This window comes from Prionailurus viverrinus, chromosome D1 (genome assembly GCF_022837055.1).
Source record: "Prionailurus viverrinus isolate Anna chromosome D1, UM_Priviv_1.0, whole genome shotgun sequence".
Lineage (NCBI taxonomy): Eukaryota > Metazoa > Chordata > Mammalia > Carnivora > Felidae > Prionailurus > Prionailurus viverrinus.
This window is the reverse complement of record NC_062570.1, coordinates 19458333-19530421: the sequence shown is the minus strand read 5'-3', so window position 1 is coordinate 19530421 and position 72089 is coordinate 19458333. Positions and strand designations below refer to the sequence as shown.

Sequence of the window (72089 nt, the reverse complement as noted above, 5' to 3'; positions counted from 1 at the left end):
ATTAAACCCTACTCTTAACCAATCTCCCAAAATATTTAGTTCTGAATACAGCATGTACATTATCCTGTGAAATTGTGTGGTTCTAAATTTAGCCACCTCTGATGGCTGTTTTCTGCCTTGTCAGATCTTCTCTCAACCTTTTTTTCATCCTGTTCTCTACACTCAGAGATCGATCTTCAGGGGCTGCCTCAACAGTCCCTTCGGCCCTCTGGCTTCTGGGTGTGTTTGGCCAATGGGGAGGCATCAAACAGGAGACAGAAGGGAAAGTGGAGAGAGAGGTACTTAATCCCCCTGCCTTCCTGCAGGCCTTGGGGTTGACCTGGCTTCATTCCTTACCAAGAATGGGGGCCGCTCTGACCGACATCTCTAGTTCTCAGTCTCTCGCTCACTTGCTCTCCCTCTTCTGATAACCACTCCCCCTCCACGTCCCCTCGGGCTGAAGCTTGGTACTGACTTTCTCCTGCTGTTAGTACTTGGACACTTACACATCTTCAGTGTCTTTCTTAACTCCGCCCAATCTTTCCAAATAATCCTTTCACTAAAGCTCCCCCAGTTTCCCCATCTGAGTGCGCTACTTTCTTGTGTGGACTCTGATTTTCTAGCTAAAGTTAACATAAGCTAGGTAACAGAAATTAGTCACTCCTGTGTGGGAGATGAGGGATGGGAGAGTAGATATTTATCTTTTCCATAATACTGTAAGCTCTGGAAGGGCAGGGACCATATCTAAGACCTCCTTTATAATTCTTTACAACACCTGCAAAGGGCTTAGCTCACAGTGCCTGCTCAGAGCATGTGGAGAATCTTACTGAGTTCCACGGAAATCCTCAAATTTGTTATAGGCTTAAATGGAACGTAAGTCCTTGGCTTAGGATGTAGACTTCAAGAAGCCAAGGACCACACTATTTTTTTAAACGGCATTTATAATATAATCTCCCATGACACAAATATCAAACCCACTCTGGAAATTCTAACTCCATAAAAATAGAAGATGTACACCATGGGTTATGTTGGTTTGTGTTTAGTAGATGAGAAATAACTCTAGTTAAAGCATCTAATTTTCGTTTTACAGCACCAACTCACCCTTTACTATTTGTTAGTTTTCCTATTTGTGCTATTTTTTTATGTGTTTATTTATATGGCTTCCACCATGGTGTCGATACTAAAGAGTAGCATTAGCAATATTCTGAATATGATCTGGGTGGAGAGAACATTTGGATGTGTCTGAAATAGGATTTAAGAACTTCAGGATAAAGGGAATATTTACCAGAATAGGTATCTTCACTCTTTCTTTGGGGTTCATTTTACCGATTTGCCCTTTGACTTTTACCATAATTCCAAATCTCTCCATACTTTAAATTTCAAAATGACTCCCAGTTTCATGAAATGTAGCCACTGGGAATGGAAAACACTTTGATCTTTAATGTAGTAAGTTTTTACTGGTATGGGAGTCTATTGTTTTTATTTTCTACTTTGAGCAAATCCATGCTTTAATATCTACTTGCTCTGAAACTTGTGAAAATAGATTAGGAAAAAGTTAAGAAGAACTTGCCTTTGGACTTTCTTTACTGAAAGGAAACTCCCCAGCCGGTTCAAAGAGCAGATCCCTTACTGTTCATATTTTGCAAACAAGAGCATTTCTTCAACAAATGGAGGCAGTTGGAACATTGTCAACTCAGATAAGTTAAGCTTTGTGTCTCCCTGGTAAGTGAAACTGTTTAATGATAATTTTACTAGTCCACTTGGGAAGTGACCGAAGCACTATTAGATAAGTTAAGATTTTTAAAAAGCCTGGAAAATACTTTGCCAACTGTTTCTTCTTGGCCTCTTGGCAAAGATCAACAGTTACGTTCCCTATCTAGGGACTATCTCTTATGGGCCAGACCGGATGATCTAATAGGTCTTTATAATCTCTAAATACTGTGACTTTTATCCCCAAGTGAACTACACAGTTTATTTACATGGAAACACATTCACAGGCTTAAGGAAATGCAGTATGACTAATGCTAAGGAAAGTGAGCCAGAATGACTCAAGTGGCTTTTTTTTTTCTAAATAGGATAAGTAAATTAAAATCATAGACATTCTCTCTAGTTCCCTTCCAGCATCTCAATATGTAGATTTTAGATGTCAGAATTCCCCAGTAGTGAATTATTTTTCTGGCACCAGCAAATTATAAACATGTTGTCCTGTTAAATCAGTAAACCTTTGCCGTACTTCTCAAGAAAGCTCTTCAATGGAGATTTGGTTTAATTGTTGTTTTAATTTTACATTCTATCTCAGGCACATGGGAAATTAAAAATGTTGGGAAGGATAGAAAAATAAAAGTTGCTAGAAAAATACAAGCATGATAAATAAAGCATAATCATTGTGCATTTCAACTTTATTAAGAATGTGTTTTTGTGCCTTGAGCTACATTTATCAAGACAAATGAAGCATTGGGAGGAGTCTCGATTTTTTAATAAAAGAGTCGTTTCCTCGGGATTGTGTTGGCAAAGACCATGCTTTTAAGGAGTCTCTCCCCCCCCCCCCCCCAACCCCACCTTTGTGTTGTACAAATTTTTTATGCTTTCTCCATCAGGTGACACTTTGAATTGTCTATCTGGGACTAAAAATCAAACAGTTTTATTGTTTTGATTTTTAAATCAAATCTCCATAGATGACACTGGACATCCTTAATAAATACAGGGACAGTCAAGAGGTCTTACTTCCAGAGGACTTCGAGCTTCTCAGCTGATTACTTGCCCAACTTACTCTGGCATACACAGGTGAAAAGAATGTGGACATGAGATACCGAATAAGAAGGCAGATGACAAGACCCTGGTATTACCCATGAATTGTGTGCCTAAGCCAACTGGGTAAGCTTCAGGCCATTCTTTGCTTTCCGGGGAAGTGTCTGGATGCTGATCCTTTCTGATAAAAACGGGTAGTAGTGAGGAATTCTGTCCGGGGGCTGGATGATCAGTCCCTTCCATTGTGCTTTCTGCTTCCCCAGTCCTGATTTATCATTTGGAAGTCAGTTCTAGTTCAGCACTGAGGAGAAAGGCCATATAAACACAATGCATTACTCTCCGACAGCCTGTAACCGACTACACAATTGATTAGGTTGCTTATCCTTAAACGAAAGCATTTCTTAAGAGGTGATCATTTTTCTACGGGTTCTCTTATATAGTATATGCTACAAGTTCCAGTAAGTCACTCCCAGCCCCCCACTGCGTCAAGCGAAGATACCTCTTAGGTCACTCCCACAATAAATTCAACATGAAATGTGGTGTATATTCCTCATCCCGCAGTCTTATGGTTTAAGGGAGAGTATCACTCTCCTGAACATAGCTCATTTTACTAACTTATCTCCGTTTGGTGTCTCATCACATTCTACCATGATTTATCTTTCCTCTCCATTACTTTCATAGCGCATGCTTTGAAATTACCCCAAAACTTAGATCCCCGCTGAGGGCCGTGTTCATGGTCGAAGATGCGTTTGTTTGGACTGTTGGTGTCCTCCGAAGTCTAGCTCAAAGGTCACCTTCTCTCTTTCTGTTTCCCACTCACCTCCCTCAGGCAACCCTTCCTTTTGTGCTCAACTAACACTTTGTTCAAACAGTTAGCATACCATTATATGAGTGTTACACACGTCTGTTTTACTGAGAGCTCTAGTGAATCCTTTGATGGGACAGACACCATTTCAATCACCCTTTTATTCCCAAGCAGACGCATAATAGTTGCTTAATAAGTGTTGGCTCACTTGAACCAGATTTTCTTTTAGTAAACAATGTTGATAGGCCCGTGATTTAGGGAGTGGTAAACTCAGCTAACATTGACACCCCACGTTTCCGTTCTGTTTTGCATTCTGGAGCGTCTAGGGATTTTTTTTTTCTTTCATTCTGCTATTGTTTCAGTGCACGAGATTGACTCTGAAATACGTTTAATAGCCAAGTGAAAGTAGGATGCGGTTGAGGCTTGGCTTTTGAAAAGTTTCCTCAGAATATTGGGAGTTCTCAGAAATGTAAGTGTTCAGTAAACTGTGGCTACATAGAATCAAGCCCAATGCGAAACATCAATGCTTATCAGAACGCGATTGACCAAATTTTACTACTTAATTTTTATTTCTGAGGAATCACATGCGATTTCCCTGCAATGGGATGAAACTTCCAGGGGAGGAAATCTTCCTTGATGAAATCTACCCTTTTCTGCATTGTTTATTGAGTGCAAATAAAACCATCATGGTCATGAAGATGATGAATGGCTTTGCTTTGATGTTACTAACCTTCCACAGTTGTCGTAGCTTCCTACTGAGCCACATTTCTACTGTAGTTTTTGAAGTTTTTTAAACTGAGGAATAGATTTTATGATGGTGGTGGTAGTGATAGTGGTGACGGTTATTTGTTTTGTTAGCATTCATTGTCCAAATGGAATAGACAGTAAATACTGAGTTACCTTTTTCACTTACCAAAATTAAAAAGTCTTTCCAATCAAGTGACATGCTATTACGATACCAACTGCGTCTAGCAATGTCTATTCAATTTAAGAATTCAGGGGCGCCTGGGTGGCGCAGTCGGTTAAGCGTCTGACTTCAGCCAGGTCACGATCTCGCGGTCCGTGAGTTCGAGCCCCGCGTCAGGCTCTGGGCTGATGGCTCGGGGGCTGGAGCCTGTTTCCGATTCTGTGTCTCCCTCTCTCTCTGCCCCTCCCCCGTTCATGCTCTGTCTCTCTCTGTCCCAAAAATAAAGAAACGTTGAAAAAAGAAATTAAAAAAAAAAAAAGAATTCAGTGAATACATTTTAATACATCTCTCTGTCTGAAAGGATTTCAATACAGCCCTGCCCAGAGAGTTGTGACGATAGTTAACCACTCATTGGTTTTCCCAACCAATTTCATTTCACTTTATCAAATAATTGTTAATCTACTGATCTTCTGTTCTCTTTTCTTTTATGTCTGTTTCGAGTTTTAATTTATCAATAGTTAATCCGTAATTAGCACCAATAATATGGGCCATTCACAATGTGTTGTATGTGCTCAATCTTCTTTGTTATACATAAATTATTTATATGGATATATATATGTGTGTGTGTGTGTATATATATATATATATATCCATATATATATATATCCACATATATATATCCATATATATATATATCTATATATATATATATATATATATATATCTCACATTTACTCATTCAGTTATTAAATAGTGCTTTACTGAGCATTTATGCTAGGTGCTGTGGTAAATGCAAGGTAGATATGATATTTCCTGCCCTCAAAGATCTTGAAATGTAGTGAAGGGAATAATGTAATTACAAAATAATTACTTCACAAATATAAATGCATTACGTACAATTCCAAAATGCTGCAGTGAGTCAGAGGAAGAGGATATTTCCAACTGTAGAATCAGTAGGAGGCTGCATGAAAGATACGTATTTTGTGCTGGGCTTGACGAAGGGGTCAGATTTTGAGGAACAGAAATTAGGGACAAAATATTCCTGATGGAAAAAAATGTGAAGAAGGGGCTTAATTCGCAAGAAGTGGGACCTATTTGGGAATGGAAAGAGTCCATTTGGGCTTAGACATAATAGAAAGGAGAAAAGACTTTACAAGCAATCTGAAGTCAGTTCACAGAAGGAGTTGAGTGCCATGTAAAGGTGTTTGGAATTTTGCCAGGTAGCTATAGGGAGCAGGTAGGTTGATTAACTGTCCACTTTAAGATGATTAATTAGCGTATAAAGTGGACAGGACAGGAAGTGGGGAGACTAGTTAAGAGCTTATTACCATAGACTCAGGTGATCCCTGTATCAGTCTGAACTAGAGTGTTGGCAACGTGTACAGAGAGGAGGGAATATTTGGCATATCCTGTCCGTGCAATGGGGATTCAACAGTAGATGAGTAAGAATAAGGATGACAAATACTTGCCGAAGGTTGATTAAGTAAATTAATTTATTTTGGATTTAAACAGTATGGCGTTGTGCATTTTGACAGCAGTATTTGGCAGGCCGGGATAGATGCAGAGGAAACAAATGGCGATACTCAAGATCAGGGTTTGGAAAATGAAAAGGTATCAAAGATCAGAAGATTAAGATCCTGGGGTTCTAGTGAAAGCGTCACTGAAATGTCTTCACACATGTTACTGACTAAATAGAGATAGTTTAAGCACAGCTAGAAGACAGTGATTAACTGAGGGGATCAGAAGGAATTTTGAGGTTTCTTCTATCACAAATAGAAATTAGATACATCCAACACAAGTGAGGAGTGGATGTGCAGGAAGAGATTTCCTGAGGGTGGGGCCATTCCAGATGATGATGAAGTTCAGGTTATCGCCATGTGTACTGTTGACTGTAGTCATGGAAATGAAAGGGGATAAATATCGTTAGACTTAATGAGGCCAGGGTACTAGAAAGGTCCTCAGACAGCGAGGAGGAAAAGGTAGTAAGCTGAAATAGAACTGAATTATAGAATTAAAACACCCCCAGACAGAATGGAAGTTCAGAGAGAAATCTCACGAACTGTCTCCATCTCTAAGAAAATTGTGATGCTCAAACTGGGCAAGTCTTAGTGAAGAAGCCCCATTCTTTCTGCTGGGCTCTGATGATTGAAGAATCCTTAGTTACTTTCTAATTTTTCAAGAATTCAATTTGTCATTTCAAATGCAACTGTTATACTCATTCTCTTATTCACTTAAGGCAGAGGTACATAAGTTCACAGTCACTCGATATGTTTTAGGGTACAGTCGATGCTCACTTATGAATTCCACATTTTCAAGTTTGCCAACTCACTAAAATGTAGTTATTTGTAAACCCAAATTAATACTAGCAATGCTTCTGTGGTCATTTGCAGACACACACAGAGCATCGAAAATTTATGTCGCCCCATTCACATGTTCCAAGCTGAGGTCAAACAAGGTGACCTCCTTCTGCCTTCGTGTTGCGGCTCTCATACTGTGTCCTTTTTGAGATCTATTTAGTGCCACGTTTTCCCCATTTGTGCACTTTTTGTTGATGATTTCAATGTTTAAAATGGCCCCCGAGCCGCTGTGTAGGTCCTAAGCACAGAAAAGCTGTCACGTGCCTTTTGGGGAAAATACACGTGTTAGATAAGCTTCATTCAGTCATGAGTTATAGCTGTTGGCTGGGAGTTCAATGTTAGTGAATCAACAATATATATTAAATAAGGTGTCTTTAAACAGAAACACACATAAATCAAGGTTATGTATTGATCGGCTGATGAAACCATGACCAGAAGCTTGCAGGAAACGCTCCTCGTACTTCCATTGGGAGCAGTTCTTCAGTATTCACTAATTCAGTGTTTGTGGCACCTCTACAGACATAACTACCGCAAATAGCGAGAATCAACTGTACCTTGTTTGTGTTAAAGGTAGCGGTTTTAATTGTTTGGATCCCCACTCAAATTCTTTACCATTTACCATTACTAATGACCATTTCCTCTTCAAAGTGTATAAGCTTTTCATAGACGCTATTCTCTGGTTAATTGGTTGAAGAAAACCAAAATGTGATTTGCTTAAATGTTTTATTTCGAAGGAATTTTAGACTTACTAGACAACTTACAAAATAGTACAGCGTTTAATCTAAATTTCCCTAACGTTAACATTTTTTATAACCATCGTATAATTGTCAAAACTTGGAAATCAACATTGTTTTATTTTTTTTTTTTATTTTTTTTTTTCAACGTTTATTTATTTTTGGGACAGAGAGAGACAGAGCATGGACGGGGGAGGGGCAGAGAGAGAGGGAGACACAGAATGGGAAACAGGCTCCAGGCTCTGAGCCATCAGCCCAGAGCCCGACGCGGGGCTCGAACTCCGGGACCGCGAGATCGTGACCTGGCTGAAGTCGGACGCTTAACCGACTGCGCCACCCAGGCGCCCCAACATTGTTTTAATAGTACTAACTAATCCATAGACTTTATTCGAATTTCTCAACTTTTCCCTTTAACGCCCTTTTCCTGGTCCAGGGTCCACACTGCATTTAGTGTCACGTTTCCTCAGTGTCTTTCATGTTATAAGAGGGGTTCAGTCTTTTTTTTGTCTTCTATGACCCGGATATTTTTAATGGTTACTAGCGGTCAGGTATTTTGTAGACTGTCCCTCAGTTTGGATGTTTTCTGAGGATTAGATTGTGGTTACTTCTTTTTGGCAAGAAGTCCGCAGGAGAGATGATGACATCATATCGGAGCCAATGATGCCTTCCTAGTCTTTCTAGTGATGTTAATTTTGATCACTTGGTTAAGGGAGTGTCTGCCATGTTTCTCCACTGTAAAGTTACTATTTTTCTCTTTGTTACTGTGTTTCTCTTTGTAATAAGACTTTTTTTCTTAATGTTAAAATGTTCTAGAGTACGTTTCACTCAACCAGCAAGCACTCATCAGTTATCACTCATCAGTTCAGTGCCGAGCACGGTGATGAGTGGGTGGCTTACTTTTTAAACGGTATCCTTGGGTGGCTTAATTTTTAAACGGTATCCTTTTGTTCACTGGGGACTGCCGTCTAGTTGGGGAGATAGGGATGGCGCTCATCAAACACACACAGTACAAGGAAAGAAATGGAGAACTACATTGTGGCAAATAGTATGGCACAGAATAGAAAGCTGTAGGAGTAGGGGAGGTACCTTGTGGAAAGTGGGAACTCATGCCGGACTTTGAAGGGAGGATTTTCCTAGGTAGAAACTTACAATTGCGAATTCAGTGAAATATATTGAGTACCTTAGTTCCCTGGGAACTGTGCTAGAATCTGGAACTAGATAGAACTTCGAGGAGTTCCCAGTCTAGTGAGAAGGACAAGACAGAGAGAGGTCTGAGCGGAAAGCGTATATGATCAGTGTTGTATAGAGGTGGGTGAGCACAGTTCAGTTTGTTACCGGGGCTAGGGGGGAGCAATACTGCATCTCAGGGGTTAAAAATCGACAGACTTCAGGTTGTCTAGACTCTCCACACTCTAAGAATGTAAAAAAAAAAAAAAAAAGTTCCTGCCTTGATGTCACTGTCTACTACTTGAACACCTTTAGTCATAGAAGTTAACTTCCGAATACATCTTATTCCACCAGTGGGTCCAATTCGTCCCTCTGTTGCTGCAGGGAATAATTCTATTCCCTTTTTTAAAAATGTTTATTCCTTTTTGAGAGAGAGAGAGAGAGAGAGAGAGAGAGAGAGAGACCAAGCACCAGCAGGGGAGGGGCGGAAACAGAGGGAGACACAGAATCTGAAGTAGGCTCCAGGCTCTGAGCTGTCAGCACAGAGCCCGACGTGGGGCTCGAATTCACAGACCGAGAGATCGTGACCTGAGCCGAAGTCGGACGCTTAACCGACTGAGCCACCCAGGTGCCAACTATCCCCTGTTTTTTTTTAAGGATAGTCCTAAAAGAAAAGACATTACATCTTTTCTTAATGTCCTCTTTTCAAGAGAAACATGGATAAGTCTACATACTCTATGTGATTTCTAGATCCTTCACAACTCAGTGTGTTGGCTGGGTTCGTATTTAAACCAAACCTTAAAAATAATCCATTCTCTTGTACCCTGTTCCTCACGTTCTCACCCTTATGCTGGTCTCCTCCCCTGGAAATATTTTAAAAGAATTGTTATGTGAGGTCTCCCCCACCCAGTTCAGTTGGAGTTTTGAATCTAGCATTCAGAACTTATTTATTTCTGTCACATTCGGCGCTCTTCATTTTGACCTCTTGCCGGAGTTCTCTTTGAACTTTGATCTTGTTGGCTGGCATCGCTTTTATTTCCCCTCACCTTTGATATCGGAAGATTTGATAAGAATATAATCTTTTTTTTCCTTCAAGGATTTAATAAAATAAACAAGACAGGGTCAAGAACAGAGCTCATGGGCAAACCATGTATGTCTGGTCATTTCACCGTATAAAAAGCTCCCACCTTCACTGTCAGGAAGCTTCCAGGTCTCCCTCTGCAGGGAACACGTGATAAAGGTCATGCTTGTTGGCAGCGTGGAGCCTGACCCAACTAGAGCCCAAGGTAACGTGTTGGCCAGCAGTTTCAAATCAGGTTACACTTCAAGGAAGATGGGTTACATTATGCCATGTCCTAAAAGCCAGGAAGAGTCATTATTGCTAATGACCGTGATTCTCTCGTGCTATGCTGCTTGTGAGGTTTTCTTAGATGCATGGTCTTACAGATACGAGATGGCATAAGTTGCCAATGAAGACTTTGGGTTAGAGAATGACACAATGAAAGCAGAACTTAAATGGAGCTCCAGGTGGACTGGAGGGGGAAGAAACCGGAGAGAGGGAGGCCAGTAGGGAAACGGCTGGAGTTACCCAGGAGGTGAGGAGCCGAAGAACTTGGTCAAAGACAATAGTGCGAAGTGGAGAGGAAGGAACAAATAAAAGCCGGGTTCACAGAAGAGCGACAGACGTTGTAACTTTCGTAAAAAGCGATTTGGGGGGGGGGGGGGGAGGGGTGGTGGGAGGTGGGGCGGGGGCCAATCGAAGATAACTTTCACATTTTAAATCTGGGAGAATGATGGCTGGAACCAATAAGGAGAATCCTGTTTAGGGGAAAGTTGGGTTTCCTGTTTTTGTGTGACTCAGTGGTGATGAGAGACAAGAGTGTCTCAGACGGGAGCCTAAGACTATAGAGTCATCATCCACTAGCGTGGAGAGAAGGGTTTCTGTGGAATGCTTCCTTTGTGGTGTGGCAGAATCATAGGACCACAGTAGCTGTCAACTCCCCTTGGTTTTCTGGCTCATCGCTGGATGGTTGCGAAAGCACCAAATACCGTTTCTGATTAAAACAAGGATCCCTTAATTTTGCAGATCCTCTTCATATGTTGCAAATGGTAAATGCGGTTAGGAACATCTTGGAAATGGAAGTGTGCGAAGATAGATTGTGTCCACGTCATAGAATGAGTCCTGGGAATAAAATCTTGGAAATCCTATTCTTTAACCATCAGCAAATATTCTAACAAAGCAATCCACATACTTCCAAATCGAACATTCTGCTTTCTTCTTTCAATGAATGTTCAATTTGTCATCTCTCTACACCCACTGAAGTACGAGTGCCAAGAGAGAATGAAATCATATTAACTTGAAGCCCCATTAATCAGCCTTTAGAGAAGACCCTGTGATTAAGTTCTTGCTCATCATCGTCACCAGACATTCATTAAGCACCTGACTGTGCTTATGCACGGGGCCAAAGTCACATAGGCTTGCCCTCCCTGGAGACCCTACATGCAAGAGCAAGGGAGAAAAAAAGGTGAGCTGGCCCCATAAAAGGGCTAAATGAGCCCCTCGTCAATTATATCAGCAATTCCTCAGCTACCTGATTTTATCAAGGAACAAGGTCTGCCGCGGAAGTACATTTTTATAAGAATAAAAGCTTACCTACCTGGGCATCACAACACTCTTGCCTGCTTAGCCTTTTAAAGCAGTTTTCTGCCCCTAACCCACTTGGTGGCTAAGGGTCACCCCTTAGTAGAATGGGCCATTGTTGAATGCCACACTCTCATCAGGTCTTTCTTCGCGTTTTGCTTTTTAGTCGTCTTAGTATTGACGGTTGGCAGTTGCCCCCCCTGCTCTCTTGTGCTTGCCTTTCAACTGCTTCCCCATGCCACCCGCAGCTCGTTTCTCTGAAACACAGTCGGGCCTGGCGAAACAGTTAACCAAAATGGCGGGACACTATAAGTGAAATGAGTCACCACGCGGTTACGAGGGGGGCTCTAAAATCAAGGCGTAGTGTATCGTGGAGACATTCAGCTCGCCATACTGAGTGTCCCAAAGTGGGCGATTGGCTCACTGCTGTCTCCCAGGGTGGGCGCCAGGAGGTCGAGGTTGACAACATACTGACCGACTCAGAACTGGTGGGCGGGGTGCGTTGCTCTAGGTACAGTGTAGATTATTAGGTCACGAGTTAGTATGTGTTTTAGGGACGGAAAGCAAAGTCTCGTGTCTGCAAAGTGGAGAAAGGATAAACTTTTCTGTAATCAAGCAGCGGCAAGAAAAATGTAGCTTACCGTGGGCTTATAAAAATAAAAATAAATATTACGCTGCCATATTGGGTGTCTTCTTCCAAGTATACGCATATACACACACCATTTTGTCAATTTCACTGGTGGCCATTTTATTAAACCAGATAAAGTGGTGTTCGTTCACTAATGGGAATGCCGTTGTTTTCAATGCTTCTGAAGAGTATTGTCCCCGGTAACCATGGAACAGCGCTCTGAGAGCCAAGCACTGAAGAGTACGCTAGACACACAGCCCTAGGGCAGAGACAGAAAAGGGAAACAGTCACTTTGAAGATCACAACTATATTTTATTATTGAAAGGTTACGAAACAGCACGATTAGCTCAGAGCTTCAGGTTTTGTGTTAAGCTTTTGAGGATTATTTGTGCGTCTTCCTAAGTACCTAGGTGGGGGGCACCTGGGGGGCTCAGTTGGTTAAGCGTCTGACTCCAGCTCAAGTCATGATCTCACAGTCTGTGAGTTTGAGCCCTGCATCAGGCTTCGTGCCCGCAGCCTGGAGCCTGCTTCGGATTCTGTCTCCGTTGCTTTCTGCCCCTCCCCCACGCGTGCCAGCTCTCTCTCTCTTTCTCAAAAATAAGTAAACATTAAGAAAAAAATTTAAGTACCAAGGTGGGCTTTGCATATGTCAGGTGATGTGTAGCATTCTTTTCTTTCTTTACTATTTTTAGCTTTTTCTAAAAATGAACATGTGGCCATACTCTTCTCTCTCATACTATTTTAGAGGAAAAGTATTTTAAGTTTCAAATTTATGATAATTTCTAGATTGGCTATTTAAAAAAATTTTTTTTAATGGTTATTTATTTTTTAGAGAGAGAGAGAGACAGAATGCGAGTGGGTTAGGGGCAGAGAGAGAAGGAGACACAGGATCAGAAGCAGGCTCCAGGCTCCGAGCTGTCAGCACAGAGCCCGACGCGGGGCTTGAACCCTCGATCCGTGAGATCATGACCTGAGCCGAAGTCGGACGTTCAACCGAATGAGCCACCGAGGCGCCCCAAGATTGGCTATTTTTTTAAGTTTATTTATTTTTGAGAGAGAAAGAGAACACACAAGGCAGGGAGGAGCAAAGAGAGGAGGAGAGAGAGAATCTCAAGCAGGTTCTGCACCATCAGTGCAGAGCCTGAAGCGGGGCTCAAGCCCACACACTGTGAGATCATGACGTGAGCCAAAACCGAGAGTCAGACCCTTAACTGACTGAGCCACCTGGGCACCCCTAGATTGACCATTTTAAACTGATGCAGAAATAGTTTGATTACAACCGTCATTTAGATTGCCTTTAGTAATATCAATATTAAGATAATCTGGGGGTGCCTGGGTGGCTCAGTCAGTTAAGCATAAAACTCTTGATTTTGGGTCAGGTCATGATATGACAGTTCCTGAGATTGAGCCCATGTCTCTCTAACCCTCCCCCGTTCATGCTCTGTCTCTCTCTGTCTCAAAAATAAATAAACGTTAAAAAAAAATTTTTTTTAATAAAAAAAAAAGAGAATCTGTTATGCGTGCAACTTAGAATAGTGTTCGTATCTCCATTAGTGACCTTTCCACTTGTCTTTAGTAGATCTGTGCAGAGAACCTGAAAACATAGCATTCCCTTTTTATACATGGTTGAACTGGAACCCAGAGAGGACTAAAGACCCAGGCTCACCCTGGGATATGGATAACATGAGATCAGTGCTGTCTGGAAGGAACCAGAGAAGAAGTTCAAAGAAGCAGGAAGGGTTTTCTGACAGCAGACTAAGGTTCAAGTACAGAGGAGTAATTCACAAAAGACGAACAAGTGGGAGCAAATAGAGTCTCAGGTTCTAAAGGTCAGGTGATAAACGAGGAGAAGTTAAGCAAAAATGAACATCAGTCTGAGGAATGGAAGGTGTCCTCTCTGTCCAGTTTTATGTTGTTTGCTGGCACAGGTGGTTCTGGGGCCTCAGAATTTAGTCATGGCCAGGTAGAAGTCCGAGGATAAATCCTGCCCCTCAATGAGACAACAGAGAAACGCACATTGCCTCCTAGTTGGTTCTATGTAAGTGGCACCCTGAAACTGAACTTCTCTTTCGGAGTCCGTTGCGCAATTCCGTCCATAAACTTATGAGATGGGTGGCAATATTTGAAAAGCCTTTCTCTCATCTTAGCAAAATGGTTTCAGGCAAGGGGGGGGAATTCAGTTTTAAAGAGGATCCCACTAACACCGTGAGAAGACAAGACTTTCTAGAGATCCTTCTAGAACAGCTCCCCTACTCTTGATATAACATCGATGCAGATGGTCCAGTATCCAGATCTAACTTGGCATTAGAACAGGAGGCCATCAGACTTTATCTAGAAAGGGCCGGAGAGTAAATATTTTGGGCTTTGTCGGCCATAGGGTCTGTGTTGCAACTACTCAATTCCACCATGGTGGAATCCCACCATTTTTCGTTGTAGTGAAAAACAGCCATATCAAGAGTAACCAACGGGAGCAAAAAGATTCTAGTGCAACAGGAAGCACGATGGATTTGGCTCAAAGCCTCTGGTTTGCTCACCCCTAAACTAAAAGAACAAAATTTGTGGGGCACCTGGGTGGCTCAGTCGGCTTAGCGTCCAACTTTGGCTCAAGTCATGATCCTGAGGTTCATGAGTTCGAGCCCCGTGTGGGGCTCTGTGCTGACAGCTCGGAGCCTGGAGCCTGCTTCGCATTCTGCGTCTCCCTGTCTCTCTGCCCCTCGCCCGCTCGCACTCTGGCTTGCTCTCAAAAATAAATAAACATTTAAAGAAAATTTTTTTAAAGAATGAAATTTGCTTACCAACAAAAATGTATTAAAAAGCAACCCACATCTCCCTGTATGTCATGAAGAGTGTACAACAGAACGTGGAGAAATAAAGCTCATCGGAGGTTTTCAATCTCAGAATTTCTCAACGAGTATGACTGCTCTCATCTATAATTTGCCATTTCTATCAAACGGTCCTACAAATCAACCAGCCTTTGACAGTGTGATTATATTATCCATTTTATTTTGGGGACAAGGGATGCCTGTATGCCCCTTACTAAAAGAGTCTGGTTACTTCTTTTTTTTTTTTTTTTAATGTTTATTTATTTTTGAGACAGAGAGAGACAGAGCATGAACGGGGGAGGGTCAGAGAGAGGGAGACACAGAATCTGAAACAGGCTCCAGGCTCTGAGCTGTCAGCACAGAGCCCGACGCGGTGCTCGAACTCACAGACCGCGAGATCATGACCTGAGCGAAGTCGGCCGCTCAACCGACTGAGCCACCCAGGCGCCCCAAGTCTGGTTACTTCTTAAAGACAATCTCCTAGCAATTTGCCTCTTCTAAGCAACTGGGTTAAGGAGCCTCCTTCTGCCTTAATTTTCTTTAATCATATGCCCTCGCTGTATCTATTATTCTAGTTTCTCCTTGAAACCTTCACACTGGGACCACATTTACCCATGACTTGTTTATCTTTTGTGTGTTTGGTTTTTGTTTAGACAATAGTTTGCTCTCCATTGACTGCAGTACTCAAAGCAGTGGCATAGAAAATCTAGAAACAATGCATAATCCCCAGTCACTTCTATTGTGGAATGCTTTATGTGATTTTTTTTTTTTTTAAGGAACACATTTACTTTGGTAATTGTATCCTGCCCAATCTAATATTAAAATCAACTCTAGGGGCGCCTGGGTGGCTCAGTCGGTTAAGCATCCGACTTAAGCTCAGGTCATGATCTCATGGTTCGTGAGTTCAAGCCCTGCATGGGGTGATCTTGAACCCTGCTCCATCCAGGTGAGCCCTGCTTCTCTCTCCCTCTCTCTTTCCCCCTTTCTCTCTGCCCCTCGTGGGATTCTCTCTCTCTTCTCTCTCTCTGCCCCTCGCTCGCTTGCACCCTCTCTCTCCCATAAATCAATAGATAGATAGAGAGGTAGAGAGAGAGAGAGAAAATCAACTCTAATTTCTGGAGTACTTCATTGACCAAAGCGACATAAAAGTACATCTCTGACTGGGAAAATCGTTTGACGTGGAAAACATGTATGCAGATAATAAGAGATTTGAGTATATGAACAAGCAAATAACAGTCGAGATGTCAACCAACAAATATGTTTGGAAGCCCCACTGTTTCATGCATATGTAGCATGTACTGGGATATTCCTGGGGACTCTCGTAGGTATTATTTTAATCTTTACAGCAACTGTATTGTGGGGATATTGTTACGTTCATTACGCAGATTTGGCTTTGAGAGTTGAAATGACTTCCGCGGGTCTCAGCAGGATAAAGGACTGGGATTTCTACCTAGTCTTCTGGTAGTCGACCTGTAGCACTCTCAAAACAGCTGCCTGTGGGCATATACTGAATAATTCCATGCAACTCAGATGCATCGTTACCCTCCTGGTTTCTGGACACCGAGAGGACCGTAGATAAAATACAAGACAGGGTTGCTGCCTGGAGGGAATGTGTAAACTATTTTCCGAGATAAGGCGTAGATGTCTTCTATGTGCCTTGTTCCTATGCTTCTCTCTGCATGACCTGTCTTCCCCCCTGTCCAGCTGCTATCTTTCTACTCCATATGTGTAGCAAATTTATTGAGATATGATTTACACGCAGCAAATTGTATCCATTTAAAATATACAGTCAATGAGTTTTGACAGACTCACGTCCACAACACAGCCATGACAATCAAAATCCAGAACATCTTCATCACTTCCAAAAGTTTCTGTGTGTCCCTTTGTGGTCTTTCTCTCACCCTGGCCCTAGGCACACTCTGATCTGCTTTTTGTCTCTATAGATTAGTTGGCAGTGTCTATAATTTTACAGAAATGGAATCAATATAGTATATACTCTTTTGTTTCTGGTTTCTTCCATTCAGTATAAAGATTTTGAGACACACCCATACTGTTACATGTGTAAGTCATTTGTTCCTTCTTATCAGTGAATTAATTAATTTCCACACAGAGCCCGATGCAGGGCTTGAACTCATGAACCGTGAGATCGTGACCTGAGCCAAAGTCAGATGCTTAACCAACTGAGCCACCCAGGTGCCCCCCTTCTGGACTCTTGAAGGGAGAGTCTGTCCTATGCCTAGCTTCTGGAGTCTCCTAGGTGTTCCTCAGCCAACCTTCCTGCCTATGTCTTCACATGGCTTTCTCCTTCTAGGTCTCAGTGCTGTCTCCTTTTCCGTCTCTTATAAGGACTCTGTCATTGGACTTAGGGGACAGCCTGTTGCAGGATGACCTCATCTCAAGATCTTTACCTTAATTACATCTTTAAAGGCCCCTTTTCCAAACTAGGTCACATTCTGAGGTTCCAGGTAGTCATATCTTTTGGAAGTCACAATTGAACTCACTCTACGCATATTTTAGAAAATTTCCTCCTAAATATTGTGTTTTATGATGCTGTTATAAATGGTTTAAAATTCTTCGTTTCTAATGATTTGCTGCTAGTACCTAAAAATATAATTGACTTGGATATGTTAATCTTGTATTTGCTAGATAATAATTTGCCAAATGCAATTATTCTGGCCATTGTTATAGAGATTATTTTAGGATTTTCTACTTAAACGAGCACACCAATTACAAAAAGTTACATCAGTTACAAAAAAAAAAGCCATGTTGTTTTTTCTAGTTATGCTTTTTCTTTTTCTTGCTTTATTACAATTACTAAGATAGATGTCCAGTGAAATGGTGACTAAAAGTAATTAGAGCAGGCCTTTTCCCAACATTATGGGGAAATGATTTTATAATTAAGCATTAGGGATTTTGTTTATAGTAAGTTTTTGTAGGATGTGTGTTATCAGATTGAAAAAATTCCTTTTTTATTCCTAATATGAGAGGTTCTTTAATAAAAAAAAGAATATGAATTTTTTTCAAATGATTTTTCTGCACCTATGGAAATAATGGTGCTTTTTCCCATATATCCTACTAATAGGATGAATTACTTTGATTATTAGATATAAATCCATCTTATGTTTCTGGAATAAATCCTAATGGGAGACAATGCTCTTTAATATGTTGCAAGATTTGATTTGTTACAATTTTGTTAAGGATTTTTGCGTTTATGTTTATCAGGTATATTGGTCTGTGATTGCCTTATAATTTTTTTTTTATTTAAAAAAATTTTTTTTAACATTTATTTATTTTTGAGACAGAGAGAGACAGAGCATGAACGGGGGAGGGTCAGAGAGAGAGGGAGACACAGGATCTGAAACAGGCTCCAGGCTCTGAGCGGTCAGCACAGAGCCCGACGCGGGGCTCGAACTCACGGACCGCGACATCGTGACCTGAGCCGAAGTCGGACGCTCAACCGACTGAGCCACCCAGGCGCCCCATGCGATTGCCTTATAATTTATTTGCCCAATTTTTATTTAAAAAAAAAATCAGGGAAGTATTCCCTGTTCTTCTATTTTCTGGAAGAGTTTTGTAAGATGAGCATTATTTCTTACTTGGATATTTGATAGGAATCACCAGTCATACCATTTGGACCCGGAACTTTCTCTGTGGGAAAGTTTAGATAATGAATTTAATTGCTCTTAGAGATACGAGGCCATTTAGATTTTCTGTTTCATCGGTGTCCATTTGAGTAAGTTGTATTTTTTAAGGCATTTGTCCATTGTATCGAAGTTCTGACCTCGTTATTTTTAATATGTCTACCCTAGATATCTTCTCCTCTTGAAACTTTCCCTGACCCTTGCAACAGAAGTGATTTCACATTCTTCGTGCCATTACTTTATCTAGTAGCCCTTGTACTCCCCACTTTCCTATGCGGCTGTGTGCCCATGTGTCTCTTCTTATGCTAAGTGAAGGGCCTTAAAGTTTCACGATTGCACCCTCTTTATCTCTGAGTCTCTGCCACCTTGTATGGTGCTTGGCACATAATAGATACCATCTACCGCCAATGTTTCGTCAACCTGTTCCACTTATCATGGTCTGATTTGTAGCTACACATGCATGTTTCTGACTTCCTCAGTAGATGAGGAGCATCTTTTGCAAAAATGGCAAGTACCAGTCCATGTTCATATTCCTTCCATGTGTTAGATTTAGAATAATTTAACCTCTAAAATAACACTAATCTTACAAAACCCTTCCAGAAAATAGAAGAACAAGGAACACTGCCTCACTCACTTAAAAAAAATGTTTATTTATTTTCGAAGGAGAGAGAGACAGAGCATGAACAGAGGAGGGGCAGAGAGAGAGGGAGACACAGAATCGGAAGCAGACTCCAGGCTCTGAGCTGTCAACACAGAGCCCGACGAAGGCCTTGAACTCATGAACCCCAAGATCATGACCTGAGCCAAAGTTGGATGCTTAACTGACTGAGCCACCCCAGGGTTTCTCCCCTCACTCATTTTTAATCAAAATTGGACTATTAAATCAATCAAACTGTATAGAAAGTCAGTGTTCTATAAATGCACAAAATAGGTTAAATGGAAATCAGGAAAGCATGCATCAAAAAAGGGAGAGAAATAAGGAAACTAACATTGTTGAGTGCTTACTATAAGCCGGACATTGTGATAAACAATTTATATTCCTTATCTCATTTAACCTCAAAATAAATAGGCATAGAAAATACAATCATCCCCAATTTTGCACGTCAGGAATCTGAGTTTCCAAAAAGTGAAGTACTTTGCCCAAGTCCACAGAGTTATTAAGTGGCAGATCTGGGCTTCAGATCCAAGCCTGAATGATTCCATTATCCATCTTATTGGTTTCAATTATACTTTTGCCCATTTGATTTTCTACAAGGCACTTGATGGATTTTTTCCCAGGTTACCTCTAAATTTTGCCAGAGTAGAATATTATGTGCCCCCCACTTCCAACTGAGTGTTGGAATTACTGTAAGTTTAGAAAAACACCCAAGTATTCCCTGAATACTTGTTCATATATATATATATATATATATATATATATATATTAAATTTGTTTAATGTTTATTTATTTTGAGGGAGAGACAGATAGCGTGCAAGCCGAGGAGGGGCAGAGAGAGAGAAGGAAACACAGAATCAGAAGCAGGCTCCAGGCTCTGAGCTGTCAGCAAAGAGCCCGACGTGGGGCTCGAACTCACAAACCGTGAGATCGTGACCTGAGCCGAAGTCAGACGCTCAGGAGCCACCCAGGCGCCCCTCTTGTGCAATATATCTTGATAGTAGATATATGAAACACCAGATCCAATCGCATAGCCTCTCTGCTATTGCTAACTAAGATGCTTCTACCTTAAGTCTCTTGGCTCTCAACACAATAGTACTCTACAAATCACCTAACCAGGGTTCTCATGATAATCAGGCTTTTCCCAATTAGAAATAATGACTAATGCACCATTTTCCCGATACACTTTAGCCAAAGAACTAGGAAGCGGAGGCAAGTTTTTCAACGATTCCAGCCTATCAGTCGAAGCAAGATGTTCTGAGGTCTTCCCAGTGTGGAAAACAACAACAGCATAATGGCATTTGTTTATTTATTATTTGTGTACAATACCATGGTCAGGAACTTGCCGTTTCACCAGGGAAATTATTGCAATACATCTTTTTTTTAATGTTTATTTATTTTTGAGACAGAGAGAGACAGAGCATGAACGGGGGAGGGGCAGAGAGAGAGGGAGACACAGAATCCAAAGCAGGCTCCAGGCTCTGAGCCGTCAGCACAGAGCCCGACGCAGGGCTCGAACTCACGGACCGTGAGATCATGACCTGAGCCGAAGTCGGACGCCCAACCGACTGAGCCACCCAGGCGCCCAGCAATACATCTTTGAGGAGATGACTTACTTCACACTGATCATTCCCTGTAGTCTGCCATGGGGAGGTTGATACTTTCATGCATTATAAGCACCAGACAAGGTAGCTGGATAAATTTTCTCTCTTGAAATTCTAGTCTCGGTTGGAATGACTCCCTCAGGCATCCGCAGCTCTAGGTTCTTGCTGACTAAGAAATGAAGCAAATACTCCCAGGGGTGTTCACATTTGGGGAAAAAAAAATCTAAAAAAAGTATCCCTGCTGTTTAGATGTCAGAGACCAACATGGGGAGATTTCTTACCTTTAGGTAGAAGATAGAGCTTCTTTGTAGTCTCAGCATCAAACTTGAGAGGACATCGTCAAGACTTCATATTAATTAGTAATGTTTATTCACAGAAACCTAGATCAAATGATATTCTAGGTGGAGGCAGGTTAGAAGAGGTGGGAATGAATACGTGAACCCTTGGAAGCTATTATCGGCTGAGGATTTTTGATGAGTTGCCACTTGAAATCAAGGAAAATACCAAGGATAGTAGGAGTTGAGAAGAAGAGAAGGGCAGGATGTAATCTTTCTTCTTCCACTTAACATTGTGCGTAAGGAGAGCCCAGTCTATATGAGCTGCCCTATAGAAACTTGCTGAATGAATGAATGAATGAATGAATGAGTGTTTGATTCTGAACTTTCTTACACTGTAACTTAAAATTATGGTGGATGTGTTGTGCTCCATTTGGGTGTTGCAGGAAGCCAGGAGAGAACTTTCTATTCGATCTTGGAAACTGAGAGTGACTTTGTACTGCCTGGTTAGAACAAGCTTCTGGCCATTATTCCATTTATCCAGAGGCAGAAGGGACCCTCTTGCCTGTCACTAGAACACAGTTGCCAGTTTCAACAAAGGGCCTATATTGTATTGCCTAAGGAAACAGTGTTTCCTCTTACAAGGTACAATCTTGGCTCCTCTGCCACGAGGGGGGGTGTTCTTGAAAATGTGCTCCAGAGACCTTCCTATTTAACCAGGATGCAAATTGCATTGCTACATAATTCCCCCTGCTGAGGCCCTATGAAAGGAAGAAGTTGGGACAGATACAGCAAGATATTAGGGCAGATTTTCTCCCATTCTTCCTGCTCTACTACACAGAAGTGAACTTGATTTCAACAAGATGACCCAATTCTTAGCATGCTTTTCTACCCACTTTTACCCATAACGCTTCCAAATCACTGTCTGATTCACATTGTGCAGAGAAAGCAAATGGAAAAGAAAAGATAAAGTGGCCACTAAAAAGTAAAATGGCATTTAATTAAAACTAAGCTTCCAAGTTAATGAGGGGGGGGGAGTGGGAAATGGTATTTTGTTAAACACACACACACACACACACAAAACAAAACAAAAGCTCTGTGATTAAACCTCAGGACAGCATAGCACATCACTACCCTTTTGTGGTTTTGAGTGCCTTTTATTTGTGCACTGGAGGCAGATATTTGTCATGTTGTTAATAATTGCTCTACTAAATTGTGCCCAACAGTGTACATCACCGTAACCTTGTTTATTCGCAGACCTTTCATTTTCTTCCTGTACTTTCCTTAAGCTTGTTTCTGACGGGTGATGCGTTCACATGCGTTTTCAATTTTAAAGAACACAATCCGTTCATCTCACTAGGCATCTTTATTTGCTTAAAGTGGGGGAGGAATCAGATCGCAATTATGTTGTAAATAAGTCCATCCGCTTCCTCCCCTTTGCAGAAAAAGCTGGGGGTGGCAGCAAAGAGAGCCCAAAGAAATAGAAATTCAACTAGGTTTTTATGAACTCAGGCCTTAGAGCAAGTAGAACTAAATCTGTGGAGTCAGTGGAGGGAAGTGACAAAAATGCAAACGGTGTTTTGTTAGAGCTTTTTATTCTAAGGCATTCCAGTATTTCCTTCCCTTCTCTTCCTCCCACTACCCTGACCCCACTCCAGCCCCATGGTCAGAATCGAGGGCACGGGGCGCTTCCGAAGCCAGAAGAACAAGAATGAGGCTCTGGGTTCATCTGTCCGGGTCACCGTGAGAGGTGCAAGCAGAAAGGTAGCCGAGAGGGCCTCGTTTTTTGACCTCTCTAAAGCTGCCATCGGAGAAACTCCTAAAGAACTTTCTGATTTTTAAAATACTGAATCCTAAAAAAATTTTTTTTTAATTTTTTTTTTCAACATTTATTTCTTTTTGGGACAGAGAGAGTCAGAGCATGAACGGGGGAGGGGCAGAGAGAGAGGGAGACACAGAATCGGAAACAGGCTCCAGGCTCCGAGCCATCAGCCCAGAGCCTGACGCGGGGATCGAACTCCCAGACCGCGAGATCGTGACCTGAGCCGAAGTCGGACGCTTAACCGACTGCGCCACCCAGGCGCCCCTAAAAAAATTTTTTTTAATTAAATAAGATACTTAATCTTGTTGCGAATCTTTTGAGGTAGGAAAATCTGATGAGAAATAAACGTTCGCTGTATTCCTACGCACTGGGTAGGCTCCTGGAAACATTGGAGGGATTGTTCGCCAGAAAGCCTTGGCAGTTTTCAGAGCTGGCTGGCCAAGTCATGAGAGACGAGGACAAGTGGTTTGTGTAGCATTGAGTCCAGCGTTGTGTGCAAAACACAGGTTTCGATGTAAAGAAATCTGTTGCACAAAAACCTTGGAGAACCTAATCCTCCCTTGTCTTTACAAGTACTCTCTCCTTCTTCAAAAAAAAAAAAATCTTTTTTAGAAAATCTGAAAAAAATATAAGAGAATCAACGTGGTCCTAAAGGAAGCGTATCTCTTTGTTTTAATTTTCTTTTCTTTTTGCTTTTACATTTAAGAGTTAAGACAACATTTCAGCAGAGATATGTGGAGAAGGGTAAAGGGAAATCAATAAAGTTATTCTGTGACTTTTCCCAGGAGGCGGCTGTGTTAATCGAGAAAGGCCTGCTTGGCTATATATCAAGTCCGAGGAGAGAGCAGGAGTTGATTTTGAAACAGATTTTCCCAGCTAGACTGAAGGAGATATATATATATATATATATATATATATATATATATATATATATATAATATACATATATGTACATACATACATGTGTGATGTTTACAAGAATGGCATGTATCTGCATTACACTATTCTATACATTCTAACATATATGAAAAGTAGATTTAAAATTTAATTTAAAAAGTAGATAAAAATAATTGCTTTAGATAATGAGTGATACCGATACCAAAAATTCCTCTAACCGTCGTTTCTGCATGGTGATCTAGGATCGTTTTACACTTTATGAGTTTCTCTAGTAAGTTCTTTGACTCCCAAAGAAGGAACGTGATGTACAAAAGCCTAAGGTGACAGATGGAAGGGATGGAAACCGGATAATTTCCTGACGCGAGGCCAGTGGAAGTGTCGTGGACCGTAGGGAAACTTCTAAAGAGTCTCTCTGGGTTATTCATGTGGTCACTTTCTCTAGTGATCAGTGCTATAGCAGGTGTGATTTCAGCAGAGTTTTTGAAAGCCAAGTTGGCCAGGACACTACCCAGTTACGCTGGGTCACAGCACCACATTCTCTCGGTCACTGGAAGCAGTGGTGGGTTCTTTCTGAACAGATTTGGGCAACATAATTGGGTGGGAGGCAGGATACCTGAGTGTCAGGCCTGACTTCATCTTCACAGTGATCTTGAGTGAATTACCTCTCCTTTCTGGATGTCAGCTTCCCTTTGTATGAACTGGGATGGATAATTCTTGCCTCTTCTGGACAACTTCCTTATTGCCTAAGAATCTTGTCAAAACTTCTTTGATCCAGGCAATGCTCAGGAGATTTGGGAGACCGTTAAATGGGGATCTCCTTTTCATGACCCGATCTGCTGTGATCAATTCCTCCATTCTGAGACTCTTCACGTTTTTCTTCTTTCGTTTTGGATGTTCGGATTCTATATTGTTTTTAACATCAGCTAAGATGCTCTATTTTCAAAAGACAAGTTCCGTCTGTATCATGACTGTTAAGAAAATAGTTTTGTAAGAAAATGGAATCTAGACAGAGAGAGGGACTGTGCAATTCTAGAATTTTCCTGGAGGGGATTTAAAAGTTCATCTAGTCTCATCCTCTCATTTTATAGTCAAGGAGGAAGCTAATGATCCGAGAGGAAAAATGTCTTGTCCAAGGTTGCTATGACAACATTTTTTTTAACTTTTTAAAAAAATTAATTATTTTTTAATTTACATCTAAATTGGTTAGCATATAGTGAAACAATGATTTCAGGAGTAGATTCCTTAGTGCCCCTTACCCATTTAGCCCATCCCCCCCTCCCACACCCCCTCCAGCAACCCTCCGTTTGTTCTCCATATTTACGAGTCTCTTCTGTTTTGTCCCCCTCCCTGTTTTTATATTATTTTTGTTTCCCTTCCCTTATGTTCCTCTGTTTTGCCTCTTAAAGTCCTCATATGAGTGAAGTCATATGATATTTGTCTTTCTCTGACTGACTGATTTCACTTTGCATCATACCCTCCAGTTCCATCCACGTAGTTGCAAATGGCAAGATTTCATTCTTTTGGATTGCCGAGTAATACTCCATTGTATAAACATACCACATCTTTACCCGTTCGTCCATGCTGTGACAGAATTAAGCGGAGAACCCACGTCTCTTTAACTTTCAGTTCTATATTGTTTCCATTGGTTCACGTGCCTTGAGACCACTATGATTGGAAACAGTACCTGAAGTTCAAATAAGCAGTCCGGACCAAGATTTGTCAACCTTTGGCTTTCCCCAGGGCCATATTCTAATTCTCTGTGCATAAGCTGACCAACGTGGCATTAGCATCCTCATGGAGGATGGATTCATGGTTGCCAGAGCCTCTTCTTTGTCCCCTCCTGTCCCATAAGACCCAGCCTAGACTCTGGATCTAATTGAACTCCTACTTTTCCAAGCTTACTTTGGACATGGTTGCATTTGCACTTTATCTGACAGCTCTTAAATGTTATCTTTAAATTTTTTTTTTTAATTAAAAAAAAATTTTTTTTTACATATTTTTTTTAAATTTTTACGTTTATTTATTTTTGAGAGAGAGAGAGAAACAGAGCATGAGCGGGGGAGGGTCAGAGAGAGAGGGAGACACAGAATCCGAAGCAGGATCCAGGCTCCGAGCTGAACTGTCAGCACAGAGCCCCAGGCAGGGCTCAAACCCACAGACCGTGAGATCATGACCTGAGCCGAAGTCGAATGCTTAATCTACGGAGCCACTCTTGTGCCCCAACTTTACACATTTTTTATTCGACCTTTACTGAGAGTTTACTGTGTGCCAGTCATGGGCAGTGGGCCGGAGATACAGACCTGGATCCCACAGTCTCTTAAGTACAATCATGGTGTAATAGGTCCTGCATGAGACATGCTCATAAGAGATGTGCTGTGTGGCGGCGGGAAGCAATGAAGGAGGAGAGCCTGGGGTCATCGGAAGAAGTCCAAGAAGATGTTAGATCTGGTGATAATTGCCTTTACTCTCTCCTCTCCTTCTTTATCAGAGCCAAGAAGTTAATTTTAGACAATAGTGTTTTCCAGAGCCATCTCTGCCTTGTGTTCAGCAAAAGAGAAGTAGCATGTAGGATTTTTCTTTTACTTCCTGGCTTAGATAGTCTCACCTTCCTCCATAAGTTCTCTGAACAAAGCAGGTTTCCTGATACTTCAGTCAATTCCTCCTGTGCTACAGAAAGCAAGTCCTCTGGGCCCAGGGATGCACACAGATGTAGATTCGTTGGGGGAAGAAGATGTTATTCACCAATCATTTCCTCTCCAACTTTAATTTTTAAATCAGTTCTCTTTATTTACTTTGTTTTTAAAAAGACCTTGACAGGTTGACACCTAGGTGCTTACTAGAAACACCCAATAGCTCTGTTAACGTTTTATAACAGAGCCCCTAGCCAGATTTTGTTTGTTTTATTTTCAAAGTGCGTCTCCTCCTTCCTTACCTTAGAGCTGGTCTCATTTTCCCATCAATTTGAAGACGTGGATTTGGAGTAATTGAGCACATGGCAGGAGAGGAAAGTCATCAGTTGAAGATTGCTTGCCTATGCGTAATCTGTTGATTGGTCTGTGTTCATAACACTGTGACCCTGGATTATATTAAATTCCCAGCACAGGACAGACAGAACAATAATTTGTAAAGCACCTATCATGCGGCAGACACAGCGCTAACCATAGTAAAATCATGATCAGCACACTTCACTCAGAGCTAAGAGACCCACGGGCCCATAAACCGAACAATTTTCCAGACTTGCGGTAGGTCGTCATAATATCACGGTGAATCTTTGAAGACTTAAGAATGCCGGAAAGTTCACTTAACCTCCCTTCATTTGGGAGTGCAGGTTGGTTGCCAACTCCAGTTGGCTTACTCTGTACCTGCCTGGATCGGAGAGTGTGCAGTCCAACATTCCTGAAGGGCAAAGCTTCGGACCCCGGAAGGCTAGCGTGGCTCCCTGTGACAGAGTTCCCTGTGGTCTTCCTTTCATTGCTGTTTGCAGCATGGAGAGACTCTTTGATGAGTGTTGAGTGCGCCACATTTAAAATCTCTGAGTTAGCAGTTTCCACCTTGAGAATATTCCTGGGTTTCTCCCCCAGAGTGCTCCCCATGCATCTATCTCCGTTTGAATCTTAGCAGGAAGTCTGGGGCTGCCACGGCACCTCAGTCCCCAAGATGTGTCTCAAACAGTGTTTCTGTGTTCTTTTAAGTGTATTAATTCTGCACACTCAGTGCTTTTGAAACTCCTCTATTTCACAAACACTCAAGTAAACGTAATCGTATCTTTTTGAGGCTCTTCCTTACTGTGCTGTCATTAGTAAATAATGGGGGGTAGGGGCGCCTGGGTGGCGCAGTCAGTTAAGCGTCCGACTTCAGCCAGGTCAGGATCTCGCGGTCCGGGAGTTCGAGTCCCGCGTCGAGCTCTGGGCTGATGGCTCGGAGCCTGGAGCCTGTTTCCGATTCTGTGTCTCCCTCTCTCTCTGCCCCTCCCCCGTTCATGCTCTGTCTCTCTCTGTCCCAAAAATAAATAAACGTTGGGAAAAAAAAATTTTTTAAAAATGGGGGAAACCAGGCGGCATAGGGTATGATTATTAGTAACAATACTTTGGATTTGCACAAACTCACTCTCAATGAACCCTAGGCAGTTCCTACACATTAGCTCATTTTTCCTCACCACAGCTGGGCCGGGAGACCTAGATTCTATTCTTGGTGCTTCAACAACCTTCTTGGGAAAAGTATTTAGCCACTAATTGCCTCAGTTCCCAACTATGAAAAGGGAATAATGATATTAGGATATTTGCCTCTCCCTGTCTTTATCCTAGACCTTGAGAACCTAACTAGTAAAAAAAAAATGTTTTTAATCTGAAGAGCCTAAAAAGTCTAAAAGAGAAGGAGTGTGGCTTGACTTTATTTCCATTAATGAAAAGGTGAGATACAGTCTTAGGCGTTTGACTGGAAACCTTGAAATCTGAATTGTAATCCAGTATCTGCTTCATGATAGACCACTGCTTTGGATACCTCTCTCCTTTATATTGGAAAGCACTTAGCGATCCAGCAATGGTGAATACTATAAAAGGGGACTGATCTTCTAAGGAGCATTAATTTGGTCAGCAAAGATGTCTCTATGAGCCATGGCATCAATAAGACTGAATTTAAGATGAGAACACTCTTGGCTTCCAAAGCCTTCCCCTCCCCCCACCTCTCTCCTTCTCCTCACAACCTCCTGGCTGTGTAGCTGTTTCAAATATATAGACGAATAACTCCAGCCCAAGTCTCTGGCCTATATCTTTGGTCTCCTATCATCTCTAGACTCTTGGCCTGGCAATCTCCATCTTCAAAAGTTCCAGGGGCAGAAATAAGCCTTTTTGCTTGCCAGCCTAAACCTAATGACTGAATGGCAGGGAACCTAGACCAAAATAGAACTTGGCTCTTAGATGATATGCGTCAGCCAAGAATAATGCTTCTTTTTTAACGTCAGGCTCCATTCTATTAGTGCACAGGTAATAGGGATCTCATCCTTTAGGAGGGCCTTGATTTTTTTCTATTTTTCACTCTCAGTTTACCCACTTATTGTATAGGAGTGAAAGCTTCTCTCTTTTACCTGCCTACATCCAAAAGGCTATTGCACTGTACTACTTACAAATTGGTCAAGTCAGACCCCAAGGCAGTGGGCCATAGAGTACCTTCCAGAGGGCTTCATAGACAACATGGGCTCATCAGATAAGTACAGTCCTTGTATGGAGTTAATCTAGAAGCCAAGAAAAGTCCTCTGAAGCTCACCCAATGAAGCATAAGGAGGCAACAGAATTAGTATACGTATTCATATCAAAAAATATTATTAAATAATATGCTGAAGACTTCTCTCACCATTGATTTCCCCTAATATCCTAAAAGGCTAAGGAAAGTGAAATAATATTTTTTTTTTCTTTTTTACTAGGCAAAAATTCAAGTCTTTAGCCTGACATTACTTAACCTGACACTTGGAACTCTTACAGATTTGGGGTATAAAATCTGCCAGATGACTCCTTTGGAGACCACTGGAGCTTCAGACTGCTTGCACCAAACGCTGCTCCCTACTGGCTCAAGGTCTCGTTGCTTCAGGAAAATGGTTTTGCTGATCAATGCAGAAGGAAGCTTCGTCTTCCTCCCCTTCCTGGGAATATCTTTTTGTCAGTTGATGAGGGACTCTTGCTGAGGGAATTTAGATCGTTCCCATCTAAAGTATGTTTAGAGTTTGGGGGCTGGAGTCGGGGGGACTGTGGTTATGCATCCAGCTGTCCCTTGAGAGTCACGGTCAGCCACCAAGGATGCATCTTTAGAAACTTGAGTGGTGTCAAAACTCTGAATGTGCATCAATGCCTGTCAAAGGACGGATTGAGCACCATCATATTCTCCCTGCCCGCCCCTATCGTGCGGATGAGGTCTCGGATGGAAGCTAGCCTGCCAAGGATACCACTTGTATACGCTTCAGTACTCTTTCCTTGGGCAAATAAGGACTTGTGTAACCTTTTTTCAGAATACATATTATGAAACTCTGGAGCCTTTCGGTCATATGGTCACGAACGATTTCTAGCTTCTCAACCTCTTTTTTTCTGAAATGAGGGCATCTGAGCTCGGTCGCTTATCTCAGATCTGGACTTACCCACACACTTTAAAGTGCAAGAGATCTCCCTCCCTCCCTGCGTGTAGCCCAGAATAGGCCTTCACAGCCACGTCATCCTGGACACTTTATCACTTGATATTACCTCCTAATCCACAGATCAGTGAGATTTCAGACAGAATCTGTCTGGCTCTCAAACAGAAACAGCATGACTTCAGAACATTTAGAATGAATTAAGCAGACCAATTTGTTATTTTTCAGAAACACAAAGGGGCTATAAGTGGGACCTCAGCCAGAGTATGGTCTTAGAAAATAAGGTTGCAGTTCACCCTTTATTGAATGTTATTTTATGTGGCATCGTACTAAGCGTTCTTCCAAGGGTTATTTAGACATGAGCTCTGATCACTCAAAAAGTTACAGTCAAAGCCACATCAGCATAAACGTTTATTAAAAACTTTTGCTATGGGGGTACCTGGGTGGCTCAGTCCGTTCGTTAGGCATTCAACTTCGGCTCGGGTCATGATCTCATGGTTCGGTTTGTGGGGTCATGCCCCACGTAGGGCTCTGTGCTGATGGCTCAGAGCCTGGAACCTGCTTCGGATTCTGTGTCTTCTTCTCTCTCTGCCCCTCTCCCGCTCGCACTCTGTCTCTCTCTGCCTCTCAAAAATAAATAAATGTTAAAAAAAAAACTTTTGCTATATACCAGGTGCTGAGCTATATACCAGAAACACAATAGCAATCATGTGACAACCACCCTCCGCGTTCATCTTGGAATTTGGAGCTAAAGACAACATAGTCTATGGATAGTGCCAACACCAGAACATCGAGTTCTTTCCTCTAGCTAACAGACTTATACCGCCGAGCACAGTGCCTGACATACAGTCAAGTAGTCAATAAATATTCCTTGGCTAAAATGAGCTCATGAAAAGAATGAATACATGTTAAAGTGGAGTAAGTATAGACTGCTATGGAAACCACATCGGAGGAGAAACCAGGCTCGTGGGAGGGGATGAACTGTGTGGAAAGTGTCATTTACACAGAGACAAGAGTCAACACAATGATCTAAAGGAAAGACCGGGCTCATGGAGTTCGACCTGGTTCGGATCCTAGCGCTGCGCTCAGAGCTGGGCAGTTCCAACTATCCCAAACCTTTGAAAACACTGATGATGGCTTGGGAAGACAAAATGAGATGTTATTTGCCTGTAAGTGTCTGTCACATCGAAGAACTCAAGAGCAGCTAGTAAAGGAGTAACAGAGAACAGAACTGCAACGTTAAAGCAATAAAGACCTGAGGAGTAAGGTTAAGAGCACAAACACTTTGAGGGATGGATGGCAATGACGAGCTTAATTTAAAGTCACGGTGGCAGCCGGGAGAGGTGCTCCCGAAGTTCTTAGCTTCTAAGCCCAGACAAGGCTGGGGGGAGGGTAGGTGTCTTACGGGATTTATCTTCCTCTTCCAATCCGTCTGAAGGCTTTCAAATTCAGCTTTTAGCTGCAAAACCACGTGGGCCCTGCCCGTCACTGTTTACGGTATGGTAAATGCCCTTTTCAGATCATCAGATCCTCTTAAAATATTGTGACGTGTCGAAGCTCGAGACAGACCATATATGTGTATATGTTTATATACAGAGACATAGAAATACACACATAAAAATATAACCCTTTTCTCTAGAAGGCCTTGCAATAATTAGCTTCTGTTGCTTTTATCTTAAATACCCACAAATATACCAGACCCCTTTCTTCTGTGCTTCCTTCCCTACATGTCCATCAGGCCCTTTCCCACTGCATTCATATAGTTAGATCAGCGCGCGCGCACGCACGCGCACGCACACACACACACACACACACACACACACACACCTGTTATCTTTCAGCTTTTTTTAGGTGAGCCTTTGGGAAGTGCCCTGATCTGAACTGGATTGTCAAATATGTTAATATGGGGGCGGGGAGGGGGGAGGGGGAGGAGAAGATGCTGGCAGCGGACTTTGGGTTTGGGTTTTAGGTCCATAACAGGAGACACAACTATAGTTTGACATGCCCCCCCTCCAAAAAAAACGTCAGACAAGAGAATGTGAGAGACCAAAGAAAGGGAAAGGTGGGGGCCAAAAATGAAAAAAGCTGCTGGACAGGAGAACATTCTAGACATAAAAATTGGAGGAGGGGAGAACTAGAGGTGTTTCGAATGACAGTGGGGGAGGGAAAGCAGTTGGTTGGGCCTTTGAAAGGGTGCCAGGAACCCAGAGCCAGGGGCAGTGGCAGAGGGGAAGGCCAGGTAGGACAATTAAAACGGAAATCTGGCTCCTCACAGCGCAGCTTGAAGCGGGGCTACAGAATTTGCTGCAGTGGGAGGTGGGGCCAGTCTGGCACAGTCTGCGGGTTTGAAAGGAGCTGGGCGGGTTGGGGAATGCCAGTCAGCCTTTGTAGTTCTGGGCTTGGGGAGGGGGTGCCGAATCCTGGGCTTCAGGTCAGAAGCCTGGCTAGGGTGGCTTTGGAGAAATTTCCCCTCTTCTCCCAAACTCTTAAAATGCTCTCATCACTTCACTGGCCTCCAATCACAGCATAAACACGTGTCCTGGAGGCTGTCCTCCAGGAGAGGTTCCAGCTCTGGCACCTGTTGGCTGACTGATGGGGTCCCTCTCCTCTCCGATTTCCCTAGATACCCTAAACGGGGCTGAATACAATATCTCTACATATGTCCCTTCATCCTGCCCAAATGCTTCACATCTCCCAGACTCCTAGGGTTAATCCCAGGGACAACCTTGCTTTGAAAGAAAAAAATGTGGTGAGCCTACTAGAAGATGTGGAACTCAGAGGCCTCTGTCTGTCCCTGCTTCAGCCAGACCCCAGACAGCCGGCTCAAGGAGATGGACATTTACAGAGAAAGAAGCAGTAAGTTTATGTTTGTTGCTGTTTGTTTGCAAGGCTTGGTCTCTCTCCCCAGAATTAAGGTCCCTGAAAGCATGAAGCTTTCTTTTTTCTTTTCTTTTTTCTTTTCTTTTCTTTTCTTTTTTTTTCTTTTCTTTTCTTTTCTTTCCTTTCCTTTTCTTTTCTTTTTTCTTTTTTCACCCCTCTCCTTTCGTTTCTTTTTCTTTTCTTTCTTTCTCAGCAGAAGTAAATGATATCCCCTTCCCATCTTGGGGGATGATTCAGAAAAGCAATCGAATTAGAAAGGGTGTCTTCACTGGTGTTCCTGTCTTGGGTTAAAAATATCTGAAGCTGATTTGTGCGTGCTTATTCTCAACACTGTAATATTTTAATGTGTATCTGCATTTGTTCAAGTAATTTGTAGTGATTGTTCTTCTGCAGAATAAATACTATATATCTGGCTGATTGGTTGTAATTAGGATGAATTTGTCCCGGCACTTGCACGGATGTCTTCTTTGAGGATTTTTGCGCATATTTGCTGCTCATCAAAGGGAAGGCTAGAAGGACTTTGGAAGGAGGGTGTGGTCGGGCTGATTCAGCTTCCTTCCAGGCCCATCCCTGACTTCTCTCTGCTCCTCCCTCTCCCCATCTCCTACCCCCGGCTCCACGCGTCCTTCCTGAGCCAGCTGTCAAAGAAATGGCATACACCTTTCTTTTCTATCACCGCCTGTGTTAGACGGTTAGGTAGGCGACCGGTCCCTGCAAACAAACTCACTGCATTCGTTATCTGAGCGTATTTTTCCAAAGCAAGACAGAGACCGGGCTATTGAATCTACTCCCTAAGCTCCTCTCACCCTGGGATTCTTAGCCAACACAGTAATAACAATAATAATACTGTATTTAGAAACTCTCCAGCACATTTCCTCTCTGAGAGTCTTACAGATGTTAACTAATTAATTTTCACAACGCTCCGTACGAGAGAGGTAAATATTATTAACGAGGATGGAATATACATATGTATATACGCGAAGGACAGCAAAACAGTTCACTTGCTTCTCATGGTTCACTTGATATAGTAACTGGTATTTTTAAAACACCCATCATAGATACAATAATTAGAGATGTGCTTTTGTTAACAAAGCCACTACCCACTTCTAGCGTACCCTTGGGTACTAAATAATTACCCACTTTGTGTGGTTATCTAGCTCACTAATTACCCACAGAAATTGGGGTCAGGCGTTAACTGCTTGAAGTAAGGATCCTCCAAAGACGTCGCTGAGTTGTGTAGAGAACACGATGTGTTCGTAGCAAAACTTTCGTAACTCATACATTTGTATATCTTTGTAAGCAGAGTGAATACAGACAGGGGCGGATTCGCTGGGCGTGTGACAAACCGCGCTGAACTGCGGCTGCACACAGAGAGAGGTTTAGGGGAGTCTCAGAATTCCATTCTCTGCTTACCTTTCCTTTCTGAAGATGGGGGCACTGACATGATTCCCATAATCTGGCCTTCGTGTGCAAGCACACTGAGACAATTGACGACTCTGGTTAGGAATGATTCATCTTGGCGTTACAGGGAGGCACCCAGTGAGTCAAAGATTTTTTTCTTTGACAGCTCCACCCTTTATGATTATTCTAGCATGTCTTTTTTTCTCATCAGTCTAGTGCAAACACACTATTAGCCAAATCTGAAAAAGATTCTAACCCAGTCCCCAAGCCTGCCAACCATGTCTTTCTCCTTCCCAATAACGACACACACACACACACAAAGTATTAAAGGGAATCCAATGCTATGATTGTAAGTCTGTCTGGTTTTTTGTTTTTTTTTTTTTTTTTTGCCTCTGTTTGTTCCCCCCCCCCCCACCTCTCCCCTCCCTTCCCTTCCCCTCCTCTCCTCTCTTCTCCTTTCCCTTCTTCCTCTCTCTGGGTCTCCTCATGTGTGCTTTTTCTTCTCCTTTTCCTTGGCATCCAGCTGCGTTTCTGCAGGTCTCCCAGTGAGAGACAAAGCACAATGTCTGAGTTGAGCACAAAGAAGCCACCTTTAAAAAACATCGACTTAGAGGAAACCTGTGTCCTCAGATATCTCCCTCCCTTCCCTGCTATTTGCGGGACCCAGCGTTCTACTTAACACAGCACTGCCTGTTGTCTGCATGATTCCGGCCAGCAAGCTCGGGTGGAGATGGCAATATACCCACTGTGTGTGTAGATAGGTAGAGACCCCGATTTTCAGGAGCTACCTGCTTTCCAGGATCGATGTGTAGCCGAGCTCCGAAAACGCGTGCCACCAGAAATGATGGGAGACACTCCCCTACTCAACTCAGGATGTCTTTCATTTTTATCTTCTGCCACTTTTTTGTCATCTGAATTATTACTTATCATTACCAAGGGGCTGTAGGCTGATCAGTGGAGTGTGCGTGGATCTGATGGACATTGGAGGAGAAATACTTCAGAAAGAAGGAAAATGTCTGCGGTAGAAGTAAAGGGGGTAGGAGTAGCCGCAGTGAGTGATGAGTCCATTGCAGAAGCCAAGTGGTAAATCAGTGCATATGGCAAAGATAGTCAAGGAGCAAAGCCTGCCGCTGGAAGGAAAGAGATTTTTAGCGTTGTCGTCATCTCATGCCTGAATAGAGTGCGTATTTTAAATAGGGCTTGGAATCTCTGCTCTTCGTGCCTCTAAACGCCGATTGCAAGGAAGTATTTGGGGGCTGTTGACTTTCTGTCCGTAAAGAAAACCCAGCAAGGCTCACAGAATTCTCCACCTGCACGCATACAGGCATAGGTGCCCTAAATGCCCGGTGGGATGCGGAACCATTAGGCGGAGAACTGCGCCCTGGTCTCCTCTTCTTCACTCCTTTCTCTCCCCCCCCCCCACTCCTCCCCTTTCTTTTACCCCTTCTAGAAAACGTGATACCTGATCTCTGGGTCTAGCAGGCTGAGGGTTGTTTTTTTGTTTTGTTTTGTTTTTTTTCTGTATTCGTATAATACAATGTCTGGCCTTCCCCCTGACCTGCTGGTGTATTTTTGGTCTCATTAGCAGTCAGGGAGATGCCTTAGTGCATCCGGGGCTGCGAGTCAGGGATGAGACACTACAACGGAGAGAGAGAGAGCGAGCGCGAGAGGATATTAGAAGGGAGGCTTGTCTCCAAGATATGGAAGGAAGTGAGAAATGACAGGACCGCAAGCTTTGTATGTAGGAGCCTGGCAGGGCGGGGGAGCGGCGGGGAAAGCCAAGTGGATTCTCAGAGAAGGAGGGAAGCCGTAGATAGAGCTAACGGTGATTAGAGGGGGGATATTGATTCCTTATTCTGCCAGAGATTTAAGCAGGCATGCGAGGAATCTGCACCATGGTTGGCAAAAGGAGCCTCTGTAACCAGACACTCGGGCTTTCCAGGAGCCCAGGGAGAGAGCTGAGAAGAAAGGGGGCAGTGTGGTCTAGGAAAATTCAACTTGTCGCTGATTTGTGCCTGATGCTTGCTGTCCGTCAGCAGCCTCCCTTACAATCTTTTTTTCTCTCTCTCTCTCCCTTTTTTTCTTGCCTTCTCCTTCTTCACTGAAGCCTAGGGGAGCCAGCAAAGATTAAATGTGCTTTCTCAAAGGCGGCCACTTCACGCTGCTATGTCGAAAAGGCCATTATTATTATTATTTTTAATAGTAAAAGAAAAAGGGAGAGAGAGGTTGAGACAGGGAGAGAGAAGCAAGGTAGGTTGATGACGGACTAGCCTTTCTGAGAGGAAAAGGAAAGTGAGAGAGAAAGGAGAGACCCTGAACTGAACGGAGGATTGTGCCTGAGAAGAACCTACAGAGGTGAGAAAAAAAAAAAAAGTTGTCTTGGAGATGGGGGGGTGGGGGATGCTGAGTAGACCCTGTACAGAGGGAAAAGAGGCATCATTTAGCTGTCTTGCTGTTATGATTCTATTTTGGAAGAGTGGGGGAGAAGAGGGGAGAGCCTGGAGTTTTAAGGTTTCTAGTTGCATATGGAAACATCTACCAAATATTTAGCATTTTTACTAAGTGCCCGGGGCCCCTCCAGTGTCTTCCTTGGAGGGGGCTGCTTTGTCATTCTCTTTGACTAGCCAGCCATCTACCTTGCTTAGGCTGGAATAAAGGAAAAAAAAAAAGAGGAAGGAAGGAAAGAAGGAAGGGAGGGAGGGAGGAAGGAGAGAAAAAAGAGAAAGAAAGAAAGAAAGAAAGAAAGAAAGAAAGAAAGAAAGAGAAAAAGAAAAAGAAAGAAAGGGAGAAACACAAGGAGGAAGAAAAATTTTAAGAGTCTTTCCACCCACTTCCCCTCCCTTTCCTTTCGGTTTTGGAGGCGGCACAAGAACCCCTGGCTTGGGGAGAACTCAGCTTCCAGGCAGATGGGAACAAGCGACTATCTCTCAGGTACAGAACCGGTAGCTTCTGCGACAAGAGAAGGCAATTATGCTTCTGATTCCTCTGAAACATTGGCAAGAGGCTCCAAAGGTTCGGCGGCGGCGGGAGTGGGGCGGGGGAGACGGATCTCCCCAGCCTGCACCCACCCCTTCCCCACCTCGCCTCCCAAATGACAGCCTGGTGCTGGCTCTGGGTGATTTGGCCTTGGCCTCAGCCAAGCAGCTGATGAAGACGAGGCCCCCGTTTGCAGGACTGGCAAAGTGCACGCTAAAGAAAGAAGCAAGGAATTTTTTAAAAGCAGCTCTTGGGAGGTTTCTCATTCTTAAAAAAAAAAAAAAAAAGAGAGAGAGAGAGAGAGAGAGGGAATTAAAAACGTTTTTTTTCCACTGAATATTTTCAAAATTTGATCAGTCCCAGTCCCTCCCTCCACTTGCACCAAATTGCCTTTTTTTTCTCCCTCGTCAAAGCATGAGCTACAGAGTTACAGTCTCGAGATTTGGTGTATCGCTTCCTGCCCCCGCCTCCCTCCCCGCCCCGATGTCGGTCCTCTGTTGAAACACCTCGCCCAGGCTAGCGCACTGCGAGCTCCCATTTCCCCCCCTTGCTCGGAATGGTGTTGCACGAGGGCTGCAGCCCTGCTCCGCTTCCAATGGGTGAGTTTAAAACGCTATTCGTATTTGTACTTCCACGGCCTCCAAGCCCTGTGCCTTGGGTCTTCTCCCTCCGAAAACCTGATTTTCTATGATTTTGCATGCGGCATGCTTGCCCAGGGGGAAAGAGATGCCTCCTATTTTCTTTACCGTCATTTGTGCTAGTTGTAAGTTAAAAGCTCCAAAAGGACATTTGATCCTTCTTTTAGACCTTGGTTTTGAAGACAGGGGCGTTCCTGGGTCTATGCATACGATTTTCCTTGTAAAACTGGATTGCCCAAAGCGTCAAAAGAGTTTTTTGTTTTGTTTCGTTTTTTCTCTGATACGCTCGCGATCGTATGTTCAGGTACGTATATGTGTCCACAGAGAGCGCGTGTGTGCGTATGAATGTATCGTATTTACGTGGGCTCTAAATTCTGTGACCTGAGGAAGCTTCGAGAGTGAGGGAATACCCTGCCACCTGTTTGTGGCCTTTTTGGTCATGAACCTGGAACAGAACCTGGCTGTGGTTCTTGCTTTGCCTTGCTTTGTCTCAAGAAAGAACAATTTTCCTGCGCTCCTCCCAATCCCTGAGACCCTAACTTGTGATGTTTACCGTTTAAATCCACGGGTTAGGCTCTTGGGAGCTGTGAGTCGTGCTTGTGCATCCTGGAAATTGGGTGGAACTTCTTTCTTTAAAGCAAAAACAAAAGAAAAGAAAGTTTGTCTGAACTGACGGAGCACGGCTCAGAGGTTTTCATTGTTAGATGGGGTCAGGTGAGCAGAAAGTGGCCGCTCTCCTGGATTTCTGGTGAAGGAGGTATACATTCTGTTAGAGGAGCGTGTTGGCTGCTGCGCGTACGGATGTGTATCACTGATGCCCAAGGCTTGGGGAACTCATCTACCGTGGTCTGTTTCTTGAGAGCAACACGCAGTACTATCCGAGCGTAACAAGAACAGCTCAGTACCTGGTGCTTGACCTCAGAACATAGCAGCTGAAGTCCCAGCATGCCCCGTGCCTCCAACTTTGAAACTCAACAGTTAACCTGAAAATCATGTCCAATTAAAACGGGCATGTGGACATGTTACACACTCAGTCCTCACACGTATGTGTCACATATACGGCCGGACAGTGAGCACACAGACGCAGATGGGGGCAAACCAGGAGTTTGGGCTAAAATAGTAGCAGGCTAAAAATTCGACTCTTGCTACGCTACAGGGAGGATGAAATTGATGGTGTTCATGAAGATTACATCTGTGGTACTTTGCGAGATTTTAAAAATAAGAGAGACAGAGCCTGCGTGCTTGGCGTCCGTTTTGAAATGTTACGCGCTGTGAGTTCAAGGGTAATAGGCGTTGGAAATACATTTTCTGAATATATGAAAGCAAAGAAATAGCAGCATGCACACAATATGCAATTATTGTATCTTTTAGGAGTAATCAAGGGGTGGAAAAATTTATCAGGATTTAAATGTAATCCAACAAAGTTACTTATAACACCAAACTGTACCTTTAAAATAATCTTAAGGTAATTTGTTAGCATTACCTCGTCTGCAGTTTTCAGAAAAACGGAACTTTCTGTGACAGAATAATTTTAGTGATTTAGATCTATCTCCTAGTTGAAGAAGAGAAACATTAACTTACCTTTTCTTTGTTGTGCAAAACTCCCATATACAATTTTATTTAGACAGTTTTGGTATTCGTGGGCCAACACTTGTCTTGTATTTTTGGGAAACACCTAAATCACCCCTGACTTCAAATGCTTTCTTCTTTTAAAGACTTTGTATTGGCTGTAACCTCATTTTATACGTGTAGTCGAAGGTTAAGGAAACTGTTCTTTTCCTGTGTGTGTGTGTGTGTGTGTGTGTGTGTATGGGGTTTTTTTTTTTTTTTGAGTGTTTATTGCAATTTCAGTCATTGACTCCAAACCGTAGTCAAGAAACCATTTTGTATCAGAAAACTGAATCGAGAAAATGAAGCGTGCAACAATTGCACTACGTCTTTTGTTGCGACCTCTCGTGCAGTTGTACTATTTAAATATTACTTTCCAGCCTTGGGGAGCCTGAATGGGCTTCAGAGAAAAGAGTTATTTGATTTTCAAGTCACCTTCGGTTTCTCCACAATGGATTAATGATTTTTTCCCCATCGTAAGCTGGTGTGTATGCATAGGTATTTGGAAATTATGGAAAGGGATCTATTTAACTTATGGATCTATATTACCACATGATGCATATCAAATATTTGCAAAACATTTGGTGCTTTACTAAGTCAAAATCTATCTGCAGTCAGTTCTATAAAGATAGACTCATGGGCCAATAAAAACATGCTGGATATCATTCTTCTATGATTTTAAATGGGAACAGGATACTAATTTAATACAAGTGATACAGTTTGAATTCCAAGGCTCTCTTTTGGTTTTGGTTTTTTTTTTTTTTTTTTTTAACATGTTTTCAAGTGGATTGCTCATGCCCTGAGGTTGCCATCACAACTGATCACACGGGCATTTAGCAATGCACAACGACGCACAGGATTTTGAATTTCAGCAGGGGACTGCTCGAGTGTAAGGGCAGGTTTCTCAACACCCCTTCTTCCTCACCGAGCCCATCAGCGAAGTTCAGTGAAATGAATAACATAATTGGTGGTTGGTTCAATCACTACCAGTCTAGACTAGCCCAGACGCATCAATTAGAGAGAGCTGTCTTTTAAAGGGGGAGTGCCACCGAAACAAGCCGGGCATTATTGATACCGATCTTTAAAAGTGCAAATCCAGCTTGGCAGATAAAAAAAAAAAAATAAGGCGGGGAATTGGGGGTGGGGGGCGGTTTGTGTTGCAGGAAGAAAAGAAAAAGACGTGAAGTGGAGCTTTCGGACACAGAAGGACAGGAAGCTTGAGAGAAAAGGAGCAGATAATGAGTGAAATGCAATGCAACACCTCGTTGGAACACACAGTTACAATTCAGTTCACAGGGCATCCTGGTTCACCATATTTTTAACTAGATTCTCCCCCTCCTCCTTTTTTATTCCTTTTTTTTTTTTTTTTGCCTCTGTTTCCAAAGAAATGCCAGCTCTACACCAAGGCAGTTGGAAATTTAACAGCTTTAGGAAGCTCTACTGAGAAGAAGGCCAAGTAATACGAACCAGCCAAAACTCCTTTTGCAACATTTTTCCCCAAAAGAAAAACACACAAGATGTTTATTTTTGAGTCTCTAATTCTACCTTTAAAAAAAAAAAAAGAAAAATCAACTGTACTAACGACCAGGACTCATTTTAAATCCTGCACCTGGGAACTAATTTTATGGGCAAGACACCTTTAGGTAAACAGCTCATAGTTTTCTGTTGAATACAGTAAAATGATGAAGAATGTAACAAAAGGCTTTGGTAATTTGGTGGTTGGGGGGGGTGGGGGTTGATGGATAAATACCAGATGATTTAGAAAGCGTTAGGAACACATCAAGCCCCAGGGAAAGAAAATGTTTGATTGGTATTAATTAAAACACTGCTAATATATTCTAATAAAATCAAATTTAACATTCTAAACTAATCCGCTTGGTATGTCAAAGGAAAAGAAAAGTATTATCTTATTTGCATCTCTGCCATCCAAACGCATTTGCTCATTCAGCAGAATTAATTTTTATCACCAGCCTGTTTAATCTCCTCACAGATTTAGTCAAACTTATTCTTTCAAACTAAAAGGGATCAGGGGAGGGAATCCATGGAAGGTATTGGGAAGACTAGCGACTGTATTTAGTACTGGCTTTATATTTTACCGGGTCCTTTCCTCTTCATTCCCTGTACTGGGGTGTGGAGGAACCCACGATGCTGCAGGGTGGGGAGGGGGGGGGTGAGGGATGGTTAATTTTCCTCCCTTTCTCTTCTACCTGCTGGGTTATTGGGGAATTTCAGTTGCCAGATTATTTGAGTGGCATTTATTTCCACAACCGATGTTGCTCCATTGATTAAGATCTCATTTATTTCTAATTTCAGAATCTATTTTGTTACAAATTCGTGATGCGTTGGGGCGGGGGGGGGTGGGGGGGAGAAAAGGCTTTTGCACTACATGCCAATTTCCTCTTCTCAATTCTTTGCAACTGTAGTCCTCCTAGGAGAAAGTGGGGAGGTGGATGTAAAATTCTATTTACTAAGAGCTGAGCTCTTTGTTTCCTTTTTAAGTCGGAATGTCTGCAGCAAAATGTATATTTTCCGAAACGGCGAGTTTTGTGCTCTTGATTGTTAAACTCTCACAATGGATAAAACTGTCCCCAAATGACATCACGGCCAAAATGTTTCTCCTCTCATTAGCCTCTCATGACTACGATATCCTATGGAAAGATGTGCCCAACACAAAAAAATGAATGGGCCGTAAATATGGAGGGCCGCGTTGGCATCTTTCAAAAGTGGGGGATTTTGCCCACTTATCAAGGGGATGGAAACTACCAGACGACAGTCCTGATGATGCTGCCTTTTTTGCTCCATTGCCTTTTTCAGTTCTTCAACGCAAAAGAGCAGTCGCAGTTCGGTTTCACATGTATTGTTCTATAATCCAGGCAATAAATGCTAATTAGTAATGCTCAAGGATCCGACCATTCAGAGTAATTATCATAATTTACTTCTTCCTTGTTAAAGACATTCCTTGCTGATTAAAAAAAAAAAAAAAAGATTAAATCGTTTTACCATTGCACTGCAGTGGAAATGCAGTGGGGAGAGGTCCAAGGTATAGTAATACCATCCTGGCTGCGTTTGAAGTCGCCGACATGTGCCTTTTAACTTATTCCAAACGGAATTGCAACTTAATTGCTAAAAAGAGAGTCATGTAAATGCATAAAGTTTTGCATGGGCACCAGGAATGTATGATTTTATTTTACAAACCCCAGGCTCCTCCTTCCCGGCCCACCCCCTTTCTAAAACCACTTACTGAGTAGAACAAAGGAAACTGGTAACTATAGAGGCATCATTAAGTGTGAACAGCAGTAGCATGATAAAGTATGTGATATGACAACATATTTCATTGCACAAAAGTGCAGATAATTAAATAATTCAATAGTAACCCTGACTAATTAGCAGAAAGATCTTCAAGGAGGAATCAAGAAAATGGATCCAATCAACTCGAATAATACGCTCCACTCTCCAAGATCACAAATGTATATTTGGTTATTCGATAATTGATTGATTCATACAGAAAGATGAGGACAAAAGCCTGTTCCTCAAAATGGAGCTTTGATCCGGCCTCCTTTTTCGGACAGATTAATCGTATGTTCTATAAGAGCAGAATTTAACGGAGGGCCCTCTGTTTTCAATCAAAGATATAATCCGCCATTCAGTTGCCTATTTCTCTTTTATCAGGTGCTCTAAAAAATCGTCAGCCCCTTAGCTTTTTATATCATTGCCTCAGACTCTACATGGGAAGCCTCCCCCACGTTTTGTAATGAGGATTGTGTTTAAGTTTGTTTCTTCTTGCTGGAAGCAAATAAGGATCCTATGCACAGAAGGCAGAGGATAAATAACCATGCTGAATATTATATTTGGTGGAATCTCCCCCCTCCCTTGCTTAATCTATCAAGGTAATATTCCCAGTTTCATTGTTCATTGGTCCTTTCAGGGAGAGCTTCAGCTTTTACTTGAGGGCTGTAAGCACATTAGAGGAATCATTCTCTCTGGATACTATGGAGAAGGAGCCACCTGCAAGATGTTGATGCTGTTATTGAAATCTCAAGTGGAGTCAGCTTTCAAAAAATTAGATATTAGATACATCCGATATAATTTGCAATGTGTAATTATACTAATGTGCATATAGTTGTGTGTGGCTTTACATGTTGCCTACTTGAGATTCCCGCCTCCCCCCCCCCCTTGGGTATTGCTCATCATTTGAAATGGCTCCTGACTAGAATGTTCTTAAAATCAGCTTTAAAAAAAATTCCTCGCTAATTGATCTAAGAGAAAAAGGGCTCCACGGTCTGTGTTCCCATGCAAGAATGAATGGATGTGTGTGACCTTGATGTTGGAAAGTAATGGTCTCTAAGAGGGTTATCATTGTGGACATTGGGACTGGTTGTAAAATATTTGCTACTCTTTACTGATTTACTCTTCAGACTGGGGACAATTTGTGAAGTGAATGGAGAATATTAGAATGGTAAATCTTACTCGTAGGAAATCCATTTCCTTTACTGGGATGAGATAAAATGCCAGGGAAATGGCTTTAGGCAGAGATAATAATTTGTTGATTTAATCAGAGTAACCAAAATCATAACAATAATAACTTCTTTTCCATTTTTCCTCCATTTTGCATGGCACACGATGAATAACTAAAACTCTGCCTTCGGTCATTTATGCACTAACCTCAACTTCCCTTTTGGTGTCTCGACGTGGTCTTCCGTTGGACTGAAGACCCCCTCCCCACCAAGGAGCTGACCCCCGAAGATCTAGCCATTAAGGAAAAAGCCAGACAGTGCAACAGTGAGTTTGGTCAGCCTGGTGCGAGGCACTTGCTCTACGCTCCGTAGGTGAAGGTGCTCTTGATGCAAATTTGGAGAATCATTACCATCAGATCACGGAGGGACCCTGAGCGAGGCTACGCAAACGTCCCGATTTATGCTTATATGTTCGGGAGACAAAAAGGAGTCCGAGGGAGGCTCATGTTGAGATGATACAAGAGATTACTCATTCCAATTAAGTAGGCAGAGGCCCCAAAGAAGGCTGATCTGTTAAACATTTGACTCATACTGGACACCAAAATATGGTGGCTCATATTTTTATACCATTTGTTCCTCAACAGTCATTTTAATAATGGGGCCCATATCATGAAGGAGGCACTCTGCATGGGCCATATCTATGCAACACCAAAGCGATGCATTGTTTTACTTCTCGTTTGCTCACGTATACAAGGACTTGCCCTTATTAGCTACCCCCAAAACTGTGCCAAGCGTCCTTCTTGACTCTAATAGCATTTTAATGTATTCACAAGTGAGTCCTGCACACGTGTGTCAGGGGCTTTGCGACCCCCGTCCCCAACGATGTTCACAAAACACTGAGTTCTAAAATACAGACCTCTGTAAGATACATTTTTAATTACTCTTCCGGGATCAGTTGCTGCATGCTTGCTCAGCACAGAAAAATACCTGTTAACAATATGTCATACAGGGTTATATTTCAGGTGTTAGGGAAAAAAAAAACCATCGTCCCTGCTATCTAGAGACCCATCGTCAACATATCCAAAGTGTTCAGGGCAGATATGTGGCAGTATATCAGTGATACGTGTTAGTGTATCTCTTTTGCCGTGCCTAACTCATTATGCACCTTCGTTGTGCTGGCATAATGAAAAGGCTGACAGTGAGGGCTTTCGTTACATCAAAATCCACCTGCAGAGTATATTTCATTCATAATAACTTTTGCAGAATAAGAGAAACACGAATACAGCTCTTCCCGAATATCCTTATCTGCAAGATGAGTGGGTTGGATGAGTCGGTCTCTAAATGTTTTTGCAGCCTTAAGGATTTTTGAAGTTGCTCTAAAGTATAGAAATAGAAGAACCATTCCAGGACCCTGGAATCCGGAGTCTGTTTTTACCAACAGTTGTCCTTTAAAGTTATATTTGATTCCACCTCCAGGTACTTTATTTACTAACATCTTTTGCCTTGCTGCTAAAACAGTAAAGTCTGAAGTTCATTTTCAGGAAGGGCAGAGACAAAAAAGAGGAACAGCTGAAGAATGAAAAAAGCTACACAGTGGGAGAAGGAAATTCTTGATCTGACTTCTAAGCCCATGTCCTTCAGCATTAACACAGAAGAAACCCAGACAAGCACCTGTCTTTCTATTTTAAGACCATAGTCTTTGGTCCTTCTGCCTTCATTTAATTTCTTGCAGCATGGTTTTGTTTTGCCCCATTGGGTTGACGGCTTTGAGTTTCACATTTCCCTTTCCATTCGATTTATCTGAATCATGTTAATATTCCCTTCAAAACCCACAAAGTCACATTAACACGCCACGTTTCCCAAATTAAATCTTAACATGTTCAGGACCTCCTGAAAATTGCCCTGCCCTGTTTTCTAAAGCCACTCCGAATGTATAATCTCTCCTTGAATTAAGCAAGCCTGCTCTTCCTGGCTTCCCGGTCTTTGAATGAGCTCGCACACTGCTATTCCTCCCCGCACACTCTGCTCTCCACCACTGGTACCTTTCAGCAACCTTTCTCTTCTTTCTTTCTCTTTCTTTCTTTCTTTCTTTTTCTTTCTTTCTTTCTCTCCCTCCCTCCACCCTTTTTCTCTCTCTCTCCTTTCCTTCCTTCCCTCCTTCCTTCCTTCTTTTCTTCCTCCCTCCCTCCCTTCCTTCCTTCCTCCCTCCCTCCCTTCCTTCTTCAGTCTCTCCCTTCCTCCCTCCCTTTTGTTCTTCCTCTCCTCCTTTCTTTCAGTGGGCACCGTATGTCGTGCTCTGAGCCAGGCACTAGAAATACAAACACAAGAAACTGACATTAACTCCTAACAATTTCAGTGACTTCATTCACCCCTGCGTTGCTAAGCACTTCTGTATCCACAATTATTTTATTTTGCCTTTGGTCTTTAGATTTATTTGAATTTGTCCTTAATGTCCTGTGTTCTTTTGTTGTTTTCCTACGTGTCCTATTTCAGTAAGTTGCCTGTTGGATAACCCTGAAGCTTTTCTGACGGAGCTTTTTCTCCCAGAGTGATTAGCGTGGGGTGCTCACACGCTCAAGCAATGCTGTTGCTTGACTGGTCCTTGAGCGACGTGAAGAGCGAGAAAGTGCTACGTCTTTCTGGTGATGCAGCATTTCACGTGGAGTTAGAAATAGCACGGCCCCCAAAGTATCGTTACATTTACTTATTTTTATCGAAGAGTCAATGTGATAACTTTCTGTGACATGTTCTGTTATTTTTTTAGTTGTGTCGATGTTCCTTTCAGCTGGTCCTATAGCCCCCCTCCTCAGGAAGGTCTCCCCAGGGAAAGGACAAAAACTTCAGAGACACAGCTGCACTGCTGGACGCTCAAGCCAACAATGGAGTTGAAACAAAGAAAGAGATCACCTGAAGACACCTTCCCTGCTAAGCAGCACACCCCAAATGGCGCAGTTGCAGGCAATAGAACTCTCAGAACAGGAGACCATGTTTTCAAGAACCAGACAAAATTTAACAGTGACATCTAGATTTCTAAAGAGCCAAGGACTTTCCCTTCCTCGTGTGTATTCCTCTGTTTGTATTTAAATTCAGTGTGACATTCATTTCTAAAATATTTTCCCGGGATGAGTATGCTCGTGAAGGCGTTGATGTTTTTACAACAGAAAATTGCACACAGGTGTTCATGGGGTAAGGAACAAAATTAGTGCTATAAGAACATCGATTTTTAGCCACACACCGTTTGATCTTAAGAGTGACCTGAAGGAACATAAAGTACTTTCGAAATACCAAAGTAGTCAGAGGCAATCCGAAGGATAACATAGTGGACATTATCCCACCTGACACAGACCAGTCAACCATTCTTTTAATCCAGCAAAATAGGTTCGCTGAGACATGATCCCTGCCTCTAAAGAGTTTCAATTTAATGAGACCGAGAAACACAAACTTTTGAAAAGATAGTAACCAATCAGGTGCATTGATGTTAAGACCACAGTAAAACTCAAGAGATAATAAGCAAAGAGTTCAGAGGAGGTCACCATAATCTGGGCAAACCTGGCCTGTTTAGGGAAGAAAGTTTCCAAAGGAGGAAGACACAAGATGAATCTTAAAGGATAGTAAGATTTAGGGGCACCTGGTTGGCTCCGTTGGTAGAGCATGCGACTCTTAATCTCAGGGTTGTGAGTTCAAGCCCCACATTGGGCGTGGAGCCTACTTACAAAAAAAGGGGGGAGAGGTATTAAATATTTAGATAAATGGAAAGGAAAGAGAGAGTAGATTGCTTTAAATGAATGCAATGTGAGCAAAGCCATGGAGGAAGGAATCTACGTGGTGAATATTGGGAATTATGAGTATACGTGTCTAGTTGACATTGAATGCCAGCATACATAGACATATACGGTAAGGACTTTGCACACACACGTCCCCTCTCCCACCTTGGGTGTCACCTAGAAATACCATCTTATTTTCCACAAAAGCAAGTGGGAGTGATTGGTGGTAATATGAGAACTTACGATTTTTCTTTTCACTTAATAACAATTAGTATTTATCGAGGTCTTAATGTGTGTTAAGCATTTGACATATGAACTCGCTTAAGCCTACAGCTCAGAACAGCCCTGCAAGATAGGTACGATTATCCCTGTTTGGAAGCTAACAGTTAATGAGATTAAGTAACTTGCCAAACTGCCACGCACAGGGTCCGCACTCAGAATTGTGACCGTAAATCTCATGATCTGAAGCACGAAGTCCCAATATTGTGATCAGTGTTGCAGTGTTACCACTTCCGTATTCCCCGATAGTTCTTTATGGTGAACAAATAGCTATGACATTCAGTTATCCCCTCAAATTTTTCAGTTTTCTGCTTAAATGACATTAGAACGATCGAAAGACTTTTCATGGGAGAAAACTGACAGAATTGGGGAAGAGAGCTTCTCAGCATTTTAGGATGTTGTTTGTTTTTTTGCCAGACGTTGAGGAAACGGTTCGCCTTGTTCTGCACAAAATCTAAAATTCCTGAGGATTAATAAAGGAGGGGGGAAACTCAAAGGTCATCTGTTGCAACGTGCTTTTCTACAGACGGCAAATCAAAGTGTTTTGCTTGAGCTTACAGGAAGCTCACACATTTGAGTGTGGCAGAGCTAGGTCCAGAAACCAGGCTGTCCAGTCTCCTCTCCGAGGCTCTTGAACTACCCCACCCTGCCTACATGAAGTATGAACTTGAATTTGATCAAGGAAAGTGTTCTGTCTGGGTGATCGGGGGGGGGGGGGGGGGGGACTGCGCCTAGCAGGTTGTTTCCATTTTGCACCTGTTTCGCTTCCCACCTCAACGTGAAAACTAGCCAGTTATGAACTGACATCTTCTGATGTAGACATTGTCAATGGTCCACCCCCAAAGAACACATAATGGCTCAAATTATGTGCACCATGTCTCCAATGCTATTCTTAAGTTATTTGGAATTCTTAGTTCACCTAAACCAATCGGGTCTTCTAATGAGCATTTCCTTATCCGTTTTTATGCGCAGTATGTATTTGTCAGTGCTTCTGCATGAATATTTATACACGACTGTTTCAATAGTCCTTATGTTTTTGAAAATATCAATGGTTATTTGCTATTTTAATCCTCACTTATCCATGTAACTAACTCAAGAATACTTCAGCCATAAAAAGCTAGAAGTGAGGAAATCTCACTCTTTTTCACCGGATCCTTCGCATTTAATTGGCATTTAGTAATGATTAATAAAGTGGTCAGCTGGATGACACAGTTCCCAAATGCAATTCTGTCTCGAAGGAGTCAGTTAAACTGCATCTACTTAAGGACACACATCTAGACATTTGGAAGCACCTGAATATTTGGTGTAAATTTCCACTTCAAAATCTGGCATTGTCAGACCTAGACCTCCTTGTGGCTCAGGCCGTCCTGTTTTCAAAATGACGATTATTGGCCCTATCTCACACAGTTCTCATTAAGTGAGTAGCCAAGCACAAAATGTGACTTTGTTGACATTTTCTGAGACTTTGTCGTATGTCCCTTGAATCCCCAAATAAAAGCAACGTTGCATCAACTGTGAACTTGTGTTGATTTCTTGGAAGAGCGTGCTCTCATAATTTGTTTGTTTTCACTAGTGTTTATCAAAGCTAGTTTCAGGATCCACGAGGAGCAATTAATCTGATGCGATGGGAAAACGTAAATTTAGAGACCGTTGCTAACAATCCCATATTGCCTTTCAATAAACAGCCCTGTCATCTACCCAGGTCAGAAAGCAAGGTGTGGTCCTTGTCTTTTCTCCTTTCAACTGTCATGGCTAATCAATCAGGAAAGACATGTATCTTTTCCCTTCTTCTGTTTCCAAGTCCGTCTGCTTCTCTTCATCTTCTGCTCGACTGTAGTTAAGACAGCTCTCGTGTCTCACCTGGACGATGGCGGCATGCCTCCAGTTTTTCCCTCCACACCGCCAAGCAGCCGCCAGGGAAATCTCTCTAAACCACAAATATGGTCATATCACGCCACGGTTTCAAACTTTTCATGGCCTTCCCATTGCCCTTGGAATAGCGTGATACCTAAAGCCCTTCATGTTCTAGATCCTGGCCCCAACATTCCTCTCTGAACTCATTGAGTGACTGTCTCCCACTACTGTTCTAGGTTCTTGCCATACCTCTTTGCCGTTTCTTAACATTCTCTTTACCTTCAGGGCTTCTCAAACACCTAAACCTTCTGCATAGTACTTTTTCCGCTACCCTTTCCAGATCCATCTCTTGTCCTGCTGGTCTCGTTCTGGAGGTCATTTCTTCTTGGAAATTTCCACCCCTGTCATCCACTCCCCTGACCTAGGATGAGCTTCCTCAGGTAGGAGATTTCATAGCATTCTGTGCTCACTTCACCCAGATTATGATCATTTATGTGCCAGTCTCCTCCCTTTGGGTGTGAAATTCTAGACCTGCTTTGTTGGGTAGTTGGATACGGTAGCCGCTTGCCACATGTGGGCTACATCAATTTAAATGAACTAGTATTGAAGAAAATTCAAAATTAAAAATTCGGTTTCTCAGTTGCACTGGCCATATCTCAAGTGCTCGAGAGTCAGATGTGGCCAGTGGCTACCCTGTTGAGTAGCACATATACAACAGTTCAATCATTGATAAAGTTCTATTGGACAGTATGGTTCTGAAAGACAAGTATTGGGTTTTGTTTGTCATTTCATCGCCTAGACTTGCAGCCTTTTTAAACTTGTATTTGTTTAGGGGCGCCTGGTTGGCTCAGTAGGTTGAGCGTCCAACCTAGGCTCAGGTCATGATCTCGCAGTTCGTGAGTTCCAGCCCCGTGTTGGCTCTGTGCTGACAGCTCAGAGCCTGGAGCCTGCTTCGGATTCTGTGTCTCCCTTTCTCTCTGCCCTTCCCCCCCCCCACCCCACCCCCCACCTCTGTCTCTGTCTCTGTCTCTGTCTCTTTCTCAAAAATAAATAAACGTTAAAAAAAATAAACTTGGGGGCCCCTGGGTGGCGCAGTCGGTTAAGCGTCCGACTTCAGCCAGGTCACGATCTCGCGGTCCGTGAGTTCGAGCCCCGCGTCGGGCTCTGGGCTGATGGCTCGGAGCCTGGAGCCTGTTTCCGATTCTGTGTCTCCCTCTCTCTCTGCCCCTCCCCCGTTCATGCTCTGTCTCTCTCTGTCCCAAAAATAAATAAACGTTGAAAAAAAAATTTAAAAAAAAAAAAATAAATAAATAAACTTGAATTTGTTTAAAATTCATCTGAACCACAGAGCAAAAAATTGAGTGACTGTTTATTCCCCAATTTTCCCAAGGATGATATATAACTAAAATGATACTATATGCATAGGAGGGAAATAAATTCATGACATGTTAAGACGCCCAGGATATAGAGATTTAATTCTAGCATAAAATCCTCAAGGAAGTTGACGACGGGCTATCCTAGTGCGTGGCACAATGTAAGTACTTCATAAATATCTGCTGAATGAATGCATGACACATTTGGATTCTTAGGCATCTCATCTTACTCATTTTCACCTAGCTGCATGGACTCAAGTAAGAGACACGTCTTTAGATTCCGGAGGGCCACTTCTCAGGAGGATGTGGTGATAGATGAGGTCCTCACTTTCATCTCAAGGATAGTTGAACTGTAGCAGGGCCATGGGATTGCCCGTTATTTCGCTTTCCTTCATTGTTTACACTGGCAACCAGTAGTAAAGAATTGAGTTCCGGGGCGCCTGGGTGGCGCAGTCGGTTAAGCGTCCGACTTCAGCCAGGTCACGATCTCGCGGTCCGTGAGTTCGAGCCCCGAGTCGGGCTCTGGGCTGATGGCTTGGAGCCTGGAGCCTGTTTCCGATTCTGTGTCTCCCTCTCTCTCTGCCCCTCCCCCGTTCATGCTCTGTCTCTCTCTGTCCCAAAAATAAATAAACGTTGAAAAAAAAAAAAAAAAAGAATTGAGTTCCTAGTCAGTGAATAAGATCAAAGTGAAAATGATCAAAGTAGATACCAGATTTGATAAGCCCTCTTTCTCTTAGGGATTGGCCAAAGGGCACTAAAAATGTTGATCCTTTCCTGAGCACCTACTATGTCTGAGACATTTTGTGAGGTCCTGAGGATACAGGAAGTGACAAGACAGACACCGTTCCTATGCTCAGAGTGAAGCATTAACGTTATTTCAGTTCCTCTCCCTGCCTTGTACCCAAAGCAGGAGTTCTCAACATTGACTGCGTATTGTAACCACCTGGGGGGTTTAAAAAATACCGATACCAGCGTCTTTCCCCCAAAAGGCTCTGAAATAACTGGTGTGGGGATGGCCTGGGAACCGGGAATTTCGTAAAGCTTCCCGGGTGGCTGTCATGTGCAACCAAAGTTGAGAACTATTGATTTATCGGGACATAATCTTGGAGTGAGCTCAGAGATTAAGAGCTTTTGGTATTGATAATTGATAGCCTATTTGAATCAAAAAGGGAAACTGTAAAGTCTTCTGCCTAACATATCTACATTCTACCTTTTATTCCTCAGAATAGAAGCTGGTACTTAAGAGTCACTAAGTTGTCTGGGTCAAACAGCCAGTTTATGACTCAGGTAAGACCCGATCCCGTGCTCTTTGATAACACCGTGCTCTTTCCGCTCCGCTGAGCTCTCTCAGGGAAACAGAAAATATCATCATCTTCAAGTCAAGAGACAACCAGCATCCACCACGGCCATAATTTTTTAAAGCAAGAATTGGAGTTGGACCAATTTGAATCCCATGGACTCACAGCTTTCTGCTAATCAAAAGTCAGCACCATAGATTCATTTTGTTAGAGTGCAACATCTTTTTGGGGGGAAAACATACAACATTCTCTATGTAATTGTAAAGAGAGAGTTCAGGTTCCCAGGGGCCATAACCACAGTCTCACAAATTCCGAAAATCAATATGCATGCGTTCAACTCCACATGTAACCAGGAAAGACATTTTGCCTTTAAACTTGAACTACTTAATGGCAAAAATGGTAGTAGGAGGAGAAAATAAGAGTGCATTGTGCTCCCACATTTTCTGTCTCCACCCACCTTGTCACAGGACATTCCACTGAGTTGAACGTTTCACAGCACAGGTAAAAACTTCCAGTCCGTCCCCATGAGAAAAGCTGCCTTTAAGAAATAAGTACCATTAAAAAAAAAGTTACCCCTCTTAGCTACCACCCGGTTTTAGATTCGGCTCCCAGATCAAGAGAATCCAGGAGCCAGAGTCCCCTCTTCTTCGTCCGTGGAAGACCACAGAGTGAAAAATGTGCCTTTCCATTTTGTAAGGTTGTCAAAATAAAACTCACGTTCCCATACATCCTTCGAAACATATTTCAGTGTTTGAGAGCCTACACAGTTGGGAAATTCTCTTTTATTTCGATCCCAAATCCCTCACGCTGTAGTTTAATCCCATTTTCTGTTGTTCCCTGTGGAGAGAAAGAACAGCTGGTCTCCGTTCTCTCTAAACTCAATTCCTTCAAGTCCTTAAAGACACCTACCACCCAGCCTTCTCTTCTCTGGAATAAATAATAACAGTTCCCATCAGGAAAATGTCTCTCTTGGATTGTGCATATTCGCTGCCATATCACATATATTCATGCTTCTCACATAATGTTCATAACCAAAACAAGCCAAGGCCAAGAGCAGAAACAAGCTAATGTATCATTGTTTTCATGAATGAAGTTACAGATCCAATAATAGATGCTGAATACATAGCTGTGAACAATAATCTTCCAATAATTATGTGCCCAAATTACCATAATTTCTTTTAGAAAGTATTGGCGATCTGTTGCTTTTGGAGAGGTGAATTCAAAATTCGGTGATTAGGTTTCAATTTCTCTCATGCAAGTTCTCCCCATGCCCTGCAATGGAATATTCCATTCAGCATTCCACAGCAGGAGCCACCATTGCTTTGACAAAAATAGATACAGTATTGGAACGTTCAGTCAATGGAGTAATCCAATTGTCTGAACATTCTTTTCTGCTTTGTCATTTACATTTTAATAAATCCCAGAATATGTCAAGCCGTGTCGAGTTGTACCGAGTGTAGCTAATAACATGCAGTTACCAGATGCAATGAGGAAATCGTAACATGCAAGTCCTGAAATGCATCAACATTTGGTTTGTGTATATTTTTAGGTTCCGACATTTAAATAGGGACACTCTTAAAAATAAAAATGGATATTTAGCAAAATCCTTGCTATTATCAACATTCTGTTAGTATATTCACTTTTCATAAAGGAAGCTATAGGGAGGGGATGCCGTACTTAATTGATCTCGGAATGTTGGCATCTGTTAACCACAAGGGTGACCCCATATCACCAGCAGAATCTGGAATGTTAAATTGTCATCTTATGCCTATTTTTCTCCATTCAGGAGGCTCTCCATTCACTGCCTCTCCATTCAGGAGGCTCAAATAATCACATTTTAAAGTCACTTGACATTCCACGAGGCCAAGATTTGAGGCGAACCAGTCCTGAGAAAGATTGTGTGTGTGTGGGGGGGGGGCGATTAGTATTATTGTCAATCACACCTAACTTATCCCATACCTATATTGACCACTGACTATTTCAACACTTTGAGAGATTTATTATCCTGACAGAACCCCCTGAATTTTATAATAGGGCAGAGCTGTAATGATAGTGGAGTGGGTCTCAGCGTATTAGGGATCCCTAGACAGGTATGTGCCTGGAGAGGAGGGTTCTTCAAGGATGAGACTGTGTGGAGTCATGTAAGAGACACGTCATTATTCAGATTATTCCATACTAACAAAAACTCACGTGGGCTATGAGGCTAAAATTCAGCTCTGGTTATCTCCTTTGTTTCTAATTCCCTAAGTCACTTAAATTAGCACATCACAAAACTCTCATGTGAGGCTTCTTCTCTCAAACTTCTGATATATACCTTGGGTTGTTAGTTGCCAAAGGGCCAGTGTTATTTTCAGACATCAGGTAAATCTGATTCGTGTTATACTTCTAATAAACTCAACAGTTAAAAGGAACCAGTTGGTTTTTGCTGATGTATAGAGCAGATTATATGCTTGCCGTAGGGACTGTGAGCAGTACATCCCCATTACCACATGGGGTCAACTATGGTGTTGAGGAGAATGATATCATAGCTTAGAGCAGTGCAATGGAGACAACGAAAATGTGTTGGCATTGCATCGCCCAAGTGAGGTCATCAGCATTTCCTGAGTCCCGGAGTCTTCTCTTACTCTGCCCACAGTGCGATAACTGATAGATTCAGGGGAAAAGTATGACCTAGCCAATAGTAGAATCATCACAATACCTTGAAGACCCCTAGACAAGGATCCGCTACAACTTTCCCATTCACTTAGAATATGACCGAACACTTGCTCTCATAAAATACTACATGATTAAAGAATAATGGTTTACAGCTTTGGATTGCACTGGATTGAATCTATCAACTAATGATCTCAGCCAACATTAGGGAGAATTTTAGAAGGTATGCCAGATAGTGAAGGTTGAAGGGTGCAGCTGACAGTTTTATTTTCTTGAATAAAGGTCCCTGTTCTAGATTGAACTCAGTCAGTAATTATTTCCTTCAAAATATCTGGAGATGACTTAGCTCTTCTTAGTTGACTTGTTCTTGCTTTGCAAGATCTTGAAAGTAAATGTGGTAAAATGTTTTAAGAAGTCCTTTCTACTTTTAATATTCTCTCCTTCTCTATTAACTTTTGACACTGTAACTACAATGTGTCTTGATGAGGGTCTCTTTGGTGTCATCTTATTTGGAACTCTCTGGGATTCCTGGATCTGGATATTGGTTTCCTTTCCAACTTAGGGACATTTTTAGCTATTATTTCTTCAAACACAACTTCTGGCCCTTTTCCCCTCTCTTCTCCTCTGGGACCCCTCTAATGTGAATATTAGTCCATTTGATATTGTCCCATCGGCCCTTTAAGCTATCTCCACTTTTTTTTTCGTTATTTTTTTCTTTTTTGCTGCTCTGATTGTGTGAGTCCCACTGCCTTGTCTTTGAGTTGACTGATTCTTTCTTCTGCTTTGCCCAGTCTGGTGTTAACCACCCCCCGAGTCAGTTTAGTTACTGTATTTTCAGCTCTGTAATTTCTGTTTGATACTTCCTTATATTTTTCGTCTCTTTGTTGAAGTTTTCATTGTGTTTGTCTATTCTTCTCTTCAGCTCAGTGGGCATCTTTATGACCAATACTTTGAGCTCTTTATCAGGCAAATTACTTATCTCTGTTTCATTAACGTTTTTTTCCTGCGGTTTTATCTTGTTCTTTCATTTGGAACACATTTCTGCTTCTTTATTTTGCTGGTCTCCCTGCTCTGGTTTCTCTGCCGTAGATGAAACAGCCACCTCCCCAGTCTTGAAGGAGTGGCCTCATATAGGAGGTAAACCTTGTTGTTCAACCCTACCTGGCTCTTTCTTGTCTCTCAAAACTTTGTGCTTGTCCAGGAGCCTATTATATTTTTAATAGCTCCAGAGCCCTCCTTTACAGAAAGACAGGGGAGAGAGGGGTGGTATACCTTAGTCTGCTGTAGGCACAGTGCCTGGGGATGGCATTCTGCCAAGAACCATCTCTCTGACTGCCACGGTCCTATGGGACCTAGGAATGCAAATCCCCTTGGCCACCAGCACCAGGCAATCAAGATTACATCCCACTGGCTTTTAACTCCCCAGGCTAATAGAGAAGAACAGGGATGCACATGTTATTTAAAAATTAATATGGTTTTACACGATGCACTTTTGATGTTTTCTTGGGCCAAATGTCCTTTTGGAATCAAGCTCTCTAGACTTTCAATGATAAAGAAGCCACAAGGGCCATCTTGTCTATGTGTTGCTTAAATTGTCTCTGTTAGCCTATAACGGACTCCTTTGTGGATCAGCAGTCCCACCTGTGGACGACTCAGATCGTTTAAGTACCTTTTCCTTACACTGAATCACAGGACACTCGTCCGTCTTTCTTGGACCCATGGATCATAGAGTGCAAATCCAGTTCTCTTCCACCTGATTGGTCTAGGTATCTTCTACTACAGATACCTAAAGGAAGAAATCCTGTGCTTTCCAGAATCTTCTTTTCTCTAGGCCACATGGCCCTAGCACCTTCCATTAGCCCTCCCGTGGCATTATTTCCAACATCTGCATCATTCTTGTCAGTCTCCACACTCCCGTTTGTCTATCCGCCATTTAAAAGGAAGAACTGCGGGGCGCGTGGGTGGCTCAGTCGGTTCAGCGGCCGACTTCGGCTCAGGTCATGATCTCGCGGTCCGGGAGTTCGAGCCCCGCGTCGGGCTCTCTGCCGACGGCTCGGAGCCTGGAGCCTGTTTTGGATTCTGTGTCTCCCTCTCTCTCTGACCCTCCCCCGCTCATGCTCTGTCTCTCTCTGTCTCAAATATAAATGAGCGTTAAAAAAAATGTATGAAAGGAAGAACTGAATGCAATTTTCTAGCCACGCACTGACCAGTGGAGAGCAGAATGGGGTGATCGCTTTTCGAAAAACGATTTTTTCCCCCAAGTACGAGGTTTCTATGAATAAAGCTTCATATTAATCTTCCTGGCAACCATGTAGCAGTGTTGACCCATATCATCTCACTCTCTGTTAAAACACTTACGTCTATTTTGTACATGCTGCTGTCAAACACCATTCTTCTCATCCTTCGATTCAGCCCATTATTCTGTCTCATAGTATCTTTTTTTGATCTCAATTAAGATATCTGCTATGTTAGATATTTCTCTGAAAGTCATCGTGCTCGCATATTTGACTCAAACTTTCCCAAAGGAGATCTCAGGAAGCCTTGTCGAGTGACTTGTGGAAGTTGGAATTCCCAGTGTCATCTCCCAAAACTATCAGTCTAATAAGTGTCAAAGAAACAAGTGGAGTTAATCTGGCACCCTTTAAACATTTTGTTGTTGTTGTTTGGTCTCATATTTCCATTATTACCTTTACACGTTTTCCTAGCAACTAGTGACGCTGGGAAGTAGCTATCTGGATGAATGATGAAAGGGAAAGGGAAAGTTGGTTTGGGATCAATATTTTGCATCAGGCAATCAAAAGAGGGACATTTCATATGTGAAAATTTGAGCGCACTAATGCACGTGTTGATGTTTTAAGTAACTGGCTCTTCTTCGTTCTTGCTCTCTTTGGGTTGATAGACAGCCTTCCTTGAGAGAGGAGCTTTTGGGTAAAAGGAATTGGAAATCTCTTGTCCGTAGTATATCTAAATATAAATATGTCAACTCATCTTTGCCCTTATGTCTTCCACATAACAAAGTAAAAGTAAATGTGACCAAAAAATACTTGGTCCCTCATTGTAGTAACAATTCTCTGTAAGACGAGAGGGAGTTATACAAGGTGAGTCTGGCCTGGCACTTACTCAGGAGTTTGGCTACCAAAGTGCCTAAAGATCCATAACCAGGCATTTCAACTCAATTCAAACTGTTCAAATGAATTGAAACTCATGATAAAGCAGTTCCACAATCTGGCCCCAGAGGACAGAATTCTGAGCAAGGCTCCAGTACGCTGTGCTATTGGATGGTAATGTTATCCAGCAACACTGGAAGTCTTCATTCTTTTTCTCTTTCCTTCTGTGTGGAGACTGGGAATTCTTTCTCTGTACTCCATTTTCTTTCACTGTTTCATTTTTTCTTTCCCCTTCCTTCCTCTTCCATCTGTCCTTTTCTCTGTGTGTCTTTTTCTTTCCTGTTTTTTGGTTGGCATTTCTCTCTCTCTCTCTCTGTCTCAAACTGATTTTCTAAAAAGTTATGGCTCTTTCCACTAATTATGGACTATTTAAGAATCAGTACTACTTGAGTTTGGTGTACGTAGGTGGCTTTATTTCTCAGGCTACTGTTCCCTTGGGACTCCATCTTTGAATAAACATATGTTAACATTTAATCTAAGGATACCACCAGATGTAGTTGTCAGGGGTCTGAACTTTCCATGAAAGAGAAGGAAAGAAAGAAAAAGAAGGAAAGAAAGAAAGAGAAAGAAAGAAAGAAAAAAAGAAGAAAAGAAAGAAAAGAAAGGAGCCCTCTCCGAATGGCTTCTGTGCTGTCTTGCCCCCAAGTTACTTTCTTATTTTCATCTATGACTATCTGGTAGCTTTGACCAGGGAAGGATCCACTCATCCCTTCTTTCCTGTTCCAAGGCTGACATCCCTCATTTTCATTGCTCGCCTTGAGACTACTACTCCTATTCTCTAAATGGTTCTTACCCTGCAATGTGCATCAGAATCATCTCGAAGGGCTGTTGAACCACAGATTGCTGGGTCCCATCCCCAGAGTTTCTGACTCTGTAGGTCTGGGGCAGAGACCCAGGACTTGCATTTCAATCAAGTCCTCAGGTGCTGCAGATACTATTAGTCCTGGGACCACACTTTGAGAACCACTGCTCTAATCCTAAACCATCATTTCACCCTCCTTTGGCCGTTTCTCTAATGGGATAAATAATACCAGTTCCTTTCATCTTCCTTAGTAGCATCTACTTCTAGAACTTTTAATTATCAAGTGGCTCTTCTTTAAACTATTTCCAAATCCATATTTTGCTGGATGGCCAGAACCGGATGCAGACTCTAGCTGATCGGGACCTAGTAAAAATAACAACCCTTTATATTCCGATGATGGATTTCTCCCAAAGGGTTGGAGCCGTACTTTCTCATCTGTTATCTTGTGGGTTTGCATAATATCCATGCATTCTTATCTCATTTTGGTAAAAGAGCCATTTGAGGGAACATATATTGGGCAATTCCTTATGAAGATATGGAGGACAAGACTTGAACTCAGCTTTCCTGACTCCTCGGTCACAGCTCTCTTTGAATTCGTGAAGGATTTGTTTAATTCCTAAAATCTAAAATCCACTTCAGCTCGTGGGATCAAGATACCTATTTGATCTATTAATACACTGTCCAAAAAATGAGAAAATTGCTTCGTTTTGAGTAAAAGTCGTCGTTGGCTGTTCGTACACAAACCAAGCCTAACTTAGAGAGTTGTATTCAACATGAACATTTAAAACTCTTTGACCTGGAGTTTAATTTTTGTGTTCACAAATAAAAGCTTTTAACTGTGAACCACCTTTGGCTTTCGGTTCACTAAGCTTACTAATTTTGGCGTAGTCTGTCGCCCAGTTTTTCCTGTGGTAGCCAAATAGCCTTCTACCTGGTTCTGCAAATGGGTTATGACATTGTGTCATTGTTACAATCTTGCTATTCACAAGAAGATTGGGAATTTTTACTTCTGTCACTGATCTGGTTCTATGCGCTACGTGTTTCCAAAACAAAAGTGGGAAAGAGATTAGAGGGAAAGCAGTTCTTCAACATACCAATTTCATTATTTACATTATCTCAAAGTCCTGTAGCTCGTTAAGCCCCATGGTCTTCTCTCGGCCCTGCTTACATCCTTTCCTGTCTTCCCATCCTGACAAAGAAAATGAAGAGTCTCACTGTTTATGAAACAATAAAGCTGGATTAGATGGGTTTTTAAGGGTCCTATTGTTTGCCCCTAAACCATTGTTGCAAAAGTGAAAGGCTCCAGGGGCGCCTGGGTGGCGCAGTCGGTTAAGCGTCCGACTTCAGCCAGGTCACGATCTCACGGTCCGTGAGTTCGAGCCCCGCGTCAGGCTCTGGGCTGATGGCTCAGAGCCTGGAGCCTGTTTCCGATTCTGTGTCTCCCTCTCTCTCTGCCCCTCCCCCGTTCATGCTCTGTCTCTCTCTGTCCCAAAAATAAATAAATGTTGAAAAAAAAAATTAAAAAAAAAAAAAGTGAAAGGCTCCAACTGTTCGTCTGACACACAAATTGCCATCAGCAAGGTATTAGAAGGAATCTCATTTATTACCACCAAGGAAATAAATAACACCAGTGGACCGAGTGTCTTTCATCCGAATTAGACTAACCAAATCAATTCAAATCATTAGAATACATTATTCCCAATTATATATAAATCTGCCTTGTAAACAGCCACTTACCTGCTTGCCCAGAGCAATGTAACGCTTTATGCTACACCTACCGTTTAAAAAATTGTTGAATTGACTGGCAAAACATTTTAATGGGCTGTTACATATTTTGTACTTAATGCACTCAATAAACGTTAATTGTGGACCTACTACATTTTGGGAATACAGGGATGAATAAACATGAGCTTGGTCCTCAAAGTGCTCACCTAGTAAGGGGAAAGAGACATGTAAAGAAATGAATGCCCTTCTCTGGTTCTAAACTGCACTCAGTTCCAGGAAAATCAATGGTCTGAGTTTCAGCCTGATTTATGCGTGGGTGAAAAAAAGATGAAGAGACTGGAGAAAATATCCAGAGGAAAGTAATAGATGAAAATTTACATAAAGGTTCATGTCCATTGCCATCCAATGACTTTCTCCAGTAAGTGCAAGTTTTGGGGCAAGCAAAATATAATAGGGAAGATGGGGCCATGCAGGTGAACATTGTATTCCAAAGTCAAATAGAAATGGTTTTTAGACTATCTAGAATGTGATAGAATCTAGACTATCTAGAATTGTGATTCCATTCTGTCTGTTCTTATGGATAATTATGTACATTAAAAGTATTTGCAGGGGAATCCCTAGCAATGGGGAAACATTTATCCTTCGAATTATGTTTCTATCTCAAGAGAGTCCATTTCCTTAGGTAATAATACATTCTTTCCTCTATACAGCAAGATGGTTTGACTGACTCACATTTAGCTGAACACATGTCAAGGATACACATGGGTCCACCCACACTTTCTTTAAACAATGTGCTCATCTCCTTTAAACAGTGGCATTTGCCAACTGGACCTAGGCTGGACTGAGATCATGGTCCTGGTGAAGGTGGACAAGAATTTGTGGAGTAAAACGAAGTGGCGTATTTAGAGATTGAATTTACAACCTTATGAATACAAAGTCCAATCCAGCTGATTGTAGAGCCTGATAATGAATAAGATTATCTTCTCAGTTTTCATTTTCCAATATCTTCTTTAAAAAGGCACAACCCAGGGTGCCTGGGTGGCTCAGTCGTTAAGCATCTGATCATAAGGTGATGATCTCATGGTTCGTGAGTTCGAGTCCCACATTGGGTGAACATGAGCCCCGCTTTGGATGAGCCTTGCTTCTTTCTCTCTCTCTCTCTCTCTCTCTCTCTGCCCCTCGCTCACTTGCGCCCTCTCTCTCTCCACCCTCACACAACACACTAATTGAGATGAAATGCTGATTTTAAGATGCCCAAGGTGGATCAAAGAGACCCGTCTTCAGACCTTTAAGCGAGAAGAGACTGTGGGTGTCAAGTCTATTACATGTTCAGCTGGGGGACTCTGGAAAGGAAATGATAACCCTCTCTTTCTCCTAAAGTTTATTTATTTTTGAGAGAGGGGGAGGGGCAGAGAGAGAGCGGGACAGGGGATCCCAAGTGGGCTCTGTGCTGACGGCAGAGAGGCCAATGTCAGGCTGTCAGGTTCACAGGAACCATGAGATCATGACCCGAGCTGAAGTCAGATGCTTAACTGACTGAGCCACCCAGGCGCCCCGAAATGATAACCGTCTTAATGCTAGTGCTGAGAAAAACTTCAGAGGTAGCTTTTGAACCCTAAAAGGGAGCCATACAGTAAACCAAGTCGCCTTTTCCCAAAGTCACTCATTTTTGCCTTTTTAAACATATAACTCGTTTCCATTTCCAGCCTTACTCACCATCTTACATTCTCCAAGATTTTTTGCAATCATGATTGTCATAATCGTCTTTTTAGTAGCTAATAACCACAAGTAATTCACCTTTCCTACTGATGGTTTGTGTTTAAAAGTTATGGTATCAGGAACTTTTACAGATTTGGTATCAGGCTCCGAAAATTGGCATTTCTTATGTGTGGGATCAGTTTGGGATCAAGGCATTGCTGAGTTCTGATTGGCCAATTTGCTTATGGTCTGATTGCCACTCAGTAATGCCCATTCACAAAAGCATGGGATGAGTTAATCATGCCCGCAGCGAGGCATGCTTGCGTGCTTTTTATTTTGTGTGTAGCTTATAATCACTTTTTCCTACATCTGGCTAAATATCGGACCATGGAAGCTCTGCGTATGCCAAAGAGCAAATGCTCCAAATATGTGCACATTTATCTTCATTGCCTAATCGCCCCTTTATGAATAAAGCATTTGCATATATAGTGACTTTGTGTGAGACCAAGCACTGTTTATTGGGAGCCAGTAGAGCTCTGATAGAATTGCAAGCATCGTTTGTGACGTTGGGTGGAATTTTGTCCAGTATTATCCCACTTAGTAGGGCCTATGCCTGGCCCTTAGCTTTGTCACATGTCTCCTCTCTTTGGGACCTCAGGTTCAGCTCTCTGTACCTATCTAAAAAATAACTGATATATTACTGCTTCTTTAAGGTATTATTTAATAAGGTGGGTTCTTCCCCTGGGCTTTAGTGCTTTAATAAAGGAGCCTCGGACACGGAAATGACTTAACATCGCAGAGAAGAGTTCTCCCATGATAGGCTTTCTGACACCAAGGCAGACTCGTGGGGTGAAGGGGGGAACTAGGCAGGCTAAGTCACTTGCAATCATGTCTCCCACCACCATTTGCCTGAGAATAACTGCTGAGCAGCTAAGCTTATGTCTTCTGTACCCACGGCTTTGACTTTCTACACTCTTTGTTCTCAGTAATCTGAACACTCTGTTTCTTCCACCTGCCTTCAAATTCAAAGCCACTGAAGTTTAAATAGTGCTGTCCCTAGAAACGGGGCCCTTCGCTCCCGTTAGGCGTTTCCATCGTTGGGTCAGAAGAGCCACACGAGGTCGTTAAGCCCACGCAGAGAGGTGGAAAAAATATGCCACTTGTCGGGAATGTACAGGACATCTCTCAGAACCCAAGGATGCCATTCTGGACCTTAAAATGTTCCCTGTGGATATTGACTAGTCAATGCAGCGTCCTAGAAGTTCTCGATGCACCTTCTCCCTTTGCGTTTTCGATTTTTTAAAAGTTTTTATTGATTTATTTTGAAAGAGAGATCAGGGGAGGAGCAGAGAGAGAGGTAATGAGAGAGAGAAGCCCAAGCAGGTTCCACACTGTCAGCTACGAGCCCCATGTGGGGCTCAAACTCCCGAACCATGAGATCATGACCTGAACCAAAGTCGAGAGGCGGACGCTTCACCGAGTGAGCCACCCAGGCGCCCCTGCTTTTTCAGTTCTTAAGAGCTTCGACTTCAGGCATGGACCACCCAAGTCGGCCATACAACTCCACCTGTCTTCTCCCAGAACCTTTAGCTATCCCATTTACTTTCATAAGTTCACCGGGAAGTATGTTTGTACATGAATATCCAGCCAGAGCCAGAGGCCACAGACAAACCAACATGAACGCCTCACATTTAAGTCCATCCAGCCCTTACTCTTCTTTGTTTCCGTCACATTGAGAAGGGTGACAACATTCAGGAGGGTGACATCATACCGGTCTAGGACCTAGGCACAGACACATGCAGTCTCATGAAAGGCCACGTCAGGATTGCCTTTGGTCACACCCGTTCGTTAACTTCTAAATGCAAGTTGTGTAACTGCAAACCAAAAAGGCTTGTTGGTCGAAGATTTGTAGAATTTATTTGAGACATCCGGGATGGAGATTGATGGTAGACTCATCATTTCCTCCTTTTTGCCCTGTGTTTGTATTTCGCAACTTGTTCAGGTTTATTATTTATTCATTGAGCTATTTTTCTCCCCCTCTCAGCCATATCTCTCTTCTCTTTTATCATGTGCTTCTCTGGACCATCCTTCTTACTGTCTGCCTACTTGGCCGCATACACTCAAAATTATTAGCGCTGATGCCAGACCACTTGCCATCCTCACGCAGGCTGGAAACACCTGATTGCAGGGTAGAAATGCCTTTAAATGGCCATTCTATTCAGTCCCCGGCTGTCAAGTCAATACTCTGTCCATGATCAACTGCTATCATCATTCACATCTGAATAGAAACACCGATTCCTCAAGGAAGGCTTTCCTGACCTCCCCCCAATTAGATCCTGTCCCTTTGTTTGTGTTCTCATAACTGGCTTTAATGTTTTGCTTTATAATATTCATGGCTCACGATTATATCTTTGGGCAATGATTTGACCACGTATGTCCTTTCCATAGGACTATGAGCCTCAGAGAGGAGAGGTGTGTATGTCTCTCTCACCACAGCATCCTTCCGTCTTTGTTTGACACGTAGCCCATTATAGGCGCCGATACGTGTTAATTCGTAGTTATTATTATTATTATTAATACTAAAGTCTATGGTAAGCCCTGGAAAACAAAAGCTGGCTATAGGTAAAGGATGGATAAATTTACGTACCTTTTCCATCAATCATCCATTCATCCATTTGTTCACTCATTCATTCAGTACAGGTGTCAAACAAATAACACAAATATATATTGCTTGACCACTCTGTTTAAGTACCTTTTCAAGCAAATAAGGGTAAGAGTTAAAAACCCTTCCCGTTGAATGTACCTGTAATTGCACAGGAAAGACAGGAAGACACAGAAAGGATTCTAATACAGAGGAGAGACTGCTAAATGCCCAAGAGCTTAAGAGTCATAACATGGAGGCCTCAGGACAGCTTCACAGAGGACGCTGCCTTTAGCTGAGCCTCGAAGGCCATGAACAACTTGCACAAGTAGAGGTGGAAAGAAATCGTGCTCTAGAGGGAGAGAAGGGTGAGACCAAAGTTTGTGACTCTATCCTTCGAATGCCATGAGCATGTACAGGCAACAGCTGGTGTCTTAGTGATCTTGAAAGAGAGGTAAAGTAGAAAGTGGATTTTGAAAGAAAGTCCTGGAAGGACCTGTATGCTCAGCACAGGAGCTTAGATTTTATTCTTGGGCCAGTGGGAGCGGTTGGAGGCACGTGGGCTTGATGATCTCATCCGAATGGTGTGTTGGGAAAATTAATTGGGTATCACTGTGCCTCGTGGTTAAGTTGGCTGTTGTGCTTATCTGGGCAACTTCCTCTTCAATGCTTGGGTCCCTGTCCCTGTGTCTCAGTCTCCGGGGGCCTGGGCTCCAACTCCTGCTGCCCGTGGGTCAGCTGCTGAGTTTCCCTGGTGCTGGTTACCTGCGGTCTGAAACTCTGCTTATCACCTGCAGGGGCTCAACTGACCCATGTAGCCTTGGTCTCTCAATAGATGGACTTCTTGTGACACATCTTATGAGCCGGATCTTATTCCCATGGTCAGATGAGGAATCCGAGGCTTCTAAGTGGCTGAACTGATTTTCCAACCCAAGTCTCCTGATCCCTGGTCTGTAGCTCTTCCGGTCATAAGTTCCTAATCTCTCTTAACTTTAATGAAAAGGCTGAGTACAAATCAAACCACGACAGCTAAAATTTATTGAGATTTGATTTTACCTTCTATGGGCAGACACTGTTCTAAGAGCTTTAGAATCCTTTAATGACCACAAAAAACAAAAAAAATCTTTGTGGGGTAGATACACCATTGTTTGTTTTACAGACGAGGCAACGGTAATAAGAGAATTTAAGTAACGTGCCTAGTTATGAAGCTACTAAACAGAAGAGTCTGGACGGAAGCCCTGACAGTCTGACTCTCGAGCCTGGGCTTTACGGCTGTGTTGCTGCCTCCAAAGTTAACAGATGTACACACACCCCTGAACGCACAGAGCCATTGTCCCGTATACAGTAGGTGCTGCATAAATGCTGCTATCAGTTCGCTCTCAGAACTCAGCTGATGCTGTGCGCCCCCCACTGGTACCAATTTTGCGGTCTGTGATTTGTTCTCGGGATGCTCACACACAAGTGGTTATCCCGAGATTAATGGCCCTACAGCTGTGCATTCGTGTTGGTCCCTCACCTGCTGCCCGCGCTAAGGGTCTGTCCTCACTTCCCAACCCGGCCTTCCCGAATTCAGTCTTCCTTGCTTCGGTGAATTGTGGACGGCCTTTGCTCTTCTCTCGCAACTGACGTGGTCTTTGGCATGGGCCGGCGAAACCAGTTTCTGGAGAAGGAGCCTTTCAGGAACCCCTACCTTTCTTAAGCAGCATCATATGGCTTCCGAGAAGTCCCTTAAAAATTCAACAGAAGGTATCGCACGGAAAAGGGGAAGAGAAGTGGCCATTGCATACCTGCTGGAGTGTGCTGGGGACTTTGCATTTTTACCCACGTGTCTTGGAAAAGGAAAGACGCCCACAGTCACAGCCAGTACGCAGAGCTGCGGCAGAAGCCTGGGTGCGTCTGACTGCAAAGCTCATCCGTTTGATCACCAAATACGTCTGAAGGGCCTCCTCTGGGTGAAACACTCTGTTAGGCCAGGGAGACGGGTTAAGCGAGCAAGATGGGCTCGACCCCTGCCTGACAGGAGCGCTCCGTCCGGCAAGGAGAACAGATCATCGAATGAATAACAGCACGGGTGTGTGCGAGATACCGGGGCGGAGGAAAAGCAGTCGACGTGCCCCTTCTCCGTATTCCACAGGTGGGGAAAACGCAAGCCTTACACTTAACACATGGGTATCACATCAAAAAAAAAAAAAAAGCATTTTCTCCCCTCCAATCTCCATTCCTCCCCTTTTTACTCCAAGTTGCCAAGGAGTCTATTTGAACAACCGAGTCTCCTCGTGGTTTGCAAAAGCACCATGACATCTACTGTTGGAAATTTTAAAACTATGAACGGGTCGTGGTCCCAGGACAATAGAAGCTTGGGAAGAAGGTCGATGGCAGTCGGCAAAGTAGATGATGCTAGAAAATTCCAGGCAAAGCTTGCAAAGAGGGTCAGTTTCAATACACCAAGTTCCCTCTGCATGAGTGGCCAGGGAGAGCCAGCAAGCATGGGGCGGTGCCTTGGTGAGGGCAGCGTCGAGCCGCAGGCCGTGAGAGGGGTTTGCGCCCTGGTCCTGTTTACAATTTGTCTGAAGCTTCTTGAGCTCAGCCCAGCCAGATGCACTCTTCCTCTCAAATATCAGACCTGATCTTTTCAAATAAAACGGTACAAAGCACATTAAAAGCTTTGATCCAAATGTTTACTTTGCATTTGTATGTGTTGGGGGAAATGGGGACAAAGGAAGGATTTATTAGGCCTTGCTGTGGGTGGCCACACAGCCACTGGGCATGTCAGAGGGAAATGGAGAGTGCTCTGAGCTGACACGTACTGGGTACACGTCAGTGCTCAGATACTCCGATGCCCCAGCTAAAGTCCCTGGACTTGCTCTGTGGGCCTCAAACATTTCAATCTTCTTGTCCACAAGGGGGGACGTCTTGAGTTAGGAACCCTTGGGGTATAGCTGGTCAGCCCATCCCTCTGCCTTAGGAAAGGTCAGACACCTTTCTTGAGATGCTTCTAGAAGTTTCTCAACATCTGGGTGGCACCCCCTTTCTTTTTCATGAACATCTCACGCTTTAAAAGTATTTCATATAGGGGCGCCTGGGTGGCTCAGTCAGTTAAGCGTCCGACTTCGGCTCAGGTCACGATCTCCCGGTTCGTGGGTTCGAGCCCCGCTTCGCGGTCTGTACTGACCGCTCAGAGCCTGGAGCCTGTTTTGGATTCTGTGTCTTCCTCTCTCTGTCCCACCCCTGTTTGCACTCTCTCTGTGTCTCCCAAGAATGAATAAACGTTAAAACAAATTTTTAAAAAAAGCATTTCACATAAATTCACTTATTTGACCTACAGCCTTCTGAAACAGGTGGTTAGGACACATAGCCTCTCTCCCCCTCTTCCTCCTTCCCTCTCTCGCTTTCTCTCTCTCTCTCTCTCACACACACACATACACCAGACAGATATTTCTGCTACACAGATTAGAAAGCTGGCAGTTTTGACTGCAGGGAGGAGGACCACTTTCAACAAGTGATCTCATTAATCTTCTTAAAAGTCCCATGAAGTAGGTAAGAAGTGCCCATTTTATTTTATTTTATTTTTTAACGTTTATTTTTGAGACAGAGAGAGACAGAGCATGAACGGGGGAGGGGCAGAGAGAGAGAGGGAGACACAGAATCGGAAGCAGGCTCCAGGCTCTGAGCCATCAGCCCAGAGCCCGACGGGGGGCTCCAACTCACGGACCGCGACATCGTGACCTGAGCTGAAGTCGGACGCTTAACCGACTGAGCCACCCAGGCGCCCCAGAAGTGCCCATTTTAGAGATGAAAAATACTGAAGCTCAGAGAAGTTAAAAACTCTAGGGTTCATTCCTCAGTGGTATGGATACCTATTGTCATATCACCAAAGGGGTAGAGCTAGGATTCAAATCAAGGCCTATTTGTTTGTTCTCTCCCCACCCCCGCCCTGGGCTAGCCAACCCCAGGTTGCAAAGCTGAGAGCCTCACAGGACTCCTGTCTTCTGTTTCCAGCTCAGTGTTCTTTGCTTCCACCAATATCCACTGCAAAGGGGCTACTGCTCTCAGAACATCTTCCTTTATATCTGTTTTCTGTTACACATGCATACAGCAGAGACAGGGACCGTCTAAAAGGAAAACCGGTAGTGATGCTTTGTTATCGGTAAATAAAAGGAAATCATATGGGCAGAATAATATACAGTGTTCTGAATGGGAGTTCAGGAACCTTCTAATGTGAGGAATGAGAATATAGCAAAGCATGGCAGCTTCATTTTAGCTCAAGAGAAGAACAACTATGACTCCGTAGCAAATGCAGTAGATGGAGTATGTAAGACCACCGTCAGATAAAACTGTTGCACGCCAAGCCCTTAGTCGCTGCATAGTTCGGGGGTAGGCACTAGAGAGGAGAGGAATCGAGAAATTCCAGTACAAACACAGGGCATCAGGCTTAATAAAATGCGGTGCGTGGTGAAATTAAATGCCTCTTTGAAAAAATATCAGCTATTCCTAGGTTTCAAAACAAGCGAGGCATTTTGAAAAATAAAGATAAGACATGATTGTTGCATGTTTATCAAATAGCATTTTAAAATATCTGGTCGGGGTGTGTGTGCTTGCGTGTGTGTGTGTGTGTGTGTGAGAGAGAGAGAGAGAGAGAGACAGACAGACAGACAGACAGAGAGACAGAGACAGAAAGGGAGAGAGGGAGAGGGAGAGGGAGAAAGGGAGACTAGGTACTGTAATTTTAATTGCTTGTAATCTAACTTGCCTTTTTGTTCCTTTTTTCCTTTCTTTCTTTCTTTTCTTTTTTTGTATCAGTTAATCTGTTGGTTACATTTTCAGCTTTTCTTTGCTTCTGGTTTCATTTTCAGATGAAAAAATGCTAGGCACACAGCGCTGCTGTCTGGTTGCCATGGCGACCACAGCCTATTATCCTGCCTTGTCATTCATCAAGAAAGAATTGCACTTGACAGAGGGAGAGGAAAATGCCTGCAGTCTGCAGCAGAGGAGGAGAAAAAGGTTTTCTTTTCTTCTATGTATGTAAAAGGTCTTTAATGCCCGTTTAGTTACATGTTTTATTTAGCATTATTTATTACTTGTAACGACAATAATTGATACCTGTAAAAATACGTCCCCTCCCCCGAAAGTATTTAACTTGCAATTTGTTCCTTTGCCTGGCTTTCCCATTTTCAAACCTATCCCTGGTGTTGTACCCCTGCCCCCACCCCTACAAACATCGCTTCCACTTTCCTAACAGAAACGGCCAAAAGATTATATTCTCCATGGAGAACGATCATTGTAAGGGTAGCTAAACATACCACTTCTTCCGAAAATTGTGTTTCATAACCAACAGTTCTCTTGTGCCGCTCTTCTGAAAATGAATTCGTGTGATACACAATCAATCAGGACGTGAAGATTACTTTTGATTAAACAAATTCTCCAAGTGTGCCGTGCCTATGAAATAGAGCGTTAGCAAAAATAATACCAAAGTACAGCGCTGTTTCCATTACATAACCAACTATCAAATCATGACTGCTCTTTATACATTTGGATCCATCCCAAACCCATTGTTCTTCAAGGCAAGAAAAAGTAATTACTTGTTATTTGACTACTCGTCGTGGCCATTTGAATTAACTCTGCATTACTTCCCCCAAATAAATGGTCTAAGAAGTTCTATATGCTCAAATACCTAGGCTCTCATTTATCATTTTTTTTTTAAGTCTGGTATTTTCCACCTCGCCATTCACCTCCCAAGATATCTGTAGCCAGTGGGCCATTGCAAACAACTTTGCTCTGCTGGTTGCTTGGCGGTTCTGGAAATTGTTTGATTTCCTTCTTAAGGTGGAGAAAGTGGTTGTAAAAGAGGCAGTATGTTAAGCGGGTATCTTCTGAGCTTGGTGTTTGAATATCTGCTCGATCTTTTGTCTCGGGGGTCAGAGAGAAGCTGGACAATGGGTGGTGCTCCATCCTGAGCTGTTTCAACAGCGGCATTAAGCACCACTGATGTTGGCTGTGGTGGAACCACGTCACCTTGAGTGTGAACGGGCAACTCGGCGGAGAAATAAAGAACTTCTGAAGTTCAAGTTTTATTCTGTTGGGAGACAACTTCCCGACTAGAGGCCTTGCTCCGCTGGCTGACACGGAGACGCCGAAATCCTATTTCTACATTGTAAGTGAGGCAGAGAGTTGGGTAATTATCTGGCCAGTTTTGGTATGGAGATGGTTCAGATTCTAACCTTCCCACCACTTCCTTAATTATCTGGATAATTCTGGCAAGAGGAGGTTTGGGGGTGGAGAGGGAGACTTCTAAAAGAATTAAACAACTACAGCTGTCAGGAAATTTGTCCGGGGTTTTAGATATTGCTACATAAGCATTCAAAACCCCTTGATTGTCAGCACATCGAAGGTAACTTCCATTAACGCAGACTTCCCAGCATCCTTTGTGTACCTTGGCCATGTAAAACTGTAGAAACCATGGAATGTTTTTCTTTAATCTTGACATTTGGGAGAGCAAAAGGAAACAACGAGAAAGAGGAAAGATATATTAAGTTTAGAATTGTGGCTATTTTCTATTGGTCCTAAACTTTTGCTTTAATAATGCAGCAACACCACTGTTCATTTCCTGTTAAACTTCAAGCCTACCTTTTGATTTTCAAATGTCCCTTAGGCTAATGTTTTCACTGAAGAATGAAATGAACAGGCAGAAACAATTAAGCGAGCAGATACAGTGAAAACGAACACCGCACTGCACTTTCACAGCAGAAATGGACGGGTATGAAGGAATTCTGCTTGGAATTTGATCCTACAGGAGCAAAGTGCTTGCTTCTTGTCATTTTTCTTTTGCCCACCCCCAATACACACCACTTCCCCTTTATGAGGGCGGGGGGCGGGGGCGGAGATCTAGGCACACAAAGAACTCCTAAATACTCACAGGCATGGGAAATATTTTCTCTGCCTGTTACTCGTACAGGATAATCTCCAAGAAAAAAAAAATAAAAGAATTCATCTAGATATTTTACACTGCAAATGTCTCCCAAAGCCTGTTAAATGTTCACATATGTCTTTATGAAACTTGTAATATAGATTGTTTATACACTCTT

The 72089-nt window shown here is 42.7% G+C and overlaps 1 protein-coding gene and 1 long non-coding RNA gene across 3 annotated transcripts; both read left to right on the top strand.

Annotated features, from left to right (window-relative positions):
* Positions 1 to 20241: 20241 nt before the first annotated feature.
* BLID (BH3-like motif containing, cell death inducer) lies at positions 20242 to 21720 on the top strand. Its single transcript, XM_047877770.1, is given in 4 exon segments — positions 20242 to 20296; positions 21410 to 21451; positions 21454 to 21526; positions 21564 to 21720. Coding segments are annotated over 4 exon segments (327 nt in total).
* Positions 21721 to 36129: 14409 nt separating this feature from the next.
* On the top strand, positions 36130 to 49316 carry LOC125176673 (uncharacterized). 2 transcript variants are annotated; one of them, XR_007156359.1, is made up of 4 exons: positions 36130 to 36433; positions 36939 to 37009; positions 37468 to 37653; positions 46519 to 49316. It is a non-coding gene; the product is annotated as an uncharacterized LOC125176673 (long non-coding RNA). The 2 variants fall into 2 exon arrangements; XR_007156358.1 differs by lacking the exon at positions 36939 to 37009 and having other exon boundaries at positions 36136 to 36433.
* The last annotated feature ends 22773 nt before the right edge of the window (positions 49317 to 72089 follow it).